General features: G+C 45.6%; 1 protein-coding gene and 1 long non-coding RNA gene across 2 annotated transcripts; one reads left to right on the forward strand and one right to left on the reverse strand.

Annotated features, from left to right (window-relative positions):
* Positions 1-4,225: 4,225 nt before the first annotated feature.
* GYPC (glycophorin C (Gerbich blood group)) lies at positions 4,226-47,243 on the reverse strand. The gene is made up of 3 exons (XM_027591467.1): positions 46,857-47,243; positions 5,794-5,850; positions 4,226-4,934 (listed from the first exon to the last, which is right to left on the reverse strand). The coding sequence occupies exons 1-3, from the start codon at positions 46,891-46,893 to the stop codon at positions 4,738-4,740; spliced, it is 291 nt and encodes a 96-aa protein (XP_027447268.1). The 5' UTR covers positions 46,894-47,243; the 3' UTR covers positions 4,226-4,737.
* Positions 46,344-50,085, forward strand: LOC118356866. Its single transcript, XR_004819997.1, has 2 exons — positions 46,344-46,569; positions 47,237-50,085. It is a non-coding gene; the product is annotated as an uncharacterized LOC118356866 (long non-coding RNA).
* Positions 50,086-71,662: the final 21,577 nt, after the last annotated feature.

Here is a 71,662-nt window from a genome sequence, read left to right on the forward strand (position 1 = left end):
ATGATAAAAAGCTCAAGCAAGGAGTGGAAAACAATTGAGCAGCATCTCCTCCAAAGGAACATAAACAAGATATCATCAGGAGTGGCTTCCACTGAAGAAGTTCTTCTCTGATATTTACATAACAGTTGTCTCTAAGCTCGACCTACTACCCTTTCTTCTGGTGAGCGGATGAGATCCATTTCCCCACAGGCAGGATGGGCTGAGTCATGTGAATTTCAGACAAAACAATGTGTAGCTGGAGTAATGGGCATGCTCCAGGATGACAGATGTCTCCAGCCCCTTGGCAGGGTCCAAACCTTGATAAGCCTGTAGAAGCCCTCTGGTATATTCCACAGTGCATTTTCATCTGTGCCCTGTTTAATCTGATCATTGCCTTATTCTTATGATAGTGACCTGTTTCTCCAGTGGCTCCATATGGTCTGTGGCACAAAGCCCCATTTCTTAGCCTGGGGCCCAAGATCCTCTGCAGTCCAGCCCTAATCTACAGTGTGGCCAAACCAAGCTTCCCTTCCTGTCTGAAGCCATCCTAATCCATCCCTTAGCTTAGGTGGACCTGGCCTCTCCTTCCATGGTGTCCACAGTTATCAGTATTCCTTCCCTCACAGCATCTGTCACACTTTAGGGCTATATACATTGACATGTTCATCTCCACCAAGCCATGAGCCCTTGAGGCCAGGCCTGCTATATCTAGCTACGCCACCCATGTTTGTGGATTGTAGCTACACACACACACACACACACTCTCTCTCTCTCTCTCTCTCAGTTTGAAATTTCATCATTAAATACTCTTATTTGGGGGTTAAACACTATTTAAAAGCACACATCATCCCAGGAGTAGTACGGATGTTTTGACAGGATGTAACCTACCTGATCATTTTCCTCTTTGATGAGAATGACCTGGGTGGCAAGATTCATGGGTGCTAGCACATGAATGAGGTGTGCTCAACCTGAAAGCGCTTGCTATCTTTATCTTGCTAATCATCCTGCAGAGGGCTAACGGTTCAAGATTCCACTTGGTCACTGACTCCCACCACTGCGAGCTGTCTCTGTCCCAGGCCAGCCCTCGCCAGGGCTGGGGATGTTGGCGTAAGAGTCCAGGTCATTGCTGGCAGAGGTCTGGCCTGGGTGCTCTGACCCTGGCACTGGGTCATTTCAGGGTCCCTGAGTCCTGCTGCCACCTGCTCTGTTCCCATGAAGAGCTCTTGCTGATTCACCTCAGCCTGCAGAAGGAAAGAGCCTCCTCTCTCCAGCCTGCTGGTCAGACCAGCCTGGGTTCAAATGCTCCCGTGGCCATTAGAAGCTGTGTGACCTCCAGCCATCAGTCCAAGCTTTCTCAGCCTCAGTTGCTACAGGGCTGATTGGTGGATGAGGCCACTGGCCTGCAGGCTGTGGTGAGGATAAGAGGAGCATATGCAAAGCAGCTGGCATTGCACACAGTGTGCTAGCTCCCCTTCCCTCTTCTTCCAGCCCCCCTCTCCACTGCCTGCCTTTCCTCTCCACCTCCCTCCTTCCTCCGTAACAGCTTTTGGAGACGTGGCGCATGCATATTTGTGCACATTTGCCCCCATCCACATTTGTGGCAGACAATGCTACGTGGTGACTCTATGCATCGTTCGTTGGGGGAGGGATCAAAACCCAGTGTGCTCCCTTACCAGATGGAGCACCATTTATTTGCATACCAGTGTGCACTAGGTGCCTGTGGGAATGTGTGCATGCGTGTGCTCACTGACGTGGTGCTCTTGCCTCTGCAGTTAGCCTGTGACAGCTCCCTCCTCCTGGGGGCATCTGGATAGGCCACCTTGAATGAGCCAGCTTGGCAGCATCCATGTCACCCCTGTGTCCGATTCCAGCTGGGCCTGAGGGCTGGGAGTAGGCCGTGCTTCAGTACAGTTTTCCAGGACATTGGGTGGGGGGCATGGAGGGCAAGGACTAGGGGAAGGAGGGGCCAGTTCTCAGAGAATAGCCAGTACAGGTGGTCTGGGGCCTCTGCGGAGGGAGTGGGGAGGAGCCACCAGCATCTTTTTCCAGTACAGACACCTGTGGTGGCATCAGGGGTCCAAGGTACCCTGGGTTCATCCTTCCCTGAAGACTTTTTAAAGCAAGACATGCCTGTTGTGGGTTCTGGGTGCCTCCTCTCTGCCCACTGGGCAGTGATCTGTGTTTACAATCCTTGAAGATGAGGCCATATGCCCACATTTTCTCAAAACCCCAAAGTGATGTCACAACAGGAAGGGACGTTGGTAGTTGTTTAGTTCAGTGTTTCCCAAATGTGTTCCGGGGACTCTTGGCCTACAAGTTTGTAAAAGGTGTTCTGGGAAGAAATGGGGTCTCTGGAAAAATACATTTGAGGAATGCTGCATTCATCCTCCTACCCCCAACACTCCAAGAGTCACTGCACACATTGGAACACTAAGGATGGCTGGAAGCCTCGCACAGCTTTAACTTTGCTTAACACGTCATTTACACATTTATTGGCACAAGGAACACCCTTTTTGTTTGGGCTGTTTATCACCATTTTGCCAGGCTGGTATTTTATAGATCACAGTTTGGGACATACAGATGTAACTAAACCCTTGATTTTATAGATGAAAAGTGGTGGGCCAGCAAACTCGGATTACTCAGGGGAAGGTTTCACCTTTTGATTATCATCAGCTTCTTTTCTATTTCTTCCCCCACACCCATGACAACCCTATAACTTCCAGCTATTTTGCTTGGTGGCCATTCCTGGAAGAACTTGGATCCTACTATTCCCATAGGGAGAATGATGGGGGACCTTTTTGCTGACTCCCAGGTGTAGATGTTGCAGCCTCAAAAAACCCGAGTCACAGGGACTTCCTTGCAGCTTGGGCTGCAGTCTTAAACCTGGAAATGCTGGTTTCTGAGTGACTGTGGAGCTGCTGGGAGTCTTACAAAGACCCTTACAAAAAAGGATGGTTACTAAGTTTATCTTCTCTCCCTGTTATTCATTTTAAATGACAGCTATTTCTCTTCAGGAAATCTTAAGAAGTGGTGCAATGAGGAACTTTCATTAACCAATACATATGTACTGCATATCTAGCGCCAATTATTGACACTGGAAGACTGCACTGAGCACCTGACACATTTGTTCCTGCCATCAACCCTAAGACTTGGTACCATATGGGTTCAGAATGAGTCCCTCAGTTTGGGCCACTTTGGCATGCAGATTATTTTGAGATGGAAACAATCAAGGCCCAAAAGGCTCAGGAAGAAACTCTGACCTTCCCCTTAACTGCCTAAAAGAATTGAGACAGAGGACCTACTCCAGGAAGGGAACTATCGCCATAGGTAACTACATTATAATATAACCAGAGGAGGTGGGCGGGGAGGAGGTTAGCAAAGTCTGTGTTACAATTCCTCTCTGTGTCCCATTGTTCCTGAGGGGTCCAGCAAACATTTATTTACCAAGCATTTACTCTTTTTTACATTCCTGTGAATGGACCTTCCTTCCCTTCAAAGTCCCAGACCTCTACCCTCTTCTCCTTAGTCAGGATGACCTATATACCTCATTTTGCCTGACTGTTTTTGGAATCCCGTGTTTATGTGGATTCCCAGGACTTAGGAAATTAGGTTTGATTTTTCCAATCTGTTTCATGTCAACTTGATTCTTAGACCAGCTGGAAGGATCTTGAAGAGTAGAATAAAATGTTTCCTCCTCACTACCATGGAATCATGTCTACCTGAGGAATGAGAACACTGAAGCCAGAAAGGTCAAGCAAGTTGCCCAAGATCCTAGGACCAGGAAAGGGGGATCCGGGGCCCAAACCCAGAGGGATGGCACTCTGCAGTCTGTGCTCTAGCAACTGTTATTATGGGAAAGATTGGTTCACTCATAGTTATTTAACAGGTGTAATTTTTCTAATATTGTGCATTAAAAAAAAAAATCAATGCTTCAGCCAGTGCCCAGGCAGCTGGGGCAGCCTATTATTTCTAGAGGAACATTCCGCTCTTACATTTGTTTTATGAAGCTGGTGCCTGCACAAGGAAAAAAAGAAATCTGGTCACTGGTCCCTCCTTCCCTCAGGGGCCCAGGAGCCCTCTGCAATGTCTATGCTGAGGACAGGCCAATGGGGCTGGAAGTGGATGGTCCCAGCCCCACACATGCAGACTGTAGCAGAGAGCACGAAGTCGTACCAGTGAAACGCAAGGCCTGGGTGGTGGTTATCTTTCTGTAGACAATTACAGTAATGTTGTTTGACTCTGAATGCTTGGTTACATTTCAAATTTATTTCCAATCATTTAGAGCTGGATCAATGGGAGACAAAGGTGCCTTTTAGCTCTGGCACCTTCTGTTCCCCCCAAATGTCAAGGACTGACATTTGATGCCATTATCCCCAGTCAGCTTACAGAGGACTCACTTCCTTGCTTCCCCAGGCCTCAGGCCCACCCACCCAGCAAGGACTTTCACACCATGCTGATGACAAACTGCACTGTCCAGGAGAACTCAGACTTTCTTCCTCTGGCAGATCAAAGGCGGGCCTGCTGGGTGGCCACTGCATCCCCTGGTGCCTGGGACAGGCCTCTCGTGGCTCAGTTCCTCCTTCTTCCCTCTCTCTCCCCAGGCTGGCACCTATTGTTTCCAGGCCAGGTGTGTATTTTGGGATGAGGTGGGTGCTCTCATGGTCTGCCTGGTGGTGCAGATAGCAGGGTGGGGGTGTGGGATGCATCTTCTCTTATGGAGTTGAAGGAGGCATTGGGGGAGGTGAGGCCTGGTGCCCCTCAGATAAAGTACTCCTTTCTGCTGTTGTCACCTGTGTCCTGGAGTGAGGGGTCATCCTGCAGGGCTGCGTCCGCACTTTCAGCAAACTCTGTACCCTTGGCCTCATTGGTGTGGTATGTGCCCTTGTGTCGGTACATGTAGCGTAGCATGACGATGAGGAGGCAGATCAGGACGACGGCTATAGCGGCGATCACACCTGCAGGAGGGAAGCAATGCATGGCTCAGTCTGGGGCAGGCGTCTGGGACTGAGGGCAGGCATCAGGACGCACAGGGCTTGTGTCAGGACAGACACTCTGCTACAACAAACACCAACCCCAGACAGGCTGGCCTATTCCTGCCTAGTGTGTGCTCACCCTTATCTTTACCCATCTGAGTTACCTCTCTCACCCCTCCTGTTCCCCTTCCCTCCACTCAGAGTGGTGCAGACTGAGGCTGGAATAGGATCCCAGAAGTGACCCTCACTCAGGGGCGCTCAATCTACCGAGGAAGGCAGACCTCGGTGCATGACTTGCAGAATGAACTCCATGGGTTTACCTAAAACTGAGGGGTTCATGGGCCTCAGGACTTTCAGTTTTAAAACCAGAATAATCCCAACTGAGAAGTTTCCTGGGACACAAGACTTGGTAGTAAAACCAGGAAAGTGCCCAGAAGGCTGGGCCCTGGTGGCTGCCCCCTGTGCACTACTGGGGAACAAGACAGGGCCATGGGAAAACTTTGAGACAGGTTGGGTGGAGTGTGGTTCACTGCTCATCACCCCACCTTAGCTCCAGCATACTCTCCCGAGGTGAGGGCTGCATGAACCTGGCAGGGGAGCAGGGATCAGCCAAGCAAACGACTGAAGAGGGAGAGGATTCTGGAGGACGCCATGCAAAGGCATGGGGTGTGGGCAGAAGTCAGTCCTTCATTTCTGTCTGGACTCATGAGGAGTTGGGAGAAGAAGCTTGAAGTCTGAGCAATAGAGCCCAGGTCACTCAGACCCTGGGAGTGATGGTGGGTTCTCTCTCCCCTGGGCATTTCCTCTGACCCTCCTGGCTTGGAGGCCCAGGACAGCTCACCTGCAATGATGGCGATGTTCGCCCCCAACGAGAGGAAAAATGGGCCAGGGTCCAGTTCTGTGAACAGAAGAGAAGAGCCTTAGTGGGGAGAGAAAGTCTTCCCTTACTTAGCAGCACCCCGGCCGTGCCTGCACCCCCTGCTCACAGGCGCACAGCTCTTGAATGGGCTGAGTGGACAGGAGGGTGCGCCTGGACAGGCTTCTGGCTCTGCCTGGCCACTGGCAGGTCTGCGGAGAACGTGTGAACCAGGGTGGAGGCAGCCCCAGTTTTGGCGTCTCTGCAACCATGCGAGTGGGACGAGGGATGGGCTCCCGCACTGGGCAGACACTGGGTAGACAGGCTCGGTGGTGGGCATGAAAGTGGGCAGTAATATGCCTGGTGCCAGCACCACCTGCCTTTGGACCTCAGCTTTTCTCACCATAATGGTAAAAACAGACCATCTGTGAAGTGTCCCCACATGTGGAGCGTCTGTACATGCCAGGTGTTGGTTTAGTTGCCTTTGACCCGTCACATTATATGGTCTTTGATACCCCGTTCCATGAGGTGTGTGGTATTACTAGCTCATTTCACAAGTGCGACACTGAGTGTCAGAGAGTGACATGCCCAGGATCACACAGCTCGCTCAATGGTGGGCCCAGACTTAGCTCAGACTCTCACCTCTGGGGTGCACTTTCTCTTTTCTCCCTTGAAGATGCCCCTCCCAGGAGGGCTCCTGTCTGGAGGCTCCTCCCCAGAGTCCCTCTGGGGTCTCTGATCAGCTTTTCTGTGGGAAGGGCCGTCCTCGGGCGCTACGAATTTACTGAGTGCATTTCTCCAAAGTGCTATGGTCTGGCCACAGGGCTAGCATCTCAAGGACAGCAGGAACCTGCACATCACCTCCAGCGGCTGCACAGAGTGCCTCCTCTCTCCTCTGGGAGACGAGTGAGAGGAAGGATTTATTAGACCACAGAAATATCAGTGTTAACATGGAAATCCCATGTTCCCATTACAACAGCTATGCACATTAAAACAGAGAAGGCTACTTCATTATAGTCCTTTCCGCTCAGATAATCACTTTAATTATGGTGAGATGAGGTCATTCTCCCCAGCGGCAGCTTCCAGATGCCTTTTTCTGATAAGAAACCAGTGGCGGTGCCAAGAAGGACAGTGTGGGGAGCGAAGCAAAGGCTCCAGGCTGGAGGCAGAGGAGGAGAAGAACCAGCCCAGAGCCTGGAGGTGGGGAAGAGGTTAAAAGAAGTCCTCAGGCCCACAAAGAGACTGAGCGGGCACATAGCAGGAGTCAGGGCAAGGGCGGGAGGGGAAGGCAGTAGGAGCAGTGGGGTCAGCTTCTAAGTGCTTCACCACAGTGAGAACGGAGGCTGGTGGGGCAGGAAGTTCAAGTGGCATCGGACTCCAGGGTGGACAAGAGTGACCTAGAATTTGGCACCTGCTCCACAGTAGGTACTCGATAAACATTTACTGAATAATACTGCGTAAATAAATGCATGTATGTGTGTATACATGCCTACATGAGTGGATTCAGACACTGGCATTGTAGACCCTCTTCAGTCACGAAGCACAGAATGCTTCAGTAAGAATGAAGAGTGGCCCCTTCCTTAAGTCCACGTGGATGGTCACAGAAGTTCAAATATCCCGGATTGCCACTTGGAATATTCCAGGTGAAGACCAGCATTTCTTATGCCAGTTAGTCCAACCCAGTCAGGGAAGGGACTGCTGTTTCCTTTTCTTTTAAAAATGATTCACAGTTGTGTACTATGTGCTGGTACCATCCTCAGCATTTACCAGGTTTTAACTCATGTAGCCCTCAGGGCGGTCCCATTTGGAAGCAGTGATTATTATTCCCATCGTACAGATTTGGAAGCTGAGTCCCATTCGGAAGCAGTGATTATTATTCCCATCATACAGATTTGGAAGCTGAGTCCCAGAAAAGTGTTACTGTTTTCCCTGAATCATATAGCTAAAAGAGAGTCAGGAGTCCACCAACTCAGGCGGAGGCCACCTGGAGTCAGTGTGCTTAACCATTCGGGCACTGCCCAGTGGGGAGTCTGTGTTGGCTGCTTAAGAACTAGATGAGGTATTTGGCTTGAGCCCCTTGTGGTGAATTTCTAGCTTGTGTTTGGGACCCTGTACCCAAACCTATATACTGGAACACTGGAAGCCCTCCTGGGCAGGCCAGTGGACTACAGAGCAGGAGGGATCTCTGGCCTCTGAGGGGTCACCAGTTGAGCCCCTAGCAGCGTTCCCTCTGAACTCACACACATTCAGGAGCACGGAGGGCAGGGACACCTGAGATCCATGCCCCACCCCTCCAGGTGTGTGGAGCTGAATTGGCACACTGTGATTGCCCCCAGGGTGGTGACACTTCAGCATGATGGGAACAGTCACAGAGGTCAGAATCGGCACAGAGGAGGAAGCTCAGGCCTGTCTGGGAAGATAGGGATGGCATAAGAAGTGAGATTGGATAGGCATGGGAGGCCTCAACCCTTCTGTAGAGATCCAAGGTAGCCTGTGATTTTCCTTCTTGGATCTCCTCAAGACTGCAACACCCCCACCACAGAGAAAGCTCTACAAGCTCCAGAACCATGTTTGCCCTGGTCACAGCTCTATGCCCAGCATTCGACTATGCACCTGGCACCTAAGAACAGTTGTTGAATAGTATCTGAAAACCTGGTCCCTTTGGGGGAACTGAGAATCAAACTGCACTTTGCACTGTCCACCTCGTGAAGACAGCTTTTGGTTCAAGTCTTGGCGTGAAATTGCACAGCAGTGTATTCAGCAAAATATTTAATATTGACTGGCTTTACTTTCTTTGTATGTAAAACAAGATTAACAATATCCTCCCTGTGGTAGGGATTAGAAATGACATACCCACACATGATAGATATTTTATATACGTTATGGAGACAATACCTACATGGCACATAGCTCAGAATAGGTGTTTACTGAGTTGTTGCCACTATTTTTTTTTTTTTTTTAAGAAAGGCAGACTGCCGCATATGGCATCTCATTTGGATGTAGCTGGAGTCTTGGAAGCTTGACCACCCCACGTTCTCCTAAAATTGGTCCTAAGTACTAGCAGGGGAATGCAGCTACTCATATACCCTTGACCAAAGAACAGTCCTCCTCTATCAGGGAAGGCTGTTCTCGTCTGCTGAGGGCGCGGCTTTGGGAGGGACGCACATGGAGCTGTGAGGGAAGAAGGGGACACCCGCCTTGATAGCCAGATCCACCGAATCAACCCTGGCAATCAGTGGGGTGACAGATGTCACAGCCAGATCGCCCTCACATCCTGTCACCACTAGTTTGATCTCATTCTTATTATTACTCTGGTTTGCACATAATTCAGTGCCAGCCACCTAAACGACCTGCTAACAGATGTTGTGAGTCCAGGCAGAGGATGGATGCTGGTCATGGATTCCCAGCACAGTCTTGGCTGACAGTAAATCAACATCTGGGTGCTGAGTGTCTCTGAGTTCCCAGCATTACCACAGGAATGGAGGAAGTTCCAGGAAACAGAGAATGAGTCTCTAACCTCAGGGGGCTTATGGTTTCCCTGGGAGATGTGACTGTGACATACAACTTATTTAGGGCAGTGTTTGTCAAACAGTAAATCCCAACCCACTGGTGGGTCCTAACTAGGGGGGAGGGAGAGGGAGAGAGAGGTGTTCAGAAACCATCAGGCCCTATCAAAGGCAGCCAGGGTAAATACTGTTTGGTGGGGCTTTGATTTCATTTGCGCACACACACCAAAAGCATTTACCATACTGTTTGGAGGAGATGGCTTAAACCACAGCACCATAAGAGGGAATAAAACAAATCCCTAGTCCTTCAGGGTTGAGTTCAAGGGAGTAGGCAGATAGCCAAGAAAGCACGGCTTCACTCTGACAAAAGCTGGTATGAGTCATGGCGGTAAGATGGCCATGTTGTGTGACAGCTCTGAGCTTCTGAACCCTCACCACAAGGCTAGGGCCTGGGCCATGGGCCAGCTGCAGGGATAACAGATGCTTCCTGTGAGCTGAGCTGAGCTGATGACTCTCCAGAGGGAGAGGAAAGGGAAGGGCTGTTACTGCCCCAAACTCCTGTTCAGGGAAACTGCCCTCCCACAGGGGCAGGGGTGGGATGGTGGGTGGGAGGAATGCTCCCTGATTCTGGAGATGAGGCCACATAGCCTGGGGGTTCAGCCTTGTGAGCCTCTGGAGGAGGAGAAGCACTCTCCAGGTTCTCTGTGCATTTACTAGGCACAGGCACCGGGCAAAGTTTCTGTGGAAGCTCCCTCATTAATCCTGCAGCAAGCCTGCAAAAGGGAAGTTTCTTCCTTCCTTTAAGTTACAGATAATGCAATGCATGCCCAAAGAGGTCAAATAATGTGTCAAATTCTCACCGCCAAAAAAAGGCAGAACTTGTGTTCAAACCAAGGATAACTTAGCACCAGAGTGTGTGCCCTCCAAAGTGCTGGGACTGGCTTTTCTCCTGTGCAGTCTGCAACCTGGCTGTGGCTACACACTTGCTGATTCTACATACGGTCCACAGGGTGGCCGGCCATCTGTCCTCCAGTCACAGGCAGCAGGGCACGCAAGTGCTGCCCCTCATTGAAGGCGACATTCCCAGTTCCAGCTGGCAGTTTGGGCACAACCAACAGGACGCAGGACTTTAGCAGCAGCTGGACCCTGGGGGTTCTCAGATGTTGACAGAGAGCAGTGGTCAGGCACTGGCCCCAAAGACACAGGTTGACCCTCTGTGGCCACCAAGAACCTCCCTTCTTCTGTATTTTCTGATGAAGCTGTGTCAGGAGTTCTCTTCTTCCCTGCAAGGTTTTGTTGTCTTTACACCTCTTGCCCACCTCTACTGGTTTTTCCTTGTGCCTCGGGAGTTATGGAGGAAGAGCCTGTTCCCTGCTTCCCACGTCCACCTGGGCCAGCAAAGGGGCAAGAATTCCAGCCAGGGCAGAGGCCTCTGGGGGATTGAGTTCCTTTGAGTCAAGCGGGAGCATGGCTTTGAATCAGGAGGCCGAAGTGTTGTGGGAAGAGGAAGATTATTTCAGCTTTAAAACCATGAAGGAGAATAGGGGTTTGTCATGGAGTCCTTGGAGAGTTACTGCCATGACAATCGTGTCGATGACAGCAATGCAGAGGTGTCCACACCATCACCTGATGATTTGCCAAGCTCTGGCCACTTACCCAGAGCATTCTATTTCAAAGAAACTATAGATCTGTTTAGAAAAGTCGTTCTCCCACGACTATGGCTTTGCGTGAGTCTGATTTGGGTTCAGGAGGAGATCAGCTATTGTGGGAGGGACAGGAAACTTCGTGGCCATAGAAGATGCTCCTTAGCTCCCACTGGAGTTTCTTCTTCCTGTGCTAGATTCTTGCCTCCAAGTTCTTATGCAGGCCAAGCAGAAAGCAGTTGACAACTGAAGTTTATTAACTGACTTTTCTTTTTTTGGTAGGAAAAAGGTCAACCATGTTTCCATTTCTTTGATGGTTTGTTGTTATCACACCCTGAAAGGATATAGCATTTAAGCTACAGCTGGGGAAGAATTGGTCTCAGGATAGCAGCGCTACACAATAATAAATGGATAGCTTATTATTCACTGTCTATCCATTTCTCTTGCAAGCCAGTGATGTTGGCTGAGCAGGTAGCATTTACCCAGCCCCAGGGATGTAGAGAGGATGGGGTGTGCCCCCAGGGAGCTTATGACTTGGTGGAGGAGATTTAACATGTTTATGAGTAAAGAGACCGCCAATACTGTCTGTGTGGTAAAGTGTCAAAATGAGCAATAAAGATATGCCCGGGGGTGTTGCAGAGGGGACTCACCCATCAGACTCAGCCCCAGGACTCCCAGGTTCTCTGACAGTGCGGATGCTCATGATTTTGTTTGTTCTTTCTGTCCTCAGGAACATTTCTCTAGCACCTACTATTTTGCAGCGATGTGCTCTCTACTTAAACCAGGGCCCTTACCTTTAAGGAGCTTACTGTGTAACAGAGACAAATGCATGTGGGTAAGTTTAGAAAGCGTAGTTCTCTGATGTTCTTAGAAAGGGGTTCCTGGAGGAAGAGGGGGCCCCCAAGACTGACCTACTGAGATGGTGGGGTGGGCAATGCCAGCATGGGGAACTGGGTGCAGTGGTGAGAGGACATGGGGGGCAAGTCCATAGCAGAGTGGTCATGACTTCTGGGTGGGGCAGGAGGACCTCTTCATGAGCCTAACTGCTGTGGTACCTGGTCATCATTTGTCAGATACAAGGCCCTATGAGATAGGACTACACCTGTGCTGGAAGGCAGAACTTCTCAGGCAAGTTAGCTCACCTCTTGGACCTTCCTTTTATTTCCTTTTACTCTAAAGTAGAGAGCAAAACCTCTTCCTGAGGGGTTAGTGGGGGCTGATAGCTAGGGCATGGGTTCTCAATCTGAGTGTGCATCAGGATTTCCTGGGGGATTTGTGACACCGCAGATCACTGCACCCACCTCAGATTCTGACTCAGCACACCAAGAGTGGGCCTGAGAATTTGCATTGCTAATTATGTTCCCAGGTGCTGCTGATGCTGCTGGTCCAGGAGCCTGTCTCTGAGAACCACTGAGCTCATGACAGTTAGTGGCTTATAGATCACGTGCTCAGTTCCAAAGCTATCACACACCTCCTCTTTGCAAGGAGGTGATATAAGGCTTCAGTAAATGGAAGTTGTGGGGGGATGGTCCTTTCTTAGCAATGAAAATAAGAAGTCACACTCCCAGCTGCCCTGGCCACAACTCTGAGCTTAGCGTCCTTTCTTTCAGGAGCCAGCTGATGTAGTTTCAGACCTGGCATAGTGGTTACTGTGAGAATTTGTCACCTGTGCTGGCTCCCTTGGCTGCTCCCATGACTGGAGCTGGGTGAGAGGACAGAGGGTCCTGTGCCAGCGTCTGGTAGGTACACTTGGCCTCTGATCAATGCCTGATCAGGAGACTGTAGTCTCCTTTGCCTTGTTCTTTGGAAACTTTGAAAGTCTCAGCTGCCCCTTGGATGTCCATTTGCATGCTGAGTGCCTGCAGTGAGACCTCTGGAAGGACAAACAACCTCTGTTGATTTATTTCAGTATCCCTGGGCTCTGATGATGCAGCAGGGAAGTGGTTCTCCAAAGAAAGGTGTCTGGGGAACCAAAGTGGCAAAGGGAATGGATGCTTAGGGATATTTTGAGAAGCCAAGAGGGGACAGTGTATCCCAATCAGCGTTTGCTTGGCTTCCTAGCTCTGAGCTCCTGCAGAAGTGATTGGAGCACAGAAGGCCTTGGATACACTTATTCCAGCCTCAGCTCCATCCAGACTGGGGGGAAGTGAGGGTGCAGGAAGCCTCCGCCTGCCAGGCTCGCGGCTGAGTGCCTGCTTACCTGCTTACCTGTGAGGTGTGCACACTGGCTGTGTCACAGTGTGCACACACACCTCACTCAGGTGAAGGAGTGAGGTCCAGAGCAAGGGGCAGTCCCGCAGCACGTCTGAGTTCCTGCCTAGACCACACCTGGACCATCCTGGGGAGTGCTGTGGACTTTCTAACCTCAGCTTCCTCACATGTGAAATGTGATGGCATAGCTATGTAGGCTCCTTGTGAGTTGATGTGTGATGAGCCCCTGGGGCAGTGGCCAGCACAGATTGGCTGTTGGATTATTACCATCGTCCCCATTATCACCATTGCCAACAACTTCAAAATAGCCTCCAAGTGAGATTTTCAAAAATGGCCACCTTTAATTCTCTCATACACTGTTTGGCAAATGTGTCACCCTGAGAAAAAAAAATTCCATTTCTAGTAATTGATCCTAGCGAAATAATCTGAAAAAGAAACAAAAATTCATGCTCAGGAAAGTATACTGCAATTTGGTTTAAAATGGAAAATAAAAGGGAGAGAGAACAATCTAAATGTTCCACATTAGGGAATTGGTTATGTAAATTCTGATATGCTTATATGATAGAATATTATGCAGTTATTGAAGTGATGCATGGAAATCCTTAGTGACAGGAGGAAATGCTTACAGTATGATTTAAGGGGAAAAAACAGGTTCCTGTAAATATAAATTACATTCAATATTAAAAAAAAAAACCTATGAAAAAGGAATCAAAGGAAAAAGCATGTTGGGGTAGTGGCTTTTGGCTGGTGGGTGGGGATTAGGGGTGGTATTATTTTCTCCTAACATACAGTTTTCTGCACTTTCCAAATCATCTACGATAAACATGTTACTTTTAAGATCAAGAAATGGGAGTGAATCTTCAGAACTGGCTATCATCACAGAATCTTCAAAGCCTCAGGCTGTAAGGTCCACAAAGTTCCCTCCTAACTGCCCCCACCTGCCTGCCCTGCCCCACACCCCATGGGGTGTCTGCATCCCCTCTGCAGTGTTCCCCACAAAAGCCACTGTGAGCCATCACTGGACAGTGGGACTATGGCTGTACTTTCTCAAAGATCTGAGTCCTGTTTTCACATACCCTTTGCCCGACCTGGTAGACATTTTCCCTTCCAATAAAGAGGTGCACACTGGGGAAAACTGCAAGTGCATTCAATACCCCCAGCTCATCTTGCCTTTTCCCTGGGCTGCAGATGTGGATGGGGGAGTTCCAGATGTGGCTTGAGCCCAAAAGTCCTCACAGACACCCTTGTTTCTGCAGGTGGAAACAAAGGCAAGCTCCAGCCCTCTCAGGGAACGAGTCAGAGCCTGGATATGAGAAATTCTGCAGCTGCTAGACCACAGGTTTTGCTTGTGTCTGAAGGAGTGAGATCCAGAGCAAGAGGCAGTCCTGCAGTGTGACCGAGCTCCTGCCTAGACCAACCCAGACTGTCCTCGGGAGTTCTGTGTCCTTTCTAACCTCAGCTTCCTCACATGTGAAATGTGATGGCATAGCTACATAGATTCTGCATAGCTTCTTCATAGAAGCTGCATAGCTTCTCTTGAGTCATTGTGGGTATTCTACTCAGCTGGCCTTGCAAGGCTCCCTGGATTTGAGTACTTTCCTAAAGACACTGGTAGGGTCCCTCTCACTTCCTAGACTGGTTGAGAGTCCTCTGGGCAGGATTCTTTGAAGGGAGGCCTCGGTTGTCCCTCTAATTTCAGTCTCAGGGGAAGGGACCTTATAATGGAAATGCACAGACTCAGTTTCCCCTCTTGGCCTCCTCTTTCCTCCATCTCTTCTTTTTTTCCTTATCCCCATGGCCATCTTCAGTCACTTCATGTTCATCCATATCTCTTGCTTCTTTTTTTCAAGTACAGTGAATCTTCCATCAATGATTTTACCCCTACATTTTTGGAGTCTGTATCTATTCTTCTATTTATAAAGAAGTAGTGGGGTTTAGCGTCTGGAAGCAATGACTTCCAGTTTGCCTTGCAGAGAGGTACACTGAGCTGTGTGGGTGTCAGAAAGCTCAATCGGGGAAGATCCTTGTAGTCCCTGAAAGCCAACCATTGTAACCTCAGGAGAGTTGGGATTGAACCTCAGGGTCACAGAACATCTCGTCTTTCAACATGTCTGTGGGGAGGGTGTTGGAGGAGTTAATATCATCTATTGTGGACATTGTAGTGAGCATGTCCTTATCAGTTGATGGGTTCCCAGCAGCTTTGGGTTGGAAATGACCTTGAATGCTCATCCTGGTCACCACCGTCTGGTTCTTCCTTTGCTCAACAGCTTCCCTGACCACAGCGACTACACTGCATCCACAGCTTCCCAGGGTTACCAACCCAGCCCGGGATTCTTCCCCTTTCCATGTGAGCTGGTGGCGCCCTGGCCCCAGGACACAGCCTTCCATCTGGACTTGTCTTGTTACCTGATCTGTCCAGGAGGGCTCTGTGAGCTGGCATGGGGCTGCCACCACGACTTCACATTATTTTGCAGGGGAAATGAGATACATATGGACTATGGCAAAGCTTTGTTAGCAAGTTTACACATTCTCTCACCCAGTTAAGCATATGGATATTCAAAGCAACTACTCAGTCACAATGTAATTTTCATTCTGGTCTCCTATAGGTAATGTCTGCTGCAGGGAGGCCCTGAGTTGAGGTGTAGGGGAGGCAGGCAGGGGAAAAGATGGGGCCCTACAATGGGGACACAGCTTCTGTCCTCCCTCTGCGCTGCCAGAACATGCTCTGTGTAGCTGCTCTTGGCCGGGGACTGCATCGTGGGCTGATTCTATAACTTTTCAGTCCCTTCTGGGGGAGTCAAGTCTACAACAAAAGCTTTGGTCTCATACCCATTTTAAAGCTCCTAAGTGAAATAAGTTCATCCTAGAAGCATAGATGCTGCATAATTCCACTTATATGAGGAATCTAAAATAGTCAAATTCACAGAATCCAAGCATGGAATGGCGGTTGCTGGGGGCTGGGGGTAAATGCGGACTTGTTAATCAATGAACATAGTTCCAGAAAAGAAAGGTGGAAAGCTCCGGAGCTGTGTCATATAGCATTGTGCCCACAGTCAACTGTATGGTACCCTGGAACATTTGTTAAGTGAGTAGATCCCATGGTAAGTGTTGGTACCACAATGAGATAAAATGGTTTTTAAAAAGCACCCACTTGTGCTCAGTCTGCCCAGCAGGGGAAAGGGGGCCTGGCCTCTTCTCCTTAATTCCTCTCTTCCCATCAGTTCTGAGTTCAGCCCCTCCAGAGCTGCAGTGGGAAGGAGATGCCAGGCCAGAGGGAACCATCTTTCTACCTAACGGGCAACACCTGTTGTTTGGTCTTGGTAGGGGAGCCCTGGACTGGGCAGGCTCTTTCCGAGGGCAGAGTGATGGCCTCTGGGAAGAGTTGAGGCAGGTGTGTCCACGCCGCACTGCCTCTGATCCTGGTGGGCCTTGAGCTGACTGACCCCTCAGCAGGCCCCTGTCCAGACTGGATGGAGCTCTTGTGAGTGGACTGCTTTGCAGATGGTTCACACCCAGCTCCCCTGGGCCTGGTCCTGCAGAGCAGGGGAGGTTTAGGAAGTGCTGCTGCTGCCCCTGCTGCACAGATGGATGCAGAGTCAGCTCTTCTGTAGCACCAGCCCTGTGTGCTCTGGAGGCTCTCTCGGGTCCTCCTCACTTGGCGAGAGGTAGAGAGAAACTGAAATCTGCTTAGAGAGACAAGGATAATGCAGTGTTGTATTCTCCCACAACTGCCCTCAGGGATGCTCTGGGCGGCTATCTAGCCTCTCTGAGACCACAGCTGGGTGACCGTGCTTGCCCGAGTGTGGACTCCACTTAGGATGTGTCTGGTGTCTGTTTAGAATGTAAGCATGCTCGCTGTTCCCTTTCCTCAGTTTTGAGTCTTCATGGAAATTCCTGTATTATATCACACACACACACACACACACACACGAGTGCACAGGCATACACACATGTACACACACCCAGGCTCCCAGGACCTGCAGCCCTGTAGGGCTCCTCCTTGGCCTGATGCAGTGGTGTCTCTAAGTCACGGGCCCTACCACTGATGGGTGGCTTGTGAGCTTCTCAGCCATGTGACCGTTCTAGCCCAAGGTCAAGCACATGGATGATGAGCAAGATCCACGATGGGGAAGATAATTCTGTAAGGAGCAGTTCTGCTTCTCAATGAGGTATGAGGCTCAGAATGACAGTGCTCACCCAGGAAGTAGGCCAGTGATACTCTCTCCAATCCTGATTTCAGGCATGGGGACCTAAGGAAGACCTGATCTCTTCAGCTTAGGAAAGAACAGAGGCTGGTGTTTTAAAGCCTCTCCCTGCAGTGACCTTGGGCATCTGGCTGCCTCTGAAGCTTTTCTCGAGACAAGGTCACCTTCCCAGACTTCCGCAAACCCCCATGGGTCTATGTGGCCTTTGTATGCTCTCCCTTTCACAACCTGAGGCCTGGGCCAGCCACCCCTCTGGCCTCCACATTGTCCACTTCTCCAGGGATCCTGATTGCCTGAGGCTCTCCTTTCTTACTTGAAACCCTCCTTTCCTGATGTGGATAATGATGTCATTGTCACCATTCTGGGGGCTCATTTTACGATTGCGTGTGTTGTTCCCGTTTCTCACAGGAATCATTGAGGTGATGTTATAATGTCTATCACTTTACAGTCGAGGAAACTGAGGCTCAGAGAGGTTGGGTAACTTGCCTGAGTTCACACAGTGGATAAGCTGTAGGATTGAAATCGAGGTCCGTCTAATTCTAAAGCTCATTCCAGAATCATTCATCCAGCAAAAGTCTCTGAATGGCTACTGTGTTCCTGTTTTAGAGCCTGCCTATCTCACAGTGCACAGCACAAAGCCCTGTCTTCAGGGTCTTCCATTCTAGAGGAGGGAGCAGCCAATAGCTCATGAAAAATGTGGATCCATGCTATAAGGCCAGGTGGTGACAGATGCTATGAGACAGAAAGGAGAAGAGAGTGAGAGTGATCAGGGAGACCTCTCGGAGGAAGTGCTTTTGGGTGGTGCTAGAGACTGAATGTTTGTGTTCTCCCAAAATTCATATGTTGAAAGCCCTTCCTGGGATGGTATTAGGAGGTGGGGCCTTTGGGAGGTGGAGCCCTCATGAATGGGGTGAATGCCTTTATAAAAAGACCCCAGGAGCTCCTTCACCCCTCCCACCATGTGAGGATCTAGAGAGAAGATGGGCATCTATGAACGGGGAAGCAGGCTCCCACCAGATACAGGATCTGTCAGTGCCTTGACCTTGGGCTTCCAGCCTCCAGAACCCTATGTAAACATCTGCTATTGAAGTCTTCCAGGCCACAGCACAGTACTCTGTGGGAGCAGCCCGAGCTGATTCATACAGGGTGAAGAAGGGAGAGAATGAACCTTGCTCATTCTGAATTTTAAAGAGGAGTGTTCCAGCTGGACATTGGCCAGTGTGAAGGGCAGGCAGGCTTGGGGAGCTCTGGGCTGAGCCAGAGACCGGGGGGCTAGAAGGTGCGGCACTCCACAGTAGAAAGAAGTATGGCCTCCGTCTGAGAGGGATGGGAAGAAGCCAGGGAGGGTCTCCCACAGGACTGTTCAGGTTGTTTCTATCTGAGCAGTGCTGCTGTGGCTGCCGTGCTGAGGACAGACTTGGGGGTGAGGTTGGGAGCCACTACAGCTGTGGTCCAGGCAGGTGCTTAGGCCTGCACGGTGGTGGCGCTGCTGAGGAAGAATGGAGGTATTTTGGACACGTCTGGAATTGGAGTCCATGGGAGTTGCTGTTGGATTAGATGTAGGGTGAGCAGATTAAAAAAAAAAAAATAAGAAAAAAGAAAACAGGAGGAAGAGTCAAGGTTTTGGCCCGAGCGGGAAGGCTGGGGCTGCGTTCACTGGGGGTGGGGGGCTGGGAGATCAGTGTGACTGGGGGAGCAGCTATGCCCAGAGAGCCTTCAAGTCGCAGTACAGGTGCAGGGTAGGCCACCGTACACAGGGCCTGGGGCTCGGGGGACAAGTAAGGGCTGGAGAGCCAGCTGGGGCCTCCAGGGTCTCAATGGCATTGACAGCCAAGGGCTGGAAAAAGAGGAAGAGCTGAGTCAGGGGGTCTTCCATAGGGCATCCTGGGAGGGAGAAGGCAGAGGACCAGGAGGAAAGCAGGGAGCACTGTGTCAGAAAGATCTCAGCTTTCCCTTTGCTGCTGTCCATGGGCTGCGTGTGTGCTAGACCCACCTCCTACTAAACTCTGCTGAGATCCTCTCCCCTCCCCTGCATCACTGAATCGGCTCCCTCACCAGATCACCTCTGGCAGCATGACCATCCCCAAGCTTAAGAAAAGGAAAACCTCCCCTGATATCCTGTCTCCCGCTTGCTCCTGGCCCCTTTCTCATGCCCTTCACAGCAAAGCTCCGCTAAAACATTTCTATATGTGCTTTTGGTGCTTGGAGTGCTTCTTTTTCTTTTTTTCCAGTGAGATAAACTGAAATGGAGCCTTCTACAGAATGTGCGAGGCTTGGAGAGAGTGGAGGCAGGGAAAGGTGGTGGTTTGCTGGACAACGCACTAGGGCTGTGGTCTTGGCACTGAGGTGGGTCTGGTCAGTGTGAGCATGTGTGAGTGTGAGAGTGTGCAAGCGTGTATTTGTGTGTGAGTGAGTGGGGTGTGCTGGCAGCCATGGCCACGTTTGGGTGCAGGCAAACAGGACGGAAGAGTTGGATGTATCTAGACTGAGCCAACAGGAGAGAATGAGAAAAGACAAAGAGAACTTTCAACCCAAACCAGCTTGGTTGACACCAGTAGACAAATAGCTCAGAGGTCTTGTCCTCCTGGAGTTCACGTTCTAGGGAAGAAATACCGATGATGCAAAGGAGAAATAGATAAGCTCTGTAGTGTGCTAGATGGTGCTAAGAAAAAAATGAAGCAGAAAAGAGGATGGGGCCCAGGGTGGGGGCTGCAAGTTTAAACAGTGCAGCCAGGAGGGCATCAGGAAGAAGGTGGCATGTGGCTGAGGTCTGAACCAGGCAATGGGGGGAGGATGAGGGTATCTGGGGAACAGTGCTACACACAGAGAGAGCAGCAAGTGCAAAGGCACCAAGGTGGGAGTAGCTCTGCATATTTCAGGACCAGTGAGAAGGCCAGTGTGGCCGTAATGAAATGAATTGTAGAAGACAGGGTCAGAGCATGAACTGGGGTTAGACCACGTAGGGCTTTGAGAGCCCTGTATGGGCATCAGCTCTTACTCTGAGGTAGATGGGAGCCATGGGAGGATTGTGAGCAAAGGAGTAGCATGAACTAAGGTGTTGACAGGATTACACTGTGCAGGGGAAGGGGATCATGGTGGGGATGGTGGCTTGGACTCTAGTGGGAGAGGTGAGAAGTGGTGGGCTTGAACATGCTTTCTAGTGATTACTGGTAGGAGTTGAGGACACACAACAAAGGACCACAGTGATGGGCTGCAGAATCTGAGCTGCAGAAGGGAGGAGGTGAGAAAGGAAGGGAAGTGGCCAGGCTGCAGAGGCAGGGGCACCCCTGGGCTGAGGAATTGCCTGAGTGGAGATATGCAATGGACATGGGCACGAACTAGGAGTGCCGGTGGCCCTTGGAAGGCAGGGTGACTGAAATGGAGACCGGGGTCACTCGTAGTGTCCCCTGCCAGTGAGTGACCGTAGGAGCTGGTGGCTGATGTGAATTGCAGGAGTTGAGGCAAGTCCCCTGTGTGCATGCACAGCATTAAGAATGACGGTGGCCGCGTGTGAGAGAGGCAGCAGAGGCAATGGCCTCAGCCCAGAGAACAGGATGTGGGCTTTTTAGCAGGAAGGGGCTCTTAGGGTGAAACAGGTAACAGTGCCTCGCAAGTAGCTTCTGTCTCCACACTCTGCCCAGTGGCACAAGAACGTGGGAGAGAAAATCAGCATCCTCAGGGAGCCAGGCTGATCCTCCCCCATGGGAGAAGAGTGTCTGGTCATTGGGGGAAGTACTGAGCCACAGGGGAGAGGGCTGGGGCACGTGTGTCCTTGGTATCTTGTGTGTGGGAGGCCTGGGATACTCTCAAAGTTGTCTCTGTGTGTCTCTCTCTTCTGTCCAGCCGCTCTTCTCTCCCCGGTCATTCAGTCCCCAGAGGGACCTTCTGATGATTCAAGGGCTAAAGTCAGTGGCGTCTAGACCACAAGGGGCCTGAGAACCTGAGACGTCTGTCCCTTCCCTCTGATTGATGTTTGATGCAAGCCGCTGGGTCTGGCCAGATGTTTGTTGGTTCTTCTGCTGATGATCTAGTCCAAGTTCCACTGTCTGACATTTCAGAATTTCTGGATGCCTACAGCCCTTATTTCAGGTAAAAATCCTCTCAATTTGCCTTTTATCCTTGCTTTTCATGTTTCAGCCTCCTGGCTGGAGGGAAGCTCCTGGGAGGCCTGAGCGTGCACCATGCCATCTCAACTCTGGGCCTTTGCAAACTCCTGTTCTGCCAACAAGTTTAGATCATGTCACCTCCTCTGGGAAGCCTTCCCTGACTTTTGCAAAGGGCCTATGTGCTCCTTCCTCTATTCCTGCAGAAGGCAGCCAGTTTTCTCATAAATATTTTAGGCTTTACATAGACCACATGTGGTCTCTGTTCATATTCTTCTTTGTTTTATTTGTTGTTTTATTTGTTTTTTTTACAATATTTTAAAAATGTAAAAACCATGACTCTATCAAAACAGGCCAGAGGCTGGGTTTAGCCTGAAGGCTGCAATTTGCTGAACAACTTGTTCAAATCATCATTAACATGCTTTGCAGTTGTCTGTCTCCACACTGATTTTTAACTACTAGAGGGCAAGGACTGTATTTTATATACCTCAACATCTGACACAATGCTACGTGAACGAATAAGTGATGTTGCATAAAATATCATCTGACATGTCCCAGCTGACTCTTTTATCATTTTTCTGCACACCTGCCTCTCACATGTTAAATAAATAACCACCTTAAGAGTCTCCAAGTCAGCCATTAAACAGTCCTTCCACAGATGCACACTAAGCTTTCAATGATATTAATGGATGTCATTTATTAAGCTCCTGGTATGCAGCAGGCCAGTGTGTAGTCCTGGGGACACAGAAGTGAAGCCAACCGACTGTGTGTGTGTGTGTGTGTGTGTGTGTGTTTGTGTGCGCATGCATGTGCTCACACAAGTAACTCAAGTACAGATCACTCAGTCTCTGTGCAGCCCAGGGTCACACTGATGTGCCCTCTACGGTCCCGGCTCTCCAGCTGGATCACATGCACTAATCCTTACTACTTCTCTGGAGGACTTAATTCACTTAAAAAATCATATAATTGCATTTTCAGCATAATTAGGTACCTAATTACATGACTAAATGTCCTCGATCAGGCTGCATGTGTAAATAATGATGATTTAGTTAGCCATGCTTTGTTATCGGCTTTCCAGAAGGCTCATCAGTTGGCGAACAGGATGTGGAAAAGTGTTTTTCTCCTTCCTTCACTGGGTTTGAGAGGCAGGAGCGGCAGAGCCCTTTCCTGTTGGGAGGGGAGCAGGGTGGGGAGGAGAACAGGAGGTGGAGGGGACTCCCATTGCCTGGGGATCTTGGTTCAAAGTCTCAGGTAGTGCCTGTGAGATGAGGGCATGAGTGCCCACATTCTAAAGACAGACAATACTACTCTTCCCCAAGATGTGCTAAGGGAGGCCAAAGTAGCCCTGAGATAGCTGGACCTCCAGATTATAGACCAGAAGGGTAGGACTGTGGTGGGGATTCTGGAAGGAAGGAAAGCCACAGGAGTAGGAGGCATGCATGGCTCCTCTTCTATTGCCTGGAATATTTCTCCTCCTCCCAAGCCAGTGAGGGCACCCACGCCAAGGGATAAGGCTTTCTCCCCTCCCTGGGCTGAGGTGTGCTGAGGCTCACTGTTCTTACACATACAGTGGATCATGAAAGAACCTACCTCAGAGGGCAGTTGTGAGGATGACATGAGATGATGCATATAGATGGTGCAGTATGATTTTATATGCAATAACTGTTAGCTAGTATTGTGAATGATACTTCTGGGGTTTGTTTTTTAAGCTGGACTAATGTTTGAAAGGGAGGGTATAGTTTGATCTCTATATTGGGAGTGTATTGCTTGGGGCAGTGACGAAGAGAAGGGCAAATGCACATCAACACACTGCTCTACAGAAATCATCTTAAAGTGATTGAAGGGGCATTGTAATGCACAGCACAGGGAGTGTGGATTGTGGTGCCAGAGAGGTATGGCTATAGGTCCTGGCTCCTGAGTCTCACCTGCATGTGACCTTCTCTAATGCTCAGCTAACTCACCAATACAGGAGGATGCACCCGCATGGCTCCAAGAGAGGCAATGCCCAACACATGCAAGCTCTTCTTATCATTCCTATTTATTTGAGCATAGCTCCCTGCCCATTTGTGTGTACATACATATGGCTCCTGGATGCAGGGCCCCTATGCGGGAAGCAGAGGGGGACAGTGCTTGTGACTTGAGGGGTAGGGAATGCTTGTTTATCTCCTGGGATAGTTGGGCTTTCAGATGCTTCCCACTCTGCTGTTAGTCTTCCTTTGTCCTCTGGGTATCAGGGCAGAAAAGGGGCTTTAGGAAGTCACCCGTTCACCTCATTTTGCATCCAGCACCAGAGCAAGGAAGCTGGCTGCCTCCAGTCAAGCCCCTGTGCTGTCTTTGTGCTTGGGGAGGAAAAGCTATTTCTCTTCACTGCACCCACCCCACCACCCCTCCACCCCATCCTCCCACTGTATTTCTGGCTGATGAAGACGCTGTATAATACATCTCAATCCATCACCCTGGCACACTCCTGTTCTGTCTTCCCAGCCCCCCGTTCAGATCTTCTGATTTATATTTCCCTAACATTAATCTTTTAAAAGCAAAGAAGCTATAAACACATACATAACTCTTCCTCCTGTCATTTGAAATCCCATGACACAAATCAACTGCCATTTAAATTAAATGTTTCTTTCACAGAGAGTGATAAATGCCCTGGAGACCAATCAAGAAAGCCAACAAACTTAGACTTTGTTTCACTCTGGAATTTTGCAGATAGTGTGGTTAAAGTCCAATAACTGGTTATATTTCATGACCAATGGGAGTGGTGAATTGGATGTTTTAATATAGCTGATATGGACAGGAGACTTTATGCATCTTTCCTCATCAGGGATCTTAGCATATCAAATGTAGGGTTGAAATCTAACACATAATCTTAGGGGATAAGGGTAAGTGCAGCAGAAACAATTTACTATTCTGTCAGACTGAACTATTACTTTCTTAAGCAAACCAAGTAACAGAGTGAAAATAGAGCTACCAAAAGAGACATCAGCCTGTTATAGAGTTGGATCTGTTTGACTAGTTAGGATTAGGATTCCCAGATATGCCAGATGGTCTAAGGGCAGATTTCAAATATTTTTATTCTGTTTAGCAGGGATGGTCTCATATTTTTAAAAATGCAATTTTTAATTCTATATCTTTCAAATATCTGTTTTGGGGGGAAATATAGAAGCTATGTTTTTAGGAGAAGGAAGGAGATATATGAATGGCTAAATCCAGTACATATCTTGGGTTTATTTTCCTCTCTTCCTTTTCCATGTCTTATTGCTTCCTCCACCAACACTACCACATGCAATATCATTAATAAACTTCATTATTCACCTCATTATGGGAAGAAGAGAGTCCTTTTTTTTTTTTTTTGAGAGAGAGCGAGCAGAGAGCATGAGTGGTGGTTGAGGGGCAGAGGGAGAGAAAGAGAGAGAGACACAATGATGGAGCCTGATGCTGGGCTCGATCTCAGGACCCTGAGATCATAACCTGAGCTGCAATCAAGAGTTGGATGCTTAACCACCTGAGCCACTCAGGTGTCCCAGGAAGTAGAGAATCTTCAAGGTCAGGTTAAAGAAACTACATCTTGTATTGTAGGACATGAACAGGTGAGAGATTATGGAAAAGGAGATTCTCTGAAATTCTGAAGTAGTACACGGATGGAGAGGAGAGCCTTTTCTCTTCCAAGTTTAGAAGAGCACTTGGAAGCCACTGAGAAAGGATCAGCATGATACAATGAGAGACTAACAAGACTGAGAGTAGTGGACATGAGCAGAGAGATATAGGTGTGAGGTGGGGGGTCCAGCAAGTCACACCTGACAAGGCTAGGAGTCTTGAGGGTTAGAGAGTTTGAAGTTCTGAAAGGAGTGTGATTAGAAGTTAAGTGAAAGAGATGGTGTGATAGAAGAGGTAGGAGGGTTATGAACAATTATTTATTATTTTGTATTAAAATATATACAGCTAATGAATAACTTCCATAATTATACAATAATTATATTGTAATTATGTAAAATAAATTATTACAAAATAAATACACCACTTAAAGTATTAAATATTAGGATGTGTTTCAGATTTTCAAATTTACATAAAAAATAGGTTTTTAATGGTTGTGGGAGGCATCCATGTATGGATGGGATGAATGAGTAAGAAGGGGATCTTGACAATGCTTGAAATAAGGATGCTTTTTAAGACTAGGAGTGCTCCATTTATCCAGAGGGCTTTGCACCCAGGCACCTTGCCTGGGAGTTGAGGCACTGAGTATGTGGGTTCCTGCCTCAAAGCAGGAGCCTCTTGTTTCTGGCTGCACATCAGAATCACATGGGACCCTTTAAAAAACACCCATGCCCAGGTCCCATCCTCCTAGGGTTGCCAAATAAAATGCAGACCACCAGTTAAATTTGAATTTTAGATAAACAACAACAAATTTCTTGGTATAAGTATGTCCCAAATATTGCAAGACAGCTCCATAGACTGTTCAGTTCTTTGTCAGCTCACCAGATAGACTGGGAGTTTTCTAAGGGGGAGACACCTGGGGGAGAACCCTAGGATCTCCTGGGCACCAGCCCAGAGCCACAGGCACAAGCTAGCCTGAATTCTCACATTATCTCACATGTTCACAACCCTCCTGCTTGTCCCACGTGAGCCCATTATACGTCACAAGGATTCTAATTCTATTTCACACCTCTAGGTTTTGGCTCATGCTGTACCCTCTGCCTGAAATGTCCACTCCACCTGGCCTACCTGGGGAACGAATGTTTACGCATCAAGGAGGATGTCTGTCCTTATCTCCCAGTGGAAGTGACCTCCTGTTACTATGGACAGACTCACCAAGTATGTCAAAACAACTCTGGGGGTTCAGGGAGGGTCATGGCATCTTCATCTGGGTATCCTGGCATTTTACAAGGTGGCTTGCACATAGTAAGTCAGTGGTTATCAAAAGCTTACTGAGAGAAAGGTCTTCTCAGCAGCCCAGATTGAAATGCAGCAGGAAAAATCATCCAGAAGAGAGCTTATGAAAGCAAAGAGTTTGCAGTGATTGCTAAAACAACTGCTGAGCACCTACTAGGTGCTAGATGGTAAAACCATCTTTTGCATTTATCTCTCCACACTGCACAGAACTTTTACATACACTAATCCTTTGGCTAATCATTAGAAAATGATTACCAGTGATGATTTGGTTGGCTCCAGGGAAGAGATCGTGGGAGGCCCCCTTTGTTTCCCCCCCAACCCTGGCTACCCTCCTGCCCTTACCCTTGATCTGTCCTTTCCCTAGCTCTTCAGGCTTTGTCAGCCTTGGTGTCTGAGAGTTGCTCATTTTTCAATATTCTAGCGCTAATCGCAGGCCTTGAGCTCAGTCTTCAGGTCAGGGCACACCATCAGCACAGTCTCATTTTGGGTATTTGTCAGGAGCTGCAACTTTCCCAGCAGGTCTGCTTTGATGGAGCCACCCTGGCAGGTCATCTGAAGGCTCAGGCCTCACTCCTCAGCACTCATCTTCCCGGCCCACTCTGGAAGCCTCTAGTCACTAGGCCAGTTTGCTAGGAGGCCCTGCCTGACCCTCCTGCATAGAAGCTGCTGCATCTGCCTTGTCTTGGAGGGCCCTTCAGACTCTGTTTGCATCCATGTGCATCAGAGCCTGGGGCAGGGGGCAGCTAGAAGTCAGTGGGGCCCATGCCGTTGTTATTTATGGTCTGTTCCAGGCCGGGAATTCACTTGCATCATCTCCCACTCATAATTTTTCTCTCGTTCAAAACCCACTGTCATGGGACAGACACAAATCATGAGTACCTCTCATTAGCTGAAGTCCCCCAAACAACCTTGCCAACAGGCATTGCCATCCCTGCTTTATATATATGAAAAGACTGAGCCTCAGAGACACCATCAGTTGCCAAGGACAGAGCCAGGATTCAAACCCAGACCTGAGTCCAAGGGTCTACTTCTTCTCACCCCTGCCAGCCCTTGGCCTTGTCTCCCAGTGTAGCGCTGAGCCTGGTAATGGGACCCTGGTGGCCAGTGGCAGCCATATGCCCTCCATTTGTGGACCTTGTGTGCTCCTGGCAGGACACTGGACACAGTGGCTGTGTCCTCCCGGCTCTGTGAGGTGGGGATGACCAGCCCATCTTACAGATGGAACAACTAAGTCCAGAGAGACAACTTTCTCAAAATCAGTCTGCTAACCCAGTCTCTCCTACCCTAAAGATGGGAAGTTTAACAGCTTACAGGAAAAGTAGTTAACTTTTGAAGGTAAAATTGGCTGTCCCCCCAAAAGTGTGTGTGTGTGTGTGTGTGTGTGTGTGTGTGTGTGAGGTGGCAGGCGGGGGGAGAGGGGGAAGGGATGAGTCTTTGATCTAATTCAGACTAGAGCTCCCAGGAGGGAGGAAGGCAGCCTGAGCTTCAGGGGCCAGCAAACCTGACTTCAAACCTGACCGCACCACAGGAAATGAAATTTATTAACACCTTCCCTCTCTTAGCCTCAGTGTCTGGGTGAAAAAATGGGAAGAGTTGCATGCTTCCCAGAGAACTCTGAGTGGGCTCAAACCATAGATGTAGTCCTGATATGTCCATGGGAGGCTTCAGCACTCACTGCCATGCCAACTTCCCCAAAACTCTCAAGCATCCCCTTCTCCATCAACCCTCCTTGCCAAAACTTTACTCCAATTGCTCCCCATGGGGTCCTGCTGCCTGTGGCCACCAGAAGTCTATTTGGTGCTTAGGAATGGAAAGACGTTTCCTGGGTCTCACTGCCCCTGTTTCTGAGGGGATGGGCCTTGGGAACAGGTCTGAGAAAGCAGCTGGTGAGTGGCTGGGCCCAGACCCACTTTATCAGCCTCAGGCCCACCAGGCAGGGCACCGGATCTCCCTGCAGCTGCCTGATAAAAGGCTCAGCTCTGCTTCCTTACCGCCTAGAGACTTATCACAGGCAGGCCTGGGTGAAGTTTCCATTGCCCTCAGTGTGAATAAAAGGGAGGGAAAAGGGCCCCGGAAGAAATATGATGTCCTTGCACTCAGACACAGTCAAGCTGTCTGCCTGCCTGTGAGTCCGAGCCCTACTGGTACAGATGGAAGGGGGCTCAGGCCAAGGCACCACAGGCTTCCCTATGCAAGAGTGAGTGGGGACCCTCATGCACACTGGGTCTGAAGCTTACAGAGACCTGAGCTCAGTGAGGGTGGGTACTGCCTTTCAGATCTCTGGACTTGGGTGTCTGTGTGTGTGCGTGCATGTGTGTTGGGGGGAGCAGGCAGTGCTTAAGCCTGAAGCATTTGTTTCCTTAGAACTGTGGCACATAAAGTGCTTGGTGTCCTAGAAAGGAGCACACTGCCTGCCTGCCCATGAACCTGGAGAGTTGCAGAGGTTATGGGATCAAGTTACACCTGAATCCTAGTGCTGGCTTGACCATGTGCTATCAGTGTGCCCTTGAGACAGACTTTACATCTTTTCCAGGAACATTCAGGTTACTGCGTTGTATGAGGACCTCAGGCTCCTCTTCTAAGCAGATGTGTAACAGCACTGTCCTTCTTGATGGGCACATGAACAGCCCCCTGGCACCCTGGCACGGAGAGCATTCGATAAATGCTAATGCCCTCTCCACCCCTCCACCCTCTGCTGTACCAGGCTGGGCGAGAACAGAGTGAGATAGGAAGTGTGAGTGGCTTTGCTATGTGCCAGTGATTCCAAGCACCAACAGTTGCCCAGAGGGCCTGATTTCCACCAGGGTCCTCAGGTGGAGATGAAAAGTGGGTCACTTCCGTAGAAGCTGGATTCTCGTGCTGGGATCAAATTATCTGAGGGGAGGAGGCACACAGGACAAACTCCTGTGTCTATATTTAAGTGGCTTTGGTCATTTAACTGAACTGCTGTCTGTACTGCTTATCAGACTAAACAGAAAAGTATGCAGATATAAAGCAGGTGCAAATAACCTCTCAATATCTTTCCCATTCTTATGAACCTGACTGCTAGTGCGACTTGCCTGGGCCGGGGAAGTTGTATCAATTTCTATCTTGCACATGGGTGGTGGGGGTGGTGGGGGGAGAGCCTGAGGTGGTGGAATCCTGGGCTCTAACCTGAGCTGTCTGAGCCTGAGCTGGTCTCTTCAGTTCTCTGATTTCCAGGAGAAGGAGCTCGCATTCCTGGACTGTGCTTTCATTCTGCCAGGGAAGACTGGGTGAGGCTGAACGTGGTGCGGGGACCTCCTTCCCCAGCAAGGTGGCAGCTTGGACCCCAGAAGCAGCAGGATGGACCACCCTTGTCCACACCCTTTCACAGTTCTCTCTTCACCCCCTTCTAGGTCAGACCATCCACCTCAGGGGAGAAGGTTGCTGCTGTGTGCTCTGTGCTGGGTTGGTACCCTCAGGGCTTCCATGGACCCAGAGCTGCTGGTGAGGGGCTGATCCACAACCTTTTGCTCCAAGCTGCTCCATCAGGGGCCTGAGTGCCCTGTGAACTGCAGGTGCATGGGGCCCCGGGCCCTGCACTCACACTCAGTCCCTGCAGAAAACCTTCAGACCCAGAAGGTGCAACTAGCAATTTCAGAGAGGCTTCTGGAAGCTGGCCTCTGTGTGTGCACACATCTGTGCGCTCAACTAAGGCATCTCTCAGGACAGCTGAGGACAAATGGGGGTCTTGGTACTACAGCCCCCCCCTGTCTCCCATCTCCCTGTGTTTCAGGCACTCCTCAGGACGTCCCTACCGTCTTTTACCTTCCCACGCATTCTCACCACATGCCATGGCTCATCCAGGGCCTTGCACTTAGTCTTTTGCTGGAGCATTAGCTGAGATGCTCAAGGGCTCCTCTCTCAGGGTCAGAAGCATTCTACCAGGAGGTCTGGAGACCCCAAAACTTGGGAGGATGGTGGAATTCCAGCTGCTACAACAGGTGCCGGGAGATGGTCCCATTGTCTCTCTGCCACCTCCCCTGTCCGTCTTCAGCTCCTTCTTACCACTTCCCACCCTCCTCCCCCAGTCACACTGCCTCCTGGTTGTGTCTTGATCAGGCCAGGCCTCCTTCTACCTAGGGCCTTTGCACTTGCTATGCTCTCTGCCTGTTATGTCCTCTCTCAGATATTCCTGTTTGACTCCCTGGCTTCCTTTAGGTCTTTCTCAAATATCATCTCTCCCAGTGAAGACTTCTCTGGCCATGCTCTTTAAATTGGTACCTCCCTTGCCTCTCTGGGCTCAGACCTAGTTTGCGGTGGCATGGCTAAACTCACCAAGAAGGTCTGAATCATGGGTAAATATGGGACCCATTATGGTGCTGCCTCAGGAAAATGGTGGAGAAGACTGAACTAAGCCAGCACGCCAAGTACACTTGCTCCTTCTGTGGAAAACCCAAGATGAAAAGACGAGCTGTGGGGATCTGGCATTGTGGCTCCTGCATGAAAACCGTAGCTGGTGGCGCCTAGACCTGAAACACCCCTTCTGCCATCACAGAAGTGACTTCTGTCACAGAAGTGACAGAATACTGAAGGAGCTGAAAGGCCAGTAGAAACTCCACCATTTGAAACATTGCTAGCCTATAATAAATGAATTAATTTATGTAACAAAACAAAAAAATTAAATAAAATGATACTTCCCTCATCGCTGGCCTTCCTTATCTCCCTTCTTGACTTGATTGTCTTCTCTAGCACTTGACACTGTCTGATGTACTGAGCATTATCCCCATGTGTCTAGTGTCTATCTGTCCAAGCCCCATAGAATATAAGCTCCCTTTTGTGATTACTGCTAGTTTGTTCACTGTCATATCCCTAGAACCTCATACCGTTGGTCCTCAATACATGGTCATGGAATGTGATTCCTGGCCTACCAGCTAACTGGTGTTGGTGGCATAGGCAAAGAACATGGGTGTAGACTCAGGGACACTAAGGATGAACTTGGATCCACCATTTTATAACTGGTCAAATGCAGACACACTTCTGAGTATCCAGCTCCAAATCTGAAAAGAGAGGTGATAACCTCTCTATCCTGAGAGGGTAAGAGGTTTCAGTAAGGTCTGGGACAAAAGTACCTGGCCCAACCCCTGCCATGTGGAGAGTTATCCCTCTTCCTTGCCTGGGCTGTGGGTGAGAAGCACTGTTTTCTGAACTTGGGAGGTGAGCTGGCTGGCCCCATAGCTACAGATCCCAGAGGGAGCCTGTCTTATGTGTTGCCTTTCCTCCCACCCCTGTCAGGGTGAGGTGAGGATTTTCTGCAGGGCAGCAGCAGAGCCCCCAGTGCCTGTACTGACAGAAGGGTGATTGGAGGATAAGAGACAGTGAAGACTGAAAGAGGGGCCCTCTCCTTGGTGGCTTGGGCACTGGCAGATCAAGTGATGGGAATCAAGGCACTTTGTGTGTCCCCAGCTTGGCCCACGTGGGCCTCCCTGTCTGATGTCTGGTCCTTGACCTTGACTGCAGGTCTTTCTTCCATGGCTTCTTATTCATCAGTGGGGTGGTGGTTTCCCTGGAGAGAGGCAATGGGGCCCAGATGGGCTCTAGTCCTGGAAATTGAGCCATTATAGATTCCCCTGTTGGTTTTAAGTCAGGAGTTGACACACTTTTTTGATAAAGGGCCATATGGTAAATAGTGTAGGCTTTGAGTGCCATATGGTCTCTGTTACAAAAAAGCAGTCATAGACAAATGAATGGGAGTAGCTGTGTTCCAATAAAACTTTATTTATAAAAACAGGCGGCAGACTGGATTGGAGCTGTGGGTCTTAGTTTGCAGACCCCTGGTTTAAGTCTCTGTATCACTGAGTCTCTCTCTTCCCACTCAGGCTAATATTTACTGACTATTTGCCCCATGCTAAGCCTGGGCCTTTAAGGTGTCCACAGGGAGGAAGCCATTGAGTGGCCAAGCTGCACCTTGAACCCAGGTCTATCACACTGAAGGCCTGAATTTTCACCTGTGCAATGCACAGCTGTTCGAATGTAGGCACGCTGTCCGCTGCCATGGCCACCTTCTACAGATTACAGAGTCTGGTGGCACCTGGGGCTCATTGCATCCTGGACATCCCGTGGGGTGGCGGGTATACAAACATCAGGGACATAGAGACCAAAGGGGATGAGATCACTATCCTGAGGTTGTCCTCATGGCTTAGTGGTGGAGCCAACAGTAGCTGGTGAGGTGGCAAGGAGGGGTGGGGTCCTGCTTCTGATTTAAACCTTGCACAGGGTCAAAGCCATCTGTGCTGGTGAGGGCAGTGGCCTGGGCCTCTCTGACTTGGCTCTTGTATCTTCTCTGGCCAACTGCACAAATTGTCCAGGCCCTGTCACAGAGGGACTTTCCAGGGAATCCTGAGCCCTTGGGGTATTGGGTCCCAGAACAGGATAAATGGCCACAGCTGGCTACATTGTAAGGGCTTGGTGCAGGGAGGCCAGAGGAGGTCTGGGAAGTGTTCTGCTGCAGTCCCAGCGTCCCTGAGTGGGGGGTTGTTGGCTTAGAAGGAGATACCATGAACTGAGACAGAGGAGAATGCCACCCTGTGCTCATTCCCTCTTGCAGAGGGCCCTCTCACGGGAGCTCAAAGGAGAACCATGGGGGACCCTGGAGGGAGGAGGCAGGGCAGTGAGAGGTCAGCCTTTTATCTGCCCAGACAGTCAGACTTCTGTTCCCACAGCCCCTGGACAAGGAGGGCAAGATAAGGCCAGGAACTCAGATCATTGTGCCTCCAAGGCGGTACAACTTCAGAGTTGGTTTATCCCAAAAGCACCACCCTGGAAGCAGAGGGAAGAAAGAACAGTGAAAATAGGCAGGCGGAGACCAAAGCCTCAGGAAATAAATGGCCCCGAAGTGCTCTTGAATGGGAAACACAGCCTCAGGGTGTGTCTGAAGTTTGAAGGAAAACTGTGGATTCTGTCCCCCTTTGTCCTCCAAGATGGATTTTGACTTTTTCCAGAATTGTTTTCTCAGTGAGTTACAAATATCATTTCACTAAGATCAAGTGTAGTATCTGTTCTTATCAGTTTTAAAATAGCATGTTCCAAAAGGTCTTTTCGGAAGCTCCATGATTCTGTGTCCTAGGGGGAATTACCAGAGCCTGGTACAAGGAAATGTAGTTAAAAAGCCCATTTGAACCAACTTTCTTTCCCTCCTCCTGTGAAAGAAAACTTTGTTCTCCTTGGAAACTCACTATATTTTGCACATATGAATGGTGGTGGTGTGCAGGGCTTAAAAGACAGCCTAGGGGTTGGATGCCCCCAGCTCAAATCACAGCCCTGCCACTCACAGCAATGTCCTGTGTCCTGAAGATGGGGGTGCCACCCACAGCAGCCCCCTCACAGTTAGGGACAGTGGCTACTCTGGTGAGTATGACCAGCAAACATTTGCTCAGCTCTTCAGACAGGCCAGATCACCCTGCATAGTGTGGGTACCCCATATATTTACATGATATTCTTCCTTTTACATCTTGCAATTTGTCTTTACTGAAGTCATTCCCCAAAGTTAGAACATTCTCAATAATCACCATTGATCTTTGACAACTTGTTTCCAAGATAAAATTATATCTAGCTAAGTAGAAATTCACCATAATTTAATAATTACCTACCAATATTAGCTAATATTAGGTCATAATTTACATTTGGGGAGCTATATTACTTTAAGCTGTTCTTTAGATAGCTAGATATCTATTTAGCTATTTCAGTGAATAATCACAAGACATAGGCAATTTGATCCGCAACCTGAATTCGTGTGATAAGAAATGTATCCCTAGGAGGATTGGTTGCTTTTTTTTCCTGTTACGATGTGTGTCTTGCTGCTCCAAGAAGCCCAACAATGCTTTGAGGGCAGGAATCTTGTCTTATACTTTATTTATCTCTTCCTTAATCCCTAGGGCATATGAGAAGGATGTATGTTTCTACTGATGAACCAGGAATGTATATAGTGTTTAGTAAAAACTTGTGCATAAATTGCTTTCATAATCAACTCTTCTGTCCAGTTTCCTTTCCTACTTCTCAGATTTTCTTCATGGAGTCTGAGCATTGGGGTTCTGAAGTTCGATAAGAACTGTCCTCATGGAATTAATTGGTAGAGCGATTGACAATCTGGGCATACATTACAGTCTGGTGTAGGCAAACATTTAACCACAGTGAAAACACTTTATGGCTTCATGGAATGGAAATGTCTACAGTGGAAAGATACTGAGATCCAAGCACCCAAGTATCATCACTGACAACCAACAGTGACTGGATATCAATGAACCACTCTGGCTTAGGCACCAGGCACTAGGCAGGAAGGAGTTCGCAGACTGGGTTACACGAAGCCCTTGGTGTCCAGCGATAACTTGAGAGTGAACCATCACAAGGGGCCCGTGGAGTGTGGTCACCCGCCTCTCATCCTTAATTCGACTACATCAGATAGGCTCTTATCTCTTTTATATTTCCAGACTTCATCTAAGAATTTATTTTGTGGAGATACTATTTCTGCTGAAAATAATTGCACTGGAGACTTGTAGCTGTGACACCACTTTGTGTGTGTGTGTGTGTGTGTGTGTGTGTGTGTGTGTGTGTGTGTGTGTGTGTGTTTGGGGTGGAGATCCTAGATGAGAAGCTACTTCTTTTGGAGTTTCAGGACACATGACCTTTATTCCAGAAGGGACCTGCACAGCTGCATGCACCTGAACCAGGTGTGGCCAGTGGCTTGAAGAGTATTTTGAATTCCTTTGCCCTCTGATGTCCTTGGGTCTTGCTCCCCAACTAGGCTGAAGACATTTTGAAGGGAGGGTCTGTGTCCCCTGTATCACCACCACACAGGTGGTGCTCACTGGATCAAAATCAAAGTGCATCAGACTGATTAAAGTAATCTCAAAGTGGTGCTCTGGACTGGATTCACCAGAAGTGGCTAGAAAGCTGAAGGTCTCATGGCTTGTGTCACCTGCTTCCCAAGGGGTACCTGAAGACTTGGAACTTATAAAGGGACCCTAGATGATGTGATAGGCTGGGAGTGAAGAAGGGTGAGTACAGGGGTCAAATCTGGAAACCGGCCCTGAATTTAACTACTGGTACATGTAGGTGCTGCATCAATAACCTGCTAGAGAGAAAGTTGCCTTTATTAGTGGGCTTACTAATAGATTTTTGTCTTTATTAATAGACTCTAGATGGACTCAAGGGGGGAAGGCATGAAAGAGGCAATGCTGAGCCCAAATCCCAAATCACCAAAACAACCTTGCTGACTTCTTTAGACCTGTGTGTCCCTGTCTGCCACATGAGGAGGGTGGTTAAGGGGATCCGGACTGAACATTGCACTGACCTCAGATGAGACCACAGACAGAAGAGGCTTTGAGAAGCAGAACACACTGCCGATAGTCAGGTGTACTGCAGAAATACCAGACTGAGGCAAAGAGACGGGAGCAGTGTCTGAAAACTGGTGGCATAGGAAAAAGTTTCAAAAGCATGCCCGAGGCCAAAGATGCTGTAGGCAGCACGTCTCACATTTGTTTCCAGCTATCTCTGTGAGGTCAGTAGGGCCCATAGACTAAATGTCTGTTCACCCTGCCCCAGGCCAAACTAGAACCCAGGAGAACTCCTCCTTTCCTTGAACCTGGCGGTGACACCAGTCTGTTGCTGAGGACTGCAAGGGAGTGGTAAAGGGCATATGTGTGCATGCTGTGTGCACCTGTGCATGTGCGCGCGCGCGCGCGCGTGTGTGTGTGCACGTGCGTGTACAGGAAGGTACAGGACAGTGTAGGGCCAGTGTCAAAGTTTCTTCCTTTTGGTGACCCTACAGTCCCAGTGTCAGCTCCTCAGCATCACCCCCATCCTGTCTCCCACTCAAGGACCTGAGGAATGAGATTCTGTGGTACAAACAGTGCACTCACAAAGGAATCAGAGACCTATGTCCCAGTCTTGCTCCACCTACTACTGCTGGCTATGTGAGTTCTTATAAGTCACTTAGCTTCTCTGAGCTTTACTTTATTTCCTCTCAAAGAGGGAGAGTAGTCTCTCTTGAATGAAGATGGGGAACAGATTTGAAAGGACCTAGTAAACTATAACACACAACGCAGTACTAGTCCTGTGGCTTGAAATATTTTAACAAAAGACAAAGCTGCCAGTCCAGGGGTGGTTCTGTGGTGGAGGCATTCCAGGAATTGGCCAGGAATTGGTGGGGTCTTTATTCTCTCCCAGTGCCCTTGCAGTGAACCCGGGAGGCAGCTGCCCACTGCTTCCCCAGGGGAAAGTGAGACCTGTGTGTGGGTTGGCCTTGGCAGGCAGGACTCTCACAGGCACAACCCGGCCCTTGTGTGCCACTATGGACATTTCATTAGTAGCTGCTGGGCCGGCAGGTGTGGGCCAGCGGAGGAGGGTAGAGCTGAGCACAAATGGCCTGGGGTGGGTGGATAAAGAAAGGCCTTTTCTTTCAAGGCAGGAGAGCAACCTCAGGGCTGCACAGAGCCGAGTAGAAGGGCACGGGGTCATGGGCAACCTCCTCCCAGCATGGGGGGTGCCGCATCCCACAGGTGGAGGGAGACACCCCTAGCTCAAAGCTGGACAGTGCCAGTGGTTCACAGTGAGGGCCTGGGGACACAATCTCTTGAACCTCAGTTTCCATATTTCTAAACGGGAATTAATAATATCTACATCCGTGCAACGTCTTCAGGATGAAACAAGGTACCATGTATATCCTCACTGGGTATGGAGTAGGACAGAGCAGGCACTCAGCAAGTCCTCTACACCACCCATCCCTTTGTGCCTGCGTGAAGATCCACACCATCTGGAGTGATCCGTGCAGCCCCAGGAGGTTCATCATGCCCCCCTCCCCCAGCCCCTGCCTTCCCCCCCCACCATCTTTATCTTTGCCCAGATCTCTCTCCCAACTGCCTTCCAGCTGTCACCCGGGTATCTCAAAGTCACCTCCGCTCTAGAGAGAATCCTCTTACCCCTTTCCTCTTGGTCTTTTATATATATATATATATATATATATATATGTATATATATATATATATGTATGTGTGTGTGTATATATATATATACACACATATATATAATTCTACAGTGAACATGAATTATTTCTGTAATAATGAAACAGGATAAAGAAAACCTTTTTTTTTTTTTAAATTTTTAAGTGAAGGTCAACTTAATTACATGGCTTAAAAAGCCAAGAGAGTAAGAGAAAGATAGAGAGAGAGAAGGAGGGAGAGAGAGAGAGTGAGTCCTGGCTCCCCTCAAGCATTTACTTTTGACTGAATCTCCTGAGGGTGGAGGCAAAGGGCGGGCACGAAAACAGCCACAGCAGCTGGCCAGACCAGGGGGCTCTGCAGGGTTAGGCAGGACTGCCAGGGGAGGAGTGTGAGGATTCCAGGTAGGGCAGCCATGCAAAGGTGGTCAGAGTGCCGGGAGCAGCACAGAGTCCCGTGGTGACAGGGGCAATGCAGGGACCATTGGGTACCCAGCCCCTTGGGCTCGAGTGCACTGAGCCAGGCAGGGATGCAGGATGACCCTCTTGGGCCTGGGTGCTTTGCCTTCATGGATCCCTTCTCCCCCCAAAATATTAAAAGTTGTTATTTTATAGTGGCATTGTTCTAAAGACAAATGTAATATTTAGTATGAAAAGTTCATTTGTTTTCCTTTTGATTTTAAAAGAAAACACATATTCTTGTGTATCTCTAAGAGCACCATGGGTCCTAACCACTTGCCTACTGTGCAGGTTAGCCCTGGCCGAGCCCTTCCTAGAAAAACCCCACTATCCAAGAGTGTGCGTGTGAGGGGTCAGCTGTGGCTCTCTGCAAGTCACGTTGGTTGCCTCTTGGGTTTCAGTATCATCATATGCAAAACAGAGATAAAAATACCTCCCGTAGGGTGGCTAGAGGGTGAAATGAGATAACATGTGGGAAGTGAAGCCTACTTTCTATCCTTTGAGTCAGGGAGATAGTCACCATAAGAGGAGAGTGTGTCAGGATAATTTACAGAATTTGTACAAAAGGAAAAGAAAAAAGATTATGAAATTAAAAAAAAAAAAAGGTTACTCAGGACTTTCAGCCATAGCTGAAATTAATTCACTAAAATGAGAATTTTTGTAGAAGCCGAAGGAGGGCAATGCAAATGACAAGTCAGTCTCAAGGTATGATCAGAGGAAGCACGGCCCAGGTTCCCTGCAGGAGATCAGGCGTGGGTTGTAGGCTGGAAAAGGGGGGTGGAGGGAGTCCTCCCAGGAGAGAGGGGAGCCCAAGCTTTAAGAAGCACCTGGCAGAGTCCTCGCTGTGAACCTGGATGAACGGTAACATGAGGAAAAGAAAGAAATGAGCCATGAGAGAAGGCATTAAATGGTGCTTGGTGGACCGGGCAGGGGGCTCCACGTGCACACAGGTAGGAGTGAACAGGGAGTGCAGGGCAGGTTGGGGACAGGCCAGTGGGCTGAGCCAAGAGGGGCTCTGAGTCCACTGGGCGGGGTGGGGGAAAGGTAAGGGATGTGAACATGGGGACCCACAGTACTCTTTGGGAACAGGCTTGGCTTGCATTGGTTGGACCTTCACATTCACTCATTCATTCATTCATTCATTCACTCACTCATTCAGTGTTTTTAAAGAGCCTGCTCTTCCCCATGGAGAACAAGACAGCTGAGCTCCTAGTGTTCAGGCGAGGCTGGGGCTCAGATGAGGCTAAGGGAACAAGGATAGTCCCCCCAGGTACCATGTAAGGAAACTGACTTGTAGAGGTAAGAAGTTTGCTGGAGCCACAGCTGGTGTGAGAGGTCACAGTGGCCTGCGTGCGTTCTCTGGGCTGCCTCCCCCCTGCCAACTGCACTCCCTCTGATAGAAGCATCAAGGAGCCCCTGTATTAGGGGGGCACTCACAGCTCAGAAGGGAGCAGCCTGCCAGAGCTATTGCAGACTTGGGCAGACTGGCCATCCCATCCTTGGGTGCTATGTTCAGTAAACATAGGGACAGAGACTGGGCAGGGGGTAGTGAGCCAGCATTCACTTAGGACACATGCAAGTACTCAGTAAGTGGCAGAGATGAACATGTACCAAGTACTATACTAGGAATTTTATCTAGGATAATACATTTAATCCTCAGAACAAACCCCTGAGGTAGAAATGATTATTATCCCCATTTAATGGATCAAGACTAGCTGTAGAATTTATTGGGGCCTAGTGCAAAATGAAAACAGGGGCTCATTTACAAAAATTAAGAATTTCAAGACAGTGATTGCAGAGCATTAACAGAGTGCATGTGGGGCCCTCCAAGGGTGGGGGTCCTGTGTGACTGCATAGGACAAAGCCAGCCCTGTCCTGGAGGATGAACTGAGATGCAGGAGGCCCAGCAACACGTTCAAGGCCATAGGCAGGTCAGAACGGGTTCAGACTCACACCCAAATCTTTGAAATGTAAAGCTGGTGGTCTGACCTCTTCATCACTAGCAAACTGGTGCAAAGTGAATTTGAGCTAAATGGTTTTAAAAAATATGGAAGGGGAACCTGAACATGAAGCCTGTGCTTGCTGAAGGTGGTGTGCATGGTTCTAGCGTTTGGTAAGTCTCTCAAGAGAAAGTACCATTTCACAGTCAGTAGACTTTGCTGCCTGGTGAATACAGCAATCACAGACTGGGGCCCAAAACAAAAGGCAGGCAGGCAGGACTGCATTATCTGGTTTTGATTTAGCAAACCATAATGTCCTTCACTCTAAGACTTGGGTGAGATTATATGTGCCCACAGCTAAGATGTGAAGCTTCTCCATTCCAGGAGAAAATTTTTCCAAGGGGGAGAAATGGCAGTGCTGGGGCCTGGAGTTGGCTGACAGCTGCATGCTTAAACCCCTCTTAAAAATGAGCATTGTATGCAGGAGAAGGGGGAGCAAGGGGCTCTGGCTGTCTGTGTTCTCTACAAGTGATGTGCTAGTCAGAGCTTCACATTTGAAGTGGAGGTAAAAGGCCTCCATCAGGGTGAGAAGGGTGCAGGAGATGACCTGGTAGCCTTGCCCAGGGTCTGCCCCCATGGATACCCTGAAGGGCTAGCTTCCCCTTTAGGGACCTGGAAGGACTTTGGGGTATTCTCCAGTGAGCCCCAAATAGTATGTTACCCACAACGTTCTGGCAATAAGAGAAAGAAGGTATGGCTTTACCTACAGAAGGACTTTGCTAGAGAAGCAGAAACAAGAGAGAATAAAATAAAGTCTCATAAAGAGCTATTAATCGTAGTTGTTTTAAATTTCCAGTCTGGTAATTCCCTGCCATAGCTGGTTCTGATGCTTGCTCTCTCTGTCTCTTCAAATTGTAGTTTTTGCCTTGTAGTGCGCCTTGTAATTTTGTTGACAGACAAGATGTAGTGTGTAAAAGGAACTGCAGTGATGTGGTGGTGGGGTGGTGGGGAAAGGAGGCATCCCTTAGCCCTATGAGCAGGTCTCTGTCTTTCGGTGAGCCTGTGCCTCTGGACTGTGAACTTCATGAGTGTTTCTATTCTTTTTTTCACCCCTTATGTGGGACAGGATGGGTAGGATGGGCTGAAGTTGGGTAAATCTCTTCCTCCAGGCGAGATAGGTTCTGATAATACCCCAAGAGATTAGGCTCAGGTTAACAGCAATTGACCTTGAACAATGTAGGGGGTTAGAGATGCTAACCACCCCTACTCTCACAAACAGCTGAAAATCCACGTATAATTTGTGACTCTTCCCAAAACTTAACTAATAGCCTACTGTGGACCAGAAGCCTTACCAAAGACATAAACAGTCCATTAACATATTTTGTATGTTATATATATTATATACTGTTTCCTTACAATGAAGTATGCTAGAGCAAAGATAATGTTATTAAGAAAATCTTAAGAGAAAATACATTTACAGCACTGTACTGTATTTACTGAAAAAAATCCATGTATAAGTGGACCCACATGGTTCACCCCCCTGTTGTCCAAGGGTAGCTTCCACTGAGGCAGGCCTTGTTCAGAACAGGTGCTCTGGTCTATTTCAAGATACATCCTTTTTCCTTCTCCTGCTGGAAGCTTGAGGGGATTTTCCCCTGATAAATACTGTGGGAACCAGGTTGAGCTCTAGGAGGTAAATCTCACAGTGCTGTGGGGGTTCCCTATGACCTGCTCCTCCTGGAGTTTCTAACTATCAGCGTCGTCCACACAGCAATTCAGTCAGCCTCAGAGTCACTAATGAGAAGGGGTGAAGATGTGGGGTCAGGAGAAAGGGCAGGTCGCAGTGCCAGGAAGGTGGGCCATGAGTCCTACTCTGCTGCTGTCGCCCGGGCAACAAGGGCTGTGGGTTGGTGACAAACCCGCACATTCTCTGGGGGAGTCATGCGAAGGCCCTGCCGAGCCCACCCAGGCTGTGATAGAAACCAGTGTCTTGGGCTCGGCTCCTGCTGTCACGAAAGAAAACCCACACTTGTCCACATATGCCATGGCTACGATTTTGCACACTATTTGTACTGGAAGAATGTACAAAAATGAAAATGCCTAATAACAAAGGGCAGGAGCGAGCACTCCCTCAGAAGTTCAGATTACATGAAGATCCCAAGAAAACCCTAGGCAAAGATGTTGGGGTGTCTGGGGAGAATTTGAAATAAGAATCAGTGCGGGAGTGGGAAAGAGCGAGGTGGTGAGTGCTGGGGCCAGCAGCCCTGGTCTTAGAGTTTGTTTTGTTTTGACTTTCTGTGCATTTTAACTTATTATTCACTGACCTCTATGTATATGCCAAATTCTGGACTAGGAGCTACTGAGTATATGATTTTTTTTTAAATTTGATTTCATATGGATTTTTTTTTAGATTTTATTTATTTATTCATGAGAGACAGAGAGAGAGAGAGAGAGAGGCAGAGGGAGAAGCAGGCTCCCAAGGAGCAGGGAGCCTGATGCGGGACTTGATCCCAAGACCCTGGGATCATGACCTGAGCCGAAGGCAGACGCTTAACCATCTGAGCCACCCAGGCGCCCGAGTGTATGATTTTTAAAAGGTGTTTCCAGCGTGTGGAATGGACACAGGCCTGGGAGCATTCACCTCTCTGTGCCAGACCCCAAGGAGGGGGCAGGCGGGGTTATGGAGTCCCTTGGGAGGTCAGGATTTCCAGGAAAGGGACAAACCCAGGAATTTGTTGGGGCCGCAGTGTCCTCAGGGCCACAGTGGGTGGTTTTCTAGTGTTCAGGGAGGGCCCAGGGAGCTTCAGGGGAATGACCCAGGCCTTAAGAGATGAGCAGGAGTGAGGCAGGCAGGCAGTGTGTGTATGTGAGTGTGAACATGAGTGTGTATGTGTGCATGCATATGTGTGTGCAGGAGTACCCAGAGAGCACTGGAGGTGAAGCTGGAGAGGCAGAGCAGTCCTGGGCATCAGGAAAGGCCATAACAGAAGGCTCTAGGGGATAGCCTTAGCAGGCTGTGGAAGGCATGATGAAGGGCAGCTGCTGGCCTGGTGTGGGTCAGGCCCAAACACAAACAGTGGGCAGTGGTACACTGAGGTCGGAACTCAGGCCTAGCTGAGGAACCGTGGGGTGGTTGGTAGGTTCTGAAGATCTGTGCCACACACAGTTCCTCTGTGTACAAAGCTACAGTGTAATTTCCCAGGCACAGCCCCCTTGGTGCTGGGTGGTAGAATGCCCTGTCCACATGCACCCTAAGCACCCCTCAGCTGGCCTCTGCTGGCTCTGGGGTCTGATAGCCTATGTCCACAGCCCTGTGCCCTCAGTGCCTGGGAGCCCTGCGATAAGCCTTCCCCTGAGCCTCCAGTGTTTCCTCTGCAAAACAGTTAAGAAAATGCCCATGGGACCAGGCTGTGGAGAGGTGACCCACGCAAGGCCCTACTAAAGGGCTTGGCATATAGTAATTGATATTCTTTCTATAGTACCAAAAGCAAAAACAGCAGCTGTCTGTAAGGGAGACTCTAGAGATTAGCAGCACCCGCAGGCCAGGTTTGCTTTGATAAATTCTGTTAACAACAACAGCCACAGATACCACTATTCCTGGGCATGATGCCAAGCCCTTATTCTCTTGTTCATCACATGACTCCTGGGAAGTAGCTGTTATTATTCCTACTTTCAGATGAGAAAACTGAGGCTTTGACATATTGTGTACCTCCTCAAAGCCTGCAAGTGTTGGAGGTGGGACCAAACCCGGGTCTGACTCCACAGTTCTGACTGCAGGGCTCAAGTCCTGCTCTGCCTCCAAGTCACTATAAGAGAGAGGACACTTCATAAACTCCTTCCCTGGGCGTGGGGGACCTCATAGGAAATGGGCAAAGGCCATGAACAGGTACGTCCCAGAAAAAGGAATACAATATGTTGTGGAGGTATGAAAACATGCACAACCTCCTCTTTCTCTCAAATAAATAAATAAATAAATAATAAAATGTTTAAAAAAGGGGGGGCACTGGGTGGCTCAGTCAGTTAAGTGTCCGACTCTCGATTTGGCTCAGATCACAATCTCAGGGTCATGAGATTGAGCCCCATGTTGGGCTCAGAGTGGAGTCTGCTTGTCCCTCTCCCTCTATTCTTCCCGCTGCTCATGCTCTCTCTCTCTCAGATAAATAGATAAATAAAATCTTTAGAAAACAAACAAACAGAAACCATGCACAACCTCACTTATAATTACAGAGGCACATTCAGAAGTGACAACATGTTTTACTTATCAGATTTGCTAAGATGTGAACTGACCAGTATGAATGAGGGTGTGAGGAAAGAATGACTTCCATTAGCTACTGGTGGGTGTTAGAAATTCATGTAACCTTTTAGAGGGCAATATTTTAGTACCTACCAACATTTTAAATGTTCACACTCTTTGTCCCAGAAATTAAATGTGTGTGTGTGTGTATTTATCCTAATCATATATAAACACATATATTTACACATATATGTGTAATCACATAAACCCTACTTAACGGGTTGTAATGGCAGCACCATGTCTGGTTTTAAAAAAATCAAAGAAAGACTGTCCACAATCTAAATGTCCATTGGTGAAAGAACTGGTTAAATAAAATAACCAATTCATTCATATATTCATACAATTCATACTATGCATGTAGCCCTGAGAAGAATGGGTTAGTCTACATGTGATGATTAATTATAATATTCAGCATATATTCTTATGAAAAAAAGCAAGATGAAGTAGGATATATAAAACAAGTTTCATTTTATAAAACAAAAAGTAATTGTATATACATATGATACTTCTAGTAGGCTTCTCATAAATCAATAAATTGCTCTCGAGGTGGGATGGTATTTTTCTCTTTCCTATTATTAACTCTTGATTCATTGTTCAAATTTGTTTTTAGCTTGTGCTTGTTGGGCCCATTTTGTTCACAATCTCTGGAAGGCGCTTTGGTTGGGGCCGCAGAAGGCCATTTGATATATGTATGTATATCTGCCATCCAAAGAGGGAAACTGATTTGGCTTGCCAACCTCCCCCAGCTGCCTCTTCCTTCTCATTGTAGATGGGCTGATGTGCTTCCACTGCAAACACAGAATGCCTCTTATCCCATAGCCCTCTGTTTCCCAGGGTGCGCTGCAAGTCCCCAGAAATAGTTGTCCAACCATGGTCACCCTTGGAAAGGTCCAGCTGCTGATGGTGCCAATGCCATGTGACTCCTACTGCCTTGGATATCTGGAGGTGTTGAGCAATGGTTGAGATGGAATTTCATTTGGCACTTAATGCAATCCTTTCGTCTTCTGCCAGAGGCAGTGAAATCTATATAAAGTTGACAAACCTGACCGTCTCCTCACTGAGCATTGACCCCTTCCATCCAAGGGCAAGGCAGTGGATTTCTGCACATGACTCATTTGCAGTACCTGTGGCATTTGGGCTTATGGGAGTTGGTTGAGGCCAGAGGGGTAGGGCAGGCCTGGTGGGGCAGGAAGAGAGGGTCCTCTCCATTCCAACCTCTGCTTCTGAGAAGCAGTGATGTAAACTGAGACAGGATATAGACACATCCTGCCTGAGTTAACAGCAAGAAAGAGGGCCCCAGAGTTCTCTTACAGCAAAGAGCCTGCAATAAATCAAGTCCTAAGGGTAATCTAGAATGGTATGCAAGTGAGGGCTGTATCCCTCTGAGCTCTGGAAGGGAAGTGTCTGCAGCCATTGGTCAAGGTCTGAAACCTGAATCTTAGAGAACTGCCCGAGAGTGGGGGCAGGGGCAGGGCTCCTGGTGAGCAAGCTTGTCCTTTCCAGACAGGAATGGCAGCAGGCCTGTACTTCCCCAGCGCCTGTACTGGAATGATTACCGTGGCTTTGCCCTTCAACCCTGGCCCGGACACACACCTCTACGTTCACTAGTGTCTGATTCACACACTCACAGAAACTCACATGCAAGCACTCATGCACATGAGCTTCCGGACCCAGTCTAGTGTAAAATGAAAACAAAGATGCCTGACATTTATTGAGCCCTTAGTATGTGTCAATCTCTGTGCTGAGCCATTTACAAGCTCTTAATTCTCACAGCCCAAAGAGAAATACCCTATCACTCCCATTTTGCAGACGATGAAGCTGGCGCTAAGGGAGAGGCTAGCTTGTCGCAGGCCCCTGGCTAATAGGTGGCACCGCTGATCCCACAGCAGGCAGCGGGGCCCTCACTCCAGGACTCCTGTCCTCCTGCATCCCAGACTAGCTGAGCACCCTCCCGGGCACATGCGTGGCTCTGCACACACAGGCACCTAGCCACAGTCCACTATGCTTAAGTTCCTCTGCTGAGGCCACACAACCACCTGGATTTTAAAGACCTGTAAACGAGTGGGTGTCTCCAGTACCCTTATTATTATATTAATTACTTAACACGATTTCGCTATAGACTCAGAATGTCTCCCGTCTGACAGTTTCTAATGACCAGATCTAGCCAGGGTGGGGATAGAAGGGATGAACATTCACTGTTTTAAAAAGGAAATCTTAGTGTTTTTTTTTTTTTTTTTTTTTTTTTTTATTGCAAAAGCCCACTGGCAGAGGAGGGGCCGGGGGAGGCCCGGCAAAGTTTCCCAACATCCTCACAAAGAAGCTCAGGGTATACGATTTCCCGTCAGCAGGAAAGCATGTGCCGTCTTAAAAAGAAAGAGGAATTACAACGGCCCAAAGGGTCAAAGCCTTGAGCCTATGCCTCCGCCATGTGTGTGTCCCTCCCCGCGGCCGGGAGAGCGAGTCAGGGCAACGGCGGAATTTACTGAAGTTTACTCGGAACCCGTCCCCGAGCCCTGGGCGGCCGAGCAAACAGCGCGCGACGTCCCCTCCCTCCTAGTAAGTCCCTCACTTACTAGTCTAGGGGACAGTTTCTGCGGCAGATACTCGGCGGCCACCGCACAAAGACGTAGAGAGCTGGCGGCGGTGGCCGGGCGGCCCCTCCAGGCCCCGGGGGTGCAGAGCCGGGCCGGGCTCGGGGGCTCCGGCCACGACCCGGCGACGCAGCGGGGCCCGGGCTGAGGTCCCGCCGCTGAGCCCGAGCTCCTGGCCCCCGTGGGCCCGGGCAGGCATGGGGACCCAGGAACCCCGCGGATGGTGGACCCCCGCGGGCTGCGGGTACTCACCGAGGCGGGGCCGCGACGTGCCATTGACGCTGTTCATCGCCGACGGGTGTGGGGCGCCGGCCGGACCGGGGGCCGAGGGGGCAGCGGAGCGGGGGCGAGGGTCGCGCCGGCCTGCTGCTGACCCTCAGCCGCGGGGAGGAAGCGGCACCTGTGTCACGCTCCTCCGGCGCGGGCCGAGGGGAGGGGCTCTGGCCCGAGATAGGCAGACTTCATTTATTTTTTTTCTGCAGACTTGGCTGGTGGGGTTTCCACCCTTTTCTTTTTTCTTTCTTTTTTTTTTTTTAAACACACATACCCGCCCACATCTGAACTCTTCTCTGTTCCAACTTTCCTGCGCAAGAATCACATTTTTCTAACTACGTTTCTGTTTCCATCTGCAGCTACCAGACTCAGAGGTTGTGGTGGAGAATTCCCCTGCGTGTGGACTGAAAAACTCCCACATGGAATATGATGGCCTGGCCCAGCACTGTCAGGGCCGGGGACCAGAGACAGACCTGCGTTTGAATCTTGGCTGGCTGCTCTGCCACTCCATAGCAGGATGGCCTCTCAGAGCTGAGGGGCATTGGTGGCCTGGGAAGTCCCTGCATGACTGGCCCCTCAGGGGCGCAGTCCCAGTCCGTGGGCTCATGTTTGGAAAAGATTCTTAGAAACAGGGATTGCTTGGACAAAGGCCATGTGATTTATTTGGATCACTTCTGTCTGAGGTTTCCAGACATTGCAGAGTTTGTAAAGGCTTCACTTAACTTAGGCAATTAAAAACTTGAAGCAGATTTTGACATTCTGGTTAGTTAGAGTCTACCTACATCACCCAGAAAGAATGTTATGTTATAGGTTGCATTTTATCTCTCCCTTCTCCCCACCAGAGAGAAGGGCGGGGAATTTGAGACCATGTCACCCTTGTTTTAAATCTCAGACCCAAGAGACAACCTGGCACTTCTCATGTCTGATGGCTGGCCCTTCCTGTGGGGCTTTTCACTGTTTACTTGACAGTCCTAGGGTGCACTGCTGTGACACCCTCCCGGCTTCTCCCATTAAGGTTGCTCTGCTGCAGTCCCGGGGCCCCATTCCAGATGTCTGCACAGTGTGTGTGCCCTTGGGAATTCCATCCAGGTTGAACACAATGTAAGGCTGCCCCCTGGAGGTGTGCAGTGCAGACACCTTTACCAATTCAGTGTGGGCTGGACCAACTCCAGGCATTATTATTATTAGGACTGCCTGTTTGACACAGTGGGCAAGTGTTCATAATTCTCTTTAGTTAATGAAGAAACTCACACTGCTTATCAATCTTTAGTGAAACTCCCATGCTGGGCATATACATGTCGATGTGAAGGGAACTATTCACAGAACGCTGTTGGCCATGTGTGGAAACTTTTGAGTCTCCATTTCTTCGCTTAGAAAATGGGGACAAGAACACTTGCATTCCAGAGTTTTACAGAAGCAATGTCTGTAAAATAACAGTAGGACAGAACAGGCATTTACTAGAAACTAGCAACAGTTCGGCATTTTGTTTTGTAATACATATAGGTCCATGTTGGCTAATAGTATCCCCCGTATTCAGAGTTCATAAATTAAACAACTTCAATTATCTGAAATGCAGCTGGGGAGCTGGAAGGAAGCTAAACGAGCCCATAGGTAACCAAAGAACAGGTCCCCAGATCATTGCACCTCACTTATGGGAAGACTTCTGAAGGATCATTGACAGCCAACTGGCCTTAATATTTGCTTATGTCATTTCCCAAGGTAGGACGGGTTAAAAACACCAGAATGTAACAAGAATTCCTTACAAGGAGGAAGCCAAACAACTAACTAAAGAAAGGTAGAAAGCTCCACAAACTATAAGGTCAGATACAAAAGCAAAGTAGCATTTATTACACAACTAAAGCTTCTTGGATCCAGCCATGGGTGGAGGATGTGATTGCACCATAGGCTGGCAAGGAACCAAGGCATTGGGACTCCATCTGGGTTTGAATCTTCACTGCCTTCCATGGGGCTGACCATCGGCATTTTATTTAACTTCTCTGAGTCTCAATTTTCTCATCTGTGAAACTGGAACAATCTGCAAAGTTAGGTTGCCGTGACTAATATCTTAGAAATAATGTGACAATACAATGTCTTCCTCAGCAAATAAGTTAAAGATATTAAGTTTAAGTTATTGAAGATATTGGTCCCCTTCCCCCGATGGACACACATAGAGTAAGGACCCCAGGCCATTCTGAAAAGAAGATAAATAATGTTTAATGGTGAGTTGTCATTTAGCTAGCAGGGACATGTTTGATATATTTTAAAAGATTTAACCATGGAGGTGTCTAATTTTAAAGAAATGAGGAATATTTTAGGAAAGCAGGATAATTATATGAAAAATTCGATTATATGGTAAAGGTCTGATGTTAGGTCACAGAAATACAGTGTGTCTTTCTGTGCTGGATATTTATTAATGGAGTAGCAAGAACTCAGCTATATCTTATAACAATAAAACTGTTATCTTATTTAATTCTCATAAATACCATCAAAGAGGATATTGCAAAGGGCCCATTTTAAAAGTGAGAAAACGGAGGTTGGGAGCAGTGATAAGAATTTGTCTGAGGTAGTGCAACCAGGACTGGGACTCAGTTCTGGCAGCCTTAGTAATATGTGCAGGATGTGGCTGGGGTAAGCTGCTGAGCTCCTCCAGAGTGAGAGGGTGTGATGGAGTCCCAGAGGGGAATTTTTGCTTCCTTCCCAGAACTATATAGAGCAGGCTTTGCCCATGGCAGGGGCATCCCTGCCTGCTTTATCCCCACCCAAACGAACACACACTCAGTGCTGGTTCCTTCTTGGAGGGGCCCTACTGCAGTCCCTGTCTGTGAGCTCTTACAGATAGAGGCAGGCAGATTCTATTTGGGTCCTTTAAAATTTCTAATTAAAAGTTTGGCCCTGTATCAAAGTGATAGATGTTCTTTGTGTTAAAAAAAAAAAAGTAACAGAGAGGTTAAAAAAAAATCTCAAACTCTAACAATTGCTCATAATATCTAGCACATTCAGGTATATTTATTTCTAGTCTCTTACACGTTTGTGGACATTTGCTTTATACTACTGAGATGTTACTGATTATGTGATTTTAAGTGCTGAGTTTTCACTACCAAACATTATGCCATGACCATTTTCCCATATAAAAGTACAAAGCTCTTTAATTTGTTTAATTACTAAGTTGCTTCCTTTTCTTTGCTGTGATAAACCATATGAACATAAATATCTGCCTTTTGTATTTTTCCCCCAAAGATTTTATATATTTATTTGAGAGGGAGACAGAGGTAGCGAGAGAGAGCGTGAGCAAAGGAGAGGGAGAAGCAGACTCCCTGACTGACACAGGGCTTGATCCCAAGACCCTGGGATCATGACCTGAGCGGAAAGCAGATGCTTAACCTACTGAGCCAACCAGCCACCCTGGCCCTGCCTTTCATATTTTTTCCTTAGCTTGTATCCCAGTAATGGAACAACTGGATCAAAGGTTACAAGACTATGTTTCAAGCTTTCGATACATTCATGAGTTGTGGCTGAGTGTTCATTTCAGAGCCTCTTGCCAGGATCAAGCATTAGATTTTAAATATTGATAATTCTGTAGATGAGAAATATGTAATTATTTGACTGCATTTTCTTGATTACTAGTGGGACTGAAAATACTTTTACATGCTTATTTAGAAATTGCATGTTCTTTTGGGTGAATATTTTGTTCGTGTTTTTTCTCATTCAGAAGGGTGGTTAATGTTTTTCTTATTGATTTATTTCAGCTCTTTATACACAAAAGACAACAAAACCTTTTCATATGTATTGCAAATATTTTCTCCTTGGCCCCTTTTCTGGTTCTTTTCCATTAGCACAGAAACTTGGCTTAACTTAACTGATTGGCAAGTTGGAAGCTTTTAAGAAAACTGAACTGTGGCTCTGCATATTTTAAGAGGAGAGGAGAGAGGAAGCAGGGGTTTGGTTGGTTAAGGCTTCCACAAGCTGTGAGTAATGAGGAACATGGGGTGGGAATGGGGAGGGGGGGGTCCAGAGAAGCACAGAGAGATCAGTGACAGCAGACTCCAGGAGCCTCTCCCCTTTCCCAGAGGCACAGAGATCTTTCTGAGAAGAAACCATAAATGAGAAGGTTTGAAGGCTTTTATTCTCTTTGGCTAAAAGAAGGGAGGGATTTGGGGTATGTAGCTGTGACTAATAAGGGGGAACCAGAATAGCAATTATATTTACCAAACTTATGCTATGAGCTCCACACATTTTATCTCATTTAATCCCCAGAACAATCTCATGAGCAAAGAAAACAGGATTTGGAATGAGGTAGACATAGCTTCTCATTCCTGACTCAGCACTTGCAACTTTGCTAAGTGACTTTGCCTCCAAATTTTCTCGTACCAAAATGGAGTTAATGACACCTACAACATCTGATGTGCTCTGAAGAGGTTGATATAGGTTCTTCTTGGAGGTTCACGCATTTATCAAGATGGTAAAGACAGAGACTTCATAGCACTAAAGAAAAAAGTCAAAATATCATGTGTAATACACAGAGAGACATAGATATAACTCTGCCCACTCACAGATGAGAACAGTCATGCTAAGGTCACAGGGAGACAAGTGACTGTAAATCTATTTATCTTATTATAAGTTCCTTCAAGTGTATGGCTGAAGACAATAGACAGCATATTTTGTACTCTTTTGATAGCCCATTACAATTACATTAAAAGGAATAATAAAAGAAATAAGCTCACAAAGTGAAGAGGTTCTAAGGGGATCCTTCAGCATGTGTGAGATTTCAAGAATTCCAGCAAGATGGATAGGGTGTGGGGTAGGTTGGGGGAGGAAATAGAGAGATGGAGACTCCAGTCCAGAGGAAGCCCAGGGAGGCTGCAGAGTGACCAGGATGTGTGTGTGTGTGTGTGTGTGTGTGTGTGTGTGTGTGGTGGCGGGGGGAGGGGAGGTAAAGATTGGACTAAGCCTGTCAGAACTACAGGGGCCTGGGCTTAGAGATGGCTGGTTGGAATGTGGGGTTGGAAGTGAGAATGAAGACAAGGAGATTGTTTAAAGATTTATTTGGGGCAGAAGCAACTTCTCCCCACTTCCCCACCTTTGGGTACAAAATGTCAGGCCTTCCAGGGAAGTTTGCCCCTACAGACATGTGAAGGGCTTCTAAGGAAATTAAGAAACTGTGTGAGTCAGGGCTATTAGTGTGGGAAGGAGCCTCTTTTGGGGAAACCCTCCTCTTTCTGAGATTTGGTGGCCCTTAGCCTGTTGGGAAGCTCCTCTCCACACACCCTAGAGCAGAGAACATTTAGTCCAGAAACAGATCTTTCAGCCAGATTTCTTCCGCCCAGAAGAAAGACTAATTAAGAAACAGATAGATTCAAACAATAGAAGACAAAATCCTTAACAACTCTTTAGAATGATCAGCTTGTTCTTTGATTTTTAAACATTGATAGACATCTGTATATGACCAAGTCACACACAAGACCCAGAACATGGAAGAAAAAGACCAAGTTGAACAAAGGGAAAAACTAGCTTCAGTAAAAGAAACAGAGATAAATAATAAGAGGATTTAAAGAATACAAAGGGATAAGGCGGAACTTTAATATGCTCAGAAATTTGAGAAAATAATAAAAACAAAAAACTAAGAGTGCTGTGCCATGTAAAAGGAAAAGCAAACAATGAAATAATTTTTGACAATGACAATAAAAACATACAGATTACACAGACAATTAACAATATATAGATCTTCCTCAACTTAAACCCATTGTAAGATGAAAATATAAGTTGTCAATGCATTTAATCCACCTAACCTCCTGAACATCATAACTCAGCCTACTTTACCTTAAATTTGCTCAGAACATTTACATTAGCTTACAATTGGGCAAAATCATCTAACACAAAGCCCATTTTTAGTGTAAAGTATTGAATATCTCATATAATTTGTTGAATACTGTACAGAAGTGAGAAACAGAATAGCTGTATGAGAAAAAATGGTTGCAAGTGTGTGGGTTGTTTGCCCTCATGATCACGTGACAGACCAGGAGCTGCTACTGCCCAGAATCATGAGAAAGGATCAGTCCCACATATTGCTAGCCCGGAAAAAGATCAAAATTCAAAATTCCAAGTACGGTTTCTACGGAATGTGTATGCTTTCATACCATTGTGAAGTCTAAAGATCCTAAGTTGAACCATTCTAAATTGGGGACCATCTGTAATGGCTAAAATGAAAATCCAATTGAAGAGGGGAAACTTAGAGCTGAAGGAATTACCAATAATTTATTTTTGCTTTTGTTTCTCTTGCCTCAAGAGACATATCTAAAAAGATGTTGCTATGGATGATGTCAGAGAAATTACTGCCTGTGTTCTCTTCTGTGAGTTTCATGGTTTCAATTCTCACAATTAGGTCTTTAATCCATTTTGAGGTTTTTTGTGTGTGTATGGCTTAAGAAGTGGGCCAGTTTCATTCTTTTGCATGTAGCTGTCCAGTTTTCCCAGCATCATTTGTTGAAGAGACTGTCTTCTTTCCATTGGATATTCTTGTCTCCTTTTGTAGGTTATTTGACCATATAAGTGTAATTTTATTTCTGGCCTCTTTATTCTGTTCCATTCACCTATATGTCAACTTTTGTGCAGATACCATACTGTTTTAATTACTACAGCTTTATAGTATAGTTTGGAATCTGAAATTGTGATACCGCCAACTTTGTTTTTCAGAACAAAAGAAAAAGCTGTTCTTCTGCATAAGAACTAAACTTGTTGAGACTTTATATATCCAAAGATGTCTTTATTCTTCTCTCATGACAATTGGATGGAACTAGAGGGCATTATGCTGAGCAAAATAAGTCAATCAGAGAAAGACAATTATCTTATGGTTTCACTCCTACGTGGAATATAAGAAACGGCAGAGGATCATAGGGGAAGAGAGGGAAAACAGAATGGGAAGTCATCAGAGAGGGAGAAAAACCATGAGAGACTCTTAACTATAGGAAACAAACAGGGTTGCTGGAGGGGAGGTAGGTGGAGGGAGGGGGTAACTGGGTGACCAGCATAAGGAGGGCCTGTGATGTGATGAGCACTGGGTGTTATGTGCAACTGATGAAATACTGAACTCAACATCTGAAACTAATGATATTCTATATCTTGGCTAACTGAATTTAAATTAAAAAAAAAAAAAAGAACAAGGGAGAATGCCTAAGCAGAGAGGCCCCAGGATGCAGGCAACAGTGGGTGTGGTTGAAGGACAGGACAGGGAGGTTCCAGGGCTTTCTATGAGTTCTGGAGGATGGTGAACTTCAGGAAGGATAATGCTGTAGGAGACAAGATGATTGAGCAGCGGGATATAACTGAAACTGTGGTAAGAATACATATATTGCTTCTCCACAGAGAAAATAATGTTGACTAAAAACCCAGAAAAACAAAAACTGTAAAAATAAGACAAATATGAAGCTCACTAAAATATGGCATTATTTTGGACCATTGGTGGAGTATGAGAAAAGATCACTCATTTTTGCCCTAAGTCCCTTCCCTGGGTAGAAGTAAGGGGGGAATGGATCTGGGAGTCAGGTAAATGGAGAGTAACTGGCACAAGAAGTCAGGGCACATCGCCTGCAATTGGAAAGTCAAAAACAAGATAATAAGCATTATCTAGAAAAATGATGTAACCAACTGGAGACCTACTATTCACGATGGTAAAAAGAGCATTTGGAGAGCAGGCCTATGGGTGGGGGAATGGGGTGGGGGAGGGTTGCTTTTAAAACAAAAGCCCTCTGTGTTATTTGAATCATTTTTTTTTAAATTTTTGAAGAACACTTGTAAGTCACAGGGGAAACCTAAAATATCAAACAAACAAACAAAAAACCAAAACCCAAAAACCAAAAAAACCTTCCGCTGGCTGAGAAAATGGGCTTGACCTGGCAAGACGAAATTTAGGAGCAAATTAATTTAATTAACTAAGCTCAGTCCCCAGCCTCAACGCTACTTACAGCATGATTTAGGGTGTGTGTGCCAAGGAAGATGTTTTAATCTCTGTGATCTCCTTAAAAGACTGGCCCTGACCCCCTATCCCCATCTTCCAATCAATTCCAGCTAAATCTCTAAGCAGAAACAATAATCCACCTTCTCTGAGTATACCATCCAGATCATTGTGCATTCCTGTTTTTCCTCAAGTCATTACCTGAAGTTCAAGCTTCCCAGGCTCTTCATCCCATTTAGCTCTTAAATCCTCAGTGCAAGCCCATCACCAATTCCTCTGACTCTCCAAACTCTTCTGCAGATACTCCAATACTCACATTCCTACCAGCAAATGTCCTTGTATTCTGCAACTTTTTGTTAAATGTTACTTTTCTGTTCTTGCTTTTTTAGGAGCTTGGCTTTCTTTAAGGACATTTCTTCCTCTTAAGTGGAGATTTTTTTCTTTAATTATTGTTTGCTTGTATATCTACATCTAGATCAATACCTGTGTCTATACTTATATCTACACTTCTATCTGTATGTCTATACATCACATACTGTATTTAGGAGGCGTGGACTCACTGGGTAATGATATAGTATGCATTTGAATCTAAGAGATAATGTCAAACTGTGCCCCAAAGTGCCAATTTCCATCACCACTAGCAGTGGTGTTAATACTCTACTTATTCCAAACACTTGATATGTTGAGTCTTTTAAATTTACTCAGTTTGGCATGTAGGAGTATTTCATTGTGGTCTTAATTGGCACAAATAAATACATCAGATAAGATGATCAGTGAAGCTGAGTGCCCCAAGAAATTGGAAAAAGCCCATGCGCAGTGAGTGGGCTTCTAGAATGATCTTGATATCTATCTCTGGCATGCACTTAGTGACACTGGATGAAATACTTTCTCTCCTTGATCTGTAGCTTTCTTGTATGTTTATGCATGATGTATGTGTAACAACTCTTTCTTTGTAGATCTGTGGTAAGAATTACAAATGATACATATATAGTGACTGAAGCATAGTGGGTACTCCATAAATAGGCACTCTTTTTCTTATTATCTTTACTTACTGGGTGTTAAAAGCCACCAAAGCATAAAAAGCAGACAGAGTTCCAGGAAATTGGGAGGAAGAAGCAGGGGCCTTGAGAGTTAACTTTTTTTTAAGATTTTATTTATTTATTTATTTAAGAGAGAGAGCATGAGTGGGGGAGGAACAGAGGAGTGGGACAAGCAGACTCTGGGCCGAGTGTGGAGCCCAACGTGGGGCTTGATCCCACGACCCTGAGATCTTGACCTGAGCTGAAACCAAGAGTCTGATGCTCAGCCAACTGAGCCACCCAGGTGTCCCAAGAGTTAACTTTTAAATGACTCCCTGTAATAGTTTGTATTATTATCCAGTAAATATTTACTCTTCCTTTTCCCAGCAAAAGCCCAGTATAGTGCCCTGCCCTGTGGATATTGGGCTTGGTCATAAGACCACTTTGGCCAATGGAATATGAGTGGACATGACCTAAGTCACATCCCAGTGGAGACTTGGAATGTGTTTGCCTGGTTTGGCTTGACTTCTTGTCCTCTAGTCCTCCACCATGGGAAGAGCGTGACCCTGGTAGCTGCTGCTTCTTCAGCCTGAGTCACGCTTTGGAAGCCCCACTGGCTCTTACTGTGCCATTTTGATGCCTTGATTCAGCTATGAGTGCCTGTGTTGAGAACTGTTGGCAATGATGACAGTCTGAACATATCAGAATTTCATTGTATATGGCAACAATAAAAAATAATAAACATGAAATCGATTTTCTTTGTAGAGAGGAATTAATACGACAGTGGACAGATACTCTAATAGTCCCTGAAGCTGTTAGTGCTTGTTTTTTCAAAAACATGAAACAATAAATACAAGGATCTTTCTGCTTTGAAAAGAGAAAAAAAAACAACTATAGGAAACAGCACCAATTTAATTATAGTTTTCTCTGTGCTGATGAAACTTACAGGGTGGAAATAAATTCCACAAAATTGGAATCTTGAAGCATGGAAAAAAGTTAAACTGGAATATGGGACTGTTTCCAGAACAGTAGACATTAGACATTATCTGGTGTGACCCCCTTATCTATTTGTCATGAGGAAAGGGTCAATACTTGGTTTGAGGTATTCACTTACCCTCCCATCCACCCATCCACTCAACTATTCACCTACCCATCCATGGATCCAATCATTCTAGGTGTAGAGGATACAGAAAGGAGTCAGACATAGAGTTGCCATCAAAAAGAGCAGAGACAAGCATTGGAGAGAGACACTTGACAAAAAATCCCCAGAGTGCTGTAGAAGGTGCTAGATATTTGGGTGGGGCTCCTTCTCTGGGAGGCTGGAGCAGAATGCACAGTGTTCCCACATCATGTCCAGAGTCTTAGAGACAGACTAAGTCTTGTCATTCTTTTATAAGTCCCACAGCAGTTGGCACTGTGGAGCACACAGAGATGGCAAGTAATTGAAGTTACATAGTATGGAGGTAGTGAAATCTTTTCCCACTGTTAACATATTTTAGGGATCTGGCTAGTCCAGCCCTGTGGCTTTATCCACCTCGTTCCATGTCATTGCACTATACCCACCCGGACAACCCTCTGATGTGTGCCTGATATCCTCCACTCAGCCATTCCTTTTAAAATGTTTGCCTCTTCTACTTAGTGTTTGAGGCAAAAACAGGCACTATATTCCCTTTTTAGCTTTAGTGTCCTACTTCAACTACCATTCAAACTGGGAAATATCTATTGTCTCTATGTTGTCTTGACAATTATATGAGTTAATACGCATAAAGCACTAAGATCAGTATCTAGCAAATAGTGAGCTCTAAAAAAATGTATTGATACTAGTATTAGCTAATATATCTTTGTGTGCCTCTATGAAAATTTCTGAATGACAGAGCCTTAACAATTGAATTGCTGCATCAAAGAATAAATAAATTTGAAATACAGAGAGATACCCGACAGTAAGAAATGTCATTTCTACTTCCCTAAGATATGAAAGTCCCAGCTTTACCACCATATATCAATGATGTATTAATTTGTAACTTTTAATGCAATGTATGAAAAATAACATCTTATTGCTATTTTAATTTTAATTTTTTGATTAAAAGTGAGCCAGCACATTTATCAGATTTATTCTTGTATAGCCTATTTGTTCTCTCTGTGAATTGCCTGTTTAGAACTTTTGTCCAGTTTTTCCTTGTGGTGATTTTCTCTAATCTTATTGATTTGTTAGAACTCTTTATATATTGTTAATAACTATTATATCTCAATCTGATGGGGGTTACTGAAAATATACATATATTAGCACCATTAGAGTGTACACTTAAGATTAGTACACTTTATTGTATGTTAGTTATAATCGAGTGAAACATTTTTAAAAATAGGAAATCAGACAATATAAACAGACCCATAGAAAATTCAGGTATTGCATTTATTAGACATGAACTCTGTAATAATGTGTTCAAGGAGTTAGCTGACAAAATTTTATCAGGAAACTGATATGAAAAATTTTATAAGGAAACTATAAAAAAGTTTATATGAACTTTCTAGAAATAAAAATACAATAATAACCTATATTGATTAAGAACTCAATAGATGAGTTTCACAACAGATTGGACAGATTTACAACAGAATTAGTAAGCTGGAAATTTGGTCAGTAGAAAATAAATAGACTGAAGCATGAAGAGAAAAAAACATGCAAAATACAGAAAAAGAATATGAGACAGATGGAGCATGGTGAAAATATATGACAAAGAGTTACTGGAGTGCTGGGGGGGGTGGGGGGTGGGGAAAAGAATGAAATGGGGTAGAAGCTACACTTGAAAACAATCATGGCCAATAATTGTCCCCAAATGACAAAAGATATCAAGTTACAGTTTCAACAAGTGCTTCAAACTATAAGCAAAATATGTGCTACAAATAAACCTATGTTTAAACACATTACAAGAAAACTGGTGAGAAACAAGACAGAGAATCCTAAAGGCTGCTAGAGAAACAGGGCATGTTGCCTTCAAAGGAGCAATGCTTAGACTGAAAACTGACTCCTTTTTTTCTATTGGCAGTGGGATTAAACTGGATTTTCTTTTTGTCTGTATAATTTTGAAATGATAAGCAGAAAAATAATATGAAGGTATTTGTATTTAAGGGAAATTCCAGATGTTGAGGTTATAATTATATGCCAGTGATGTGACCCTTCTTTGAAATGATTTTCCATCTCATCTCAACTTTGCAAATTGTCTGTAGATTTAATCAGTCTTCTTTTTCTTTCAAAAGAAACAAAAATATATCTAATCAGCTATGCTATTTGTTAGTTTTGGTTCAGAAAACCTGTTGGCTGCTCTTTCAAGTCAAAATCTCCTAGGAAGGAGACTTGTCAATGCAGGAGGCATAAGAGGACACCCTGTAAGTCTGACAGCAGCTCATGTGAACACTAGAATAAGTATCAAGCTTTAAAGGCAACTATTTTGAAGGGAAAAAAATGTTTACTAGACAAAAATATTATAAAGTGTGAGATGAAAAAGTGACTTTAAAAATTAATAGACTTTATTTTTTAGAGCAGTTATAGATTAACAGAAAAATTGAGCAGATAGTACAGTGAGTTCTATATATATCTCTCCTTAAACAGTTTTCCCTAATTATCAAGATCTTGCATGAGTATGGTACATTTGTTATAATTGATGAACCAATATTGATACATTATTATTAAATAAAGTCCATAGTTTACATAAAGTTTCACTCTTTGTGTTGTACATTTCAATGGATTTTGACAAATGAATAATGTTATGTATTACCATATATATTACCATAACATTATCATACAGAATAGTTTCATTGCCTTAAAAAAATCCTTGTGATCCATCTATTCATCATCCCCAAATACCTGACAACCATTGATCATTTTCATCTCTGTAGTTTTGCCTTTTCCAGAATGTCATGTAGTTGGAATTATACAGTATATGTACCCTTTTCAGATTGGTTTCTTTCATTTAGCAATATGCACTTATGATTCCATCATGTCATTTCATGGCTTGATAGCTCATTTCTTTTTATTGTTGAATAATATTCCATTGTATGGATGTACCAGAGTATCAACATATTGAAGAATACCTAAGTTACTTCCAGTTCTTGGTAATTATGAATAAACTTGCCATAAACATTTGTGTGCAGTTTGTGCAGGCATGGGTTTTCAACTCATATGGTAAATATGTAGTAGAGCTGGATTATTTGGTAAGAGTATGTTTAGTTTCGTAAGAAACTGGTTAACTGTCTTTCAAATTGGTTGTATAATTTTGCATTCTCAACAGCAGTGAATGAGAATCACTTTACTTCACATTTTTGCCAGCATTGGGTACTGTCAATATTTTTTTTGGATTTTAGTAATCTTAATAGGTGCACAGCAGTATTTCATTTTTCAATGTTGAGCATTGTTTCATATACATATTTGCTATCTGTATACTTTCTTTAGTGAGATGTCTGTCTAGATTGTTTGCCCATTTTTAATTGGGTTGTTTGTTTTGTTGTTGTTGAGTTTTTAGAGCTTTTTGTGTTTTGTATAAAAGTCCTTTATCAGATATGTTTTTCAAAAAGATTTCCTTCCAGTCTGTGGCTTAACAGAAGTTTTTATTTTTTTTATTTTTTATTTTTTTTTTTAAATTTTTTATTGTTATGTTAATCACCATATATTACATCATTAGTTTTTGGTGCAGTGTTCCATGATTCATTGTTTGTTCATAACACCCAGTGCTCCATGCAGAACGTGCCCTCCTCAATACCCATCACCAGGCTAACCCATCCCCCTTCCCCCCTCCCCTCTAGAACCCTCAGTTTGTTTTTCAGAGTCCATCATCTCTCATGGTTCGTCTCCCCCTCTGACATACTCCCCTTTTCTTCCTCTCCTGTTATCTTCTTCTTTTTCTTTTTTCTTAAAATATGTTGCATTATTTGTTTCAGAAGTACAGATCTGTGATTCAACAGTCTTGCACAATTCACAGCGCTCACCGTAGCACATACCCTCCCCAATATCTATCATCCAGCCACCCCATCCCTCCCACCCCCAACCACTCCAGTAACACTCAGTTTCTTTCCTGAGATTAAGAATTCCTCATATCAGTGAGGTCATGTGATACATGTCTTTCTCTGATTGACTTATTTCACTCAGCATAACACCCTCCAGTTCCATCCACGTCGTTGCAAATGGCAAGATCTCATTCCTTTTGATGGCTGCATAATATTCCATTGTGTATATATACCAGATCTTCTTTATCCATTCATCTGTCGATGGGCATCTTGGCTCTTTCCACAGTTTGGCTATGGTGGACATTGCTGCTATAAACATTGGGGTACATGTACCCCTTCGGGTCCCTACATTTGTATCTTTGTGGTAAATACCCAGTAGTGCAATTGCTGGATCGAACGGTAGCTCTAATTTCAACTGTTTGAGGAACCTCCATACTGTTTTCCAGAGGGGTTGCACCAGCTTGCATTCCCACCAACAGTGTAGGAGGGTTCCCCTTTCTCCACATCCCCGCCAACATCTGTCGTTTCCTGACTTGTTAATTTTAGCCATTCTGACGGGTGTGAGGTGGTATCTCATTGAGGTTTTGATTTGGATTTCCCTGATGCCAAGCGATGTTGAGCACTTTTTCATGTGCCTGTTGGCCATTTGGATGTCTTCTTTGGAGAAATGTCTGTTCATGTCTTCTGCCCATTTCTTGATTGGATTATTTGTTCTTTGAGTGTTGAGTTTGATAAGTTCTTTATAGATTTTGGATACTAGCCCTTTATCTGATACGTCATTTGCAAATATTTTCTCCCATTCTGTCGGTTGTCTTTTGGTTTTGTGGACTGTTTCTTTTGCTGTGCAGAAGCTTTTTATCTTGATGAAATCCCAATAGTTCATTTTTGCCCTGGCTTCCCGTGCCTTTGGCGATGTTTCTAGGAAGAAGTTGCTGCGGCTAAGGTCGAAAAGGTTGCTACCTGTGTTCTCCTTTAGGATTTGGATGGACTCCTGTCTCACGTTTAAGTCTTTCAACCATTTGGAGTCTATTTTTGTGTGTGGTGTAAGGAAATGGTCCAGTTTCATTCTTCTGCATGTGGCTGTCCAATTTTCCCAACACCATTTGTTGAAGAGACTGTCTTTTTGCCATTGGACATTCTTTCCTGCTTTGTCAAAAATAAGTTGACCATAGAGTTGAGGGTCCATTTCTGGGCTCTCAATTCTGTTCCATTGATCTATGTGTCTGTTTTTGTGCCAGTACCATACTGTCTTGATGATGACAGCTTTGTAATAGAGCTGGAAGTCCGGAATTGTGATGCCGCCAGCTTTGCTTTTCTTTTTCAGTATTCCTCTGGCTATTCTGGGTCTCTTCTGGTTCCATACAAATTTTAGGATTATTTGTTCCATTTCTTTGAAAAAAGTGGATGGTATTTTGATGGGGATTGCATTGAATGTGTAGATTGCTCTAGGTAGCATTGACATCTTCACAATGTTGATTCTCCCAATCCATGAGCATGGAACATTTTTCCATTTCTTTGTGTCTTCTTCAATTTCTTTCCTGAGTATTTTATAGTTTTCTGAGTACAGATCCTTTGCCTCTTTGGTTAGATTTATTCCTAGGTATCTAATGGTTTTGGGTGCAATTGTAAATGGGATAGACTCCTTGATTTGTCTCTCTTCTGTCTTGTTGTTGGTGTATAGGAATGCCACTGATTTCTGTGCATTGATTTTATATCCTGCTACTTGACTGAATTCCTGTATGAGTTCTAGCAGTTTTGGGGTGGAGTCTTTTGGGTTTTCCACATACAGTATCATATCATCTGCAAAGAGTGAGAGTTTGACTTCCTCTTTGCCGATTTGGATGCCTTTGATTTCTTTTTGTTGTCTGATTGCTGTGGCTAGGACTTCTAATACTATGTTGAATAGCAGTGGTGAGAGTGGACATCCCTGCCGTGTTCCTGACCTTAGGGGAAAAGCTCTCAGCCTTTCCCCATTGAGAATGATATTCGCTGTAGGTTTTTCGTAGATGGCTTTTATGATATTGAGGTATGTACCCTCTATCCCTATACTCTGAAGAGTTTTGATCAAGAAAGGATGTTGTACTTTGTCAAATGCTTTTTCTGCATCTATTGAGAGGATCATATGATTCTTGTTCTTTCTTTTGTTAATGTATTGTATCACGTTGATTGATTTGCGGATGTTGAACCAGCCTTGCAGCCCAGGAATAAATCCCACTTGGTCGTGGTGAATAATCCTTTTAATGTACTGTTGGATCCTATTGGCTAGTATTTTGGTGAGAATTTTTGCATCCATGTTCATCAAGGATATTGGTCTGTAATTCTCTTTTTTGATGGGGTCTTTGTCTGGTTTTGGGATCAAGGTAATGGTGGCCTCATAAAATGAGTTTGGAAGTTTCCCTTCCATTTCTATTTTTTGGAACAGTTTCAGGAGAATAGGTATTAATTCTTCTTGAAATGTCTGATAGAATTCCCCTGGGAAGCCATCTGGCCCTGGGCTTTTGTTTCTTGGGAGATTTTTGATGACTGTTTCAATTTCCTTAGTGGTTATAGGTCTGTTCAGGTTTTCTATTTCTTCCTGGTTCAATTTTGGTAGTTGATACATCTCTAGGAATGCACCCATTTCTTCCAGGTTATCTAATTTGCTGGCATAGAGTTGCTCATAATATGTTCTTATAATTGTTTGTATTTCTTTGGTGTTGCTTGTGATCTCTCCTCTTTCATTCATGATTTTGTTGATTTGGGTCATTTCTCTTTTCTTTTTGATAAGTCTGGCCAGGGGTTTATCAATCTTGTTAATTCTTTCAAAGAACCAGCTCCTAGTTTCGTTGATCTGTTCTACTGTTCTTTTGGTTTCTAGTTCATTGATTTCTGCTCTGATCTTTATGATTTCTCTTCTCCTGCTGGGTTTAGGCTTTCTTTGCTGTTCTTTCTCCAGCTCCTTTAGATGTAGGGTTAGGTTGTGTATTTGAGACCTTTCTTGTTTCTTGAGAAAGGCTTGTATTGCTATATACTTTCCTCTCAGGACTGCCTTTGCTGTATCCCAAAGATTTTGAACAGTTTTGTTTTCATTTTCATTGGTTTCCATGAATTTTTTTAATTCTTCTTTAATTTCTTGGTTGACCCATTCATTCTTTAGTAGGATGCTCTTTAGCCTCCATGTATTTGAGTTCTTTCCGACTTTCCTCTTGTGGTTGAGTTCTAGTTTCAAAGCATTGTGGTCTGAAAATATGCAGGGAATGATCCCAATCTTTTGGTACCGATTGAGACCTGATTTGTGACCTAGGATGTGATCAATTCTGGAGAATGTTCCATGGGCACTAGAGAAGAATGTGTATTCCGTTGCTTTGGGATGGAATGTTCTGAATATGTCTGTGAAGTCCATTTGGTCCAGTGTGTCATTTAACGTCTTTATTTCCTTGTTGATCTTTTGCTTAGATGATCTGTCCATTTCAGTCAGGGGGGTGTTAAAATCCCCCACAATTATTGTATTGTTGTCAATGTGTTTCTTTGCTTTTGTTATTAATTGGCTTATATAATTGGCTGCTCCCATGTTCGGGGCATAGATATTTACAATTGTTAGATCTTCTTGTTGGATAGACCCTTTAAGTAGGATATAGTGTCCTTCCTCATCTCTTATTACAGTCTTTGTTTTAAAATCTAGTTTGTCTGATATAAGGATTGCCACCCCAGCTTTCTTTTGGTGTCCATTAGCATGGTAAATGGTTTTCCACCCCCTCACTTTCAATCTGGGGGTGTCTTTGGGTGTAAAATGAGTCTCTTGCAGACAGCATATTGATGGGTCTTGTTTTTTAATCCAATGTGATAGCCTGTGTCTTTTGATTGGGGCATTTAGCCCATTTACATTCAGGGTAACTATTGAAAGGTATGAATTTAGTGCCATTGTATTACCTGTAAGGTGACTGTTAACTGTCTGTTGTCTGTGTTCGTTTCTGCTCTTTGCTGCTTTTAGGTTCTCTCTTTGCTTAGAGGACCCCTCTCAATATTTCTTGGAGGGCTGGTTTCGTGTTTGCAAATTCTTTTAGTTTTTGTTTGTTCTGGAAGCTTTTGATCTCTCCTTCTATTTTCAATGATAGCCTAGCTGGATATAGTATTCTTGGCTGCATATTTTTCTCGTTTATTGCTCTGAAGATATCTTGCCAGTCCTTTCTGGCCTGCCAGGTCTCTGTGGATAGGTCTGTTGCCAATCTAATGTTTCTACCATTGTAGGTTACATATCTCTTCTCCCGAGCTGCTTTCAGGATTTTCTCTTTGTCTCTGAGACTCGTAAGTTTTACTATTAGATGTCGGGGTGTTGACCTATTTTTATTGATTTTGAGAGGGGTTCTCTGTGCCTCCTGGATTTTAATGCCTGTTTCCTTCCTCACATTAGGGAAGTTCTCTGCTATAATTTGCTCCAATATACCTTCTGCCCCTCTCTCTCTCTCTTCTTCTTCTGGGATCCCAATTATTCTAATGTTGTTTCGTCTTATCGTATCACTTATCTCTCGAATTCTGCCCTCGTGATCCTGTAGTTGTTTCTCTCTCTTTTTCTCAGCCTCTTTATTTTCTATCATTTGGTCTTCTATATCGCTGATTCTCTCTTCTGCCTCATTTATCCTAGCATTTAGTGCCCCCATTTTTGATTGCACCTCATCAATAGCCTTTTTGATTTCGATTTGGTTAGATTTTAGTTCTTTTATTTCTCCAGAAAGGGTTTCTCTAATAACTTCCACGCTTTTTTCAAGCCCAGCTAGTATCTTTAAAGTCATGATTCTGAACTCTAGGTCCGACATCGTACTAATGTCCGTATTGAGTAGGTCCCTGGCTGACGGTACTACCTCTTGTTCTTTTTGCTGAGGTGATTTCTTTCGTCTTGTCATTTTGTCCAGAGGAGAATAGATGAATGAGAGAACAAAAGGCTAACAGGTTTACTACGTCCCCAGCAAATATACTGTATACAAATCAGAAAAGACCTGAAACCAGGGGAAAAGAAAGGGAAAGAAAGAAAAAAGAAAGAGAAAAAGAAAAAAAAAAGAAAAAAGATAAAAACAAAAACAAAACAATTCAAAAAAGGCAGAATATGATCAAATATGATCAGGCTAGTGCATAGATCAGTGCCACACACTAGATTTTGGGCGTATTTTGGTCTGTTAGAAAAAAGTGCCTCCTAAAATTTTAAAGGAAGAAAGACATATATGTACAAAATAAGGGTTGATACAATGAAGGGATGGAAGATGACTGTAAAGATGAAAATTATAAAAGATTTTATAAAAGGACTTGGTAAGATAAGTTGTTTGAAAAAAGAAAGAAGATTTAAGGAAAAAAAAAAAAAGGAAAAAGGGAGAGAATGTGATCAGGCAGGAGACTAGAACAAAGCCATACACTAGTGATTTAGGGTATATTTTGATCTGTTAGAAGAAACTGTACCTCAAAATTTTAAAGAGAGAACAACTTATATATATATGCCAAAAACAAGGATAACTACTATGAAGGAATAAAATATGACTCTAAAAATGAAAAAAAAAAATGTTTTTTTTTTTTTTAAAAAAAAGGGATTTATAAGATGTTGGTTGAAAAAGGGAAAAAGAAAATAAAAAAAAGTCAACAAAAATTAACTTTGATGAAATAATGAATCATGGTAAAAAAAAAAAAAAAAAAAAGAAGCCATGAATCTATGTGCAGTATTCCCCTAGCGCTGGAGTTCTCCTATTCTCCTTGATCGATCAACTTGGTCTTGGCTTGCTGGCTGTTTGTGTTGATCTTCTGGGGGAGGGGCCTGTTGCCGTGGTTTCCAAATGTCTTTGCCGGAGGCGGAATTGCCCCGCCCTTGTCGGTCCGGGCTAAGGAAGCTGCTCCAGTTTGCTCTCAGGAGCTTTTGTTCCCTGCAAGCTCTCGGTACAGCTTTGGAGGACCAGGGCGAAAATGGCGGCCTCCCAGTCTCCGCCCGGAGGAGCCGAGAACTCGGGGCCCCACTCCTCAGTGCGCCCCCAGAGAAAAGCAGTCACTCCCGTGTCCCCGGTCTCCGGCCGCTCTCCATGCTCACCCGGCCTGTGATCGAGCGTTGCTATCTCTGGCACCCGACCCCGCTCGGAGTCTCCAAACCCAGCAGATCCCTGCAGTGCGTTCCCGCACCGCTCCTCCCCGGGAAGGAAGGGGAGTCTCCCCGGATCTGCTGCTTGTTGGGTCCTTGCTGGGGGAGCCGTGCCCCGACTGGGCCGCAGATCACAGTTTATGGCAACCCCGAGCTGAGAGCCCGCGACTCTGCTCCGTATCTGCAGCCGGCTTCCCCGCCCCGACACCTGGGAGCTCTGCCGCACTCAGGCACCCCCGGTCTCTCTGTGACCCCAAGGGTCCTGAGACCACACTGTCCCGGGAGGATTCCACCCCCCGCTTAGCCACTGCAGCGACGTCCCTCCGCCGAGCCAACTTTTAAAAGGTCCGATTTTGTGCTCCGCGGCTCTAGCACTTGCCAGAAGCGGCCGGCGGAGGCCCCTCCCCCGCCGTTTATCCTCCCGAATATCGCCTCGGATTCACTTCTCCGCACGTCCTACCTTCCAGTAAGTGGTCGCTTCTCTGTTCAGAGAGTTGTTGCTACTCTCCTGTTCGATCTCCTGTTGAGTTCGTAGGTGTTCAGAATGGTTTGATCCCTATTCAGCTGAATTCCTGAGACCAGACAAAATCTAGGTCTCCTACTCCTCCGCCATCTTGCTCCGCCGATCTGTGCCAGAAGTTTTTATTTTTAATAGAGTGCAATTTAGCATTTTTTTCTTTTACGAATCATGACTTTGGTATTATATCTAAAAACTCATCCTAAACCAAGGGAACTTTGAATTTTTCCTATGGTATCTTCTAGAAACTTTATAGTTTGGATTTTAAATTAGGTCTATGATCCATTTTGAGTTATGTTTTTCTTTTTTTTATGTTCAGTTAGCCAACATATAGTACATCATTAGTTTTTGATGTAGTGTTCAACAATTCATTAGTTGCATAAAAAACCCAGTGTTCATCACAACACATGCCCTCCTTAATAACCATCACCCCATCTCCCCACCCCCCTCCCTTCTGTAACCCTTAGTTTGGTTCCCAGAGTCCAGAGTCTCTAATGGTTTGTCTCCCTCTCTGATTTCTTCCCATTCAGTTTTCCCGTCCTTCCCCTGTGGTCCTCTATGCTATTCCTTATGTGGAACATAAGGAATAACCATATGATAATTGTCTTTTTCTGCTTGACTTATTTCACTTAACATAATCCCCTATAGTTCCATCCATGTTGATGCAATTGGTAGGTATTCATCCTTTCTGATGGCTGAGTAATACTCCATTGTATATATGAACCACATCTTTATCCATTCATCCATTGAAGGGCATCTCGGCTCCTTCCACAGTTTGGCTATTGTGGACATTGCTGCTATGAACATTGGGCTGCATGTGACCCTTCTTTTCACTACATCTGTATCTATGGTATAAATACCCAGTAGTGCTATTGCTGGGTCATAGGGTAGCTCTATTTTTAACGTCTTGAGGAAACTCCATACTTTTCCAGAGTGGTTTTACCAGCTTGCAGTCCCACCAACAGTGTAAGAGGGTTTCCCTTTCTCCACATCCTCGCCAACATTTGTTGTTTCCTGTCTTATTAATTTTTGCCATTCTAACTGGTGTAAGGTGGTATCTCATTGTGGTTTTGATTTGTATTTCCCTGATGGCTAGTGATGTTGAACATTTTTTCTTGTGTCTGTTGGCCATTTGTATGTCTTCTTTGGAGAAGTGTCTGTTCATGTCTTCTGCCCATTTCTTGACTGCATTATTTGTTTTTTGGGTGTTGAATTCAATAAGTTCTTTATAGATCTTGGATACCAGCCCTTTAGCTGTAATGTCATTTGCAAATATCTTCTCCCATTTCACAGATTGCCTCTTAGTTTTGTTGACTGTTTCCTTTGCTGTGCAGAAGCTTTTTATGTTGATGAACTCCTAAAAGTTCATTTTTGCTTTTGTTTCCCTTGCCTTTAGAGTCTTGTCTTCAAGGAAGTTGCTGTGGCCCATGTTGTAGAGGTTACTGCCTCTGTTCTCCTCTAGGCTGTTGATGGATTCCTGTCTCACATTGAGGTCTTTCATACATTTTGAGTTTATCTTTGTGTATGGTGTAAGAAACTACAGAACACTTATGAAAGAAATGGAGGAAAACACAAAGAGATAGAAAAACATTTCATGCTCATGGATTGGAAGAGTAAACATTGTTAAAATGTCTATGCTTCCCAGAGCAATCTACACTTTCAATTCAATCCCTATCAAAATACCATCGACATTTTTCACAGAGCTGGAACAAACAATCCTAAAATTTGTATGGAACCAGAAAAGACCCCGAATTGCCAGGGGAATATTGAAAAAGAAAACCAAAGCCGGAGGCAGCACAATGCCTGACTTCAAGCTATATTACAAAGCTGCAGTCATCAAGACGGCATGGTATTGGCACAAAACAGACACATAGATCAATGGAACAGAATAAAGACCCCAGAAATGAACCCTCAACTCTACGGTCAACTAATCTTTGACAAAGCAGGAAAGAACAGTCAATTGAAAAAAGACGGTGTCTTCAATAAATTGTGCTGGGAAAACTGGACAGCCATGTGGAGAAGAATGAACCTGGACCATTCTCTTACACCATACACAAAGATAAACTCAGAATGGATGAGTTATTATTATTCTTTTGTGAAAGATATCAGGTCTGGAACTAAGCTTATTTATTTATTTAGCACATGGATGTTCAGGTGTTCCAGCACTGTTTGTTGAATAGACTGTCCTTTCTCCATTGAGTTGTCTTTGCTCTGTCAAAGATCAGTTGGCTATATTTGTGTGGCTCTATTTCTGGACTCACTATTCTGTCCCATTGAGCTATTTGTCTATTTTTTCACCAGTACACATGATCTTATTTACTGGAGCTTTATAGTAAGTCTTAATGTTGGGTAGTGTCCATTTTCCAACTTTGTTCTTCTCCTTCAGTACTGTGTTGACTATTCTGAATCTTTTGTCTCTCCATATAAACTTTAGAATCAGTTTGCCAGTATGTACTACATAAGTTGTTGGAACTTTTATTAGGATTGCTTTGAATCAGTAGATCAAATTGGGAAGAATTAGCATCCTAACAATATCAAATCTTCCGTTCCATGAACATGGAATATCCTTCCATTTATAAAGATTTTATTTGATTTATTTCATCAGAGTTTTATTGTTTTCCACATACAGATTCTTTACATAGTGTTTTTACATTTATACCTAAATATTTCTTTTTTGGGAGGCTAATATAAGTGGTATTTTAAAAAAATTTCTAATCTCAACTGTTCAATGCTGATATATAGGAAAGCAACTGAATTTGTATATTAACCATACACCCTACAAACTTTTTATATTCACTTAGTTTCAGAAGTTTTGGGTTGAGTTTTGGGGATTTTCTACATTGACAATCATGTCAGTTTTATTTCTTTCTTCTTAATCTGTATATCTTTTTCTTTCCTTTTTCTTATCTTATTGCATTAGCTACCAGTACAATATTAATAGGAGTGGTGAGAGGGGACACTGTCTTGTACTCAGTCTTCGGTGGAAAGCCTATAATTTCTCAACATTAAGTATGATGTTATAAGTAGAGTTTATTTTATACGTTTTCTTTATCAGATTGAAGGAGTTCCCTCTAAGTAAGAGGTTGGGTTTTTGTTGTTGTTGTTTGTTTGTTTGTTTGTTTTTATCACAAAAGGGTGTTATATTTTCAAAAAAGCTTTTCTTGGATATGATCATATGATTTTCTTTAGCCTATTGATATGATTAATTGCATTCATTGCTGTTTTTGAATGTTAACCATCCTCCCATACATAGAGTAAATCCTACTTGGTTGAGGTGTATAGTTTTGTTTATATGTTGTTGAATCTGATTTGTTAGTATTTTGTTGAGCATTTTATTGGATTTATGTTTATGACAACTTTCTTGTAAGATATCTATCCAGTTTCAGTATTAAAGTAATGATGACCTCTATTTTTTTGGAAGATATTATAGAGAATTTGTATTATTTCTTCCTTTAAGGTGTGGTAGAATTCATAAGTGAAACCATCTGGGCTTGGCACTTTCTTTTTTGGAAGTTTAGTAATTATTGATTCAATTTCTTTAATATATATAGCCTTATTCACATTATATATATATATACTATTTTTTCTTTATTGACTATGGGTAAGTTGTACCTTTCAAGGAATTGGCTCATTTCATTCAAATTTGTGGGCATACAGTTGTTCATAATATTGCTTTATTATTTTTTAATATCCATGGAATCAGTAGTAATAGTTTCTCTTTCATTTCTCGTATTACTAATTTATGTGTTCTCTTTCCACTACCCTCTTAGTAGCCTAGTTAGAGCTTGTCAATTTTTTTAAAAAAACAAAACAAAACAGATTTTGATTTTATTGATTTTTCTCTATTATTTCCTGTTCTTAATTCCTTGATTTCTGTGCTGATTTTATTATTTATTTTCTTCTATTTGCTTTAGGTTTATATTGATCTTTTTCTTCTCTAGTTTCCTAATGTGGAAAATTAGATTATGGATTTTAGGTATTTTTTTTCCTTTTCTAACATATGCATTTGATGCAATATATTTCTTTTTAAGAACTGCTTTCAACAAATTTTGATAAGCTATATTTTCATTTTCATTTAGTTCAAAATATTTTAAAGCTTCTCTTGAGACATCTTCTTTAACTCATGTGTTTAAAAGTGTGTTGTTTAATCTCCAAGTATTTTGAGATTTTCCAGCTGTCTATGCCATTATTGATTTCTAGTTTAATTCCATTATG

The sequence above is a fragment of the Zalophus californianus genome, chromosome 3 (assembly GCF_009762305.2).
Source record: "Zalophus californianus isolate mZalCal1 chromosome 3, mZalCal1.pri.v2, whole genome shotgun sequence".
In the NCBI taxonomy this organism is placed as follows: Eukaryota; Metazoa; Chordata; class Mammalia; order Carnivora; family Otariidae; genus Zalophus; species Zalophus californianus.

Excerpts from the sequence above, each read along its gene's own strand:
- GYPC (XM_027591467.1), bottom strand. The coding sequence starts at position 46,893 with ATGAACAGCGTCAATGGCACGTCGCGGCCCCGCCTCG. Across the intron at positions 5,851-46,856 it reads CACGTCGCGGCCCCGCCTCG|AACTGGACCCTGGCCCATTT; the intron begins GTGAGTACCCGC and ends TTCTGTTCACAG. Across the intron at positions 4,935-5,793 it reads GAACATCGCCATCATTGCAG|GTGTGATCGCCGCTATAGCC; the intron begins GTGAGCTGTCCT and ends TCCCTCCTGCAG.